Source organism: Centroberyx affinis, unplaced genomic scaffold, assembly GCF_046629955.1.
Source record: "Centroberyx affinis isolate AG114_WGS23_722 - 3 ecotype Tasmania unplaced genomic scaffold, CSIRO-AGI_Caff_v1 ptg000029l_1, whole genome shotgun sequence".
NCBI lineage: Eukaryota > Metazoa > Chordata > Actinopteri > Beryciformes > Berycidae > Centroberyx > Centroberyx affinis.
In genome coordinates this window covers 227716-299804 of record NW_027278743.1, presented here as the reverse complement: position 1 = coordinate 299804, position 72089 = coordinate 227716, and the positions used below count along the sequence as shown (strand labels likewise).

General features: G+C 42.8%; 2 protein-coding genes and 1 pseudogene across 2 annotated transcripts; 2 read left to right on the top strand and 1 right to left on the bottom strand.

Annotated features, from left to right (window-relative positions):
- The first annotated feature begins 19440 nt into the window (after positions 1-19440).
- Positions 19441-20939, top strand: LOC139641272 (uncharacterized; annotated as a pseudogene).
- A 6577-nt stretch (positions 20940-27516) lies between these two features.
- On the top strand, positions 27517-51665 carry LOC139641262 (uncharacterized). The gene is made up of 4 exons (XM_071515566.1): positions 27517-28231; positions 50179-50404; positions 50692-50788; positions 50890-51665. The coding sequence occupies exons 1-4, from the start codon at positions 27517-27519 to the stop codon at positions 51169-51171; spliced, it is 1320 nt and encodes a 439-aa protein (XP_071371667.1). The 3' UTR covers positions 51172-51665.
- A 625-nt stretch (positions 51666-52290) lies between these two features.
- Positions 52291-53827, bottom strand: LOC139641254 (uncharacterized). Its single transcript, XM_071515554.1, is given in 5 exon segments — positions 52291-52317; positions 52440-52551; positions 52553-52572; positions 53199-53341; positions 53572-53827. Coding segments are annotated over 5 exon segments (558 nt in total).
- Positions 53828-72089: the final 18262 nt, after the last annotated feature.

The following is a 72089-nucleotide window of genomic DNA, read 5'->3' as shown; positions in this document are numbered from 1 at the left end:
GATTAAAAAGTGTTCCTTTAATTTTTTTGAGCAGTGTATATTGTGGTATTCCATGTTATTTTAAGCGAGTGTCATGTCTGTTTTTGCACGTACTACTTTGATTTCAGCCCATGCAACCACACACACAAATATACACACATGCACACACATTACAATCTGATGCATGTTTATTTTTAAAAAACAAATCAACACTAAATCACAGGGCAGAAAATGAATCTTGCACTGCTCTCTATGGATTTAAACTTAAGCTTGTTGCACTTAGGTATGTTGCCTTTGACAGCTTATGGAAAAACTTGCTTTTGACATCGGTGGCTGGGGTGATTTTGGGGCCAATGTTGTTTCCCCTGGTTCTATCTCTCCCACTTCAGTTGTCCTGGTTGGATGTGGGGGTTTGAGGACAAGCCCTGTTGGAGTGTGTGAGCTTCAGATGAAAGTGCTTGACTGTCGCATCTCAGTCCCCACACTCGTTGTGGAGGGCCAAAGTGATGATCTCATTCTTGGCAGCAACGTCATCAAACATCTCATTCAGGTGCTGAAGCATTCCGGGGATTTCTGGGAGAAAATGTCCCTTTCAGATCAGGCATCTGTGGAGGAGGAAAGCCTGCTGCAGCTGTTGGCCTCTGTGGAGAAATGGAGAGGCAATGAGTGTTCTGACAAGGTGGGCACTGTTAAGCTAAAGCATGCTGTGACCTTGGAGCCCATGCAGGAACACTTGGTTTGGGGTCGCCTGCCCAGCCATAAATGTCTCTCTGCTGGCAGCACAGTTGTTGTGGAGCCAAGCGAGTCACAAACAGTGCCACGGACAGTTATGGTGGGACGAGTCGTGACACCGTTGTGGGGCGATGGATGGGTCCCAGTGAGAGTCATTAACCCTTCCACTAAACCAGTGACTCTGAGACGCAACTGTAAAATTGCTGACGTGTCCCCTTGTGTGGCACTGGAGGACTTTGACACTGACTACTTGTATGTAAATGACCAAACTGACGACGTGAAATGTACAGTGACCAGGACCGTTGATCAGACTGACACAGGCAGTGAGAAGAGCTTGACTGTGGACTCTGAGCGCTCTGCACACAGACCTAGCAGTTCGACACTCTTTGACTTGGGACTGCAGGACATTGACATTGACTCGAATCATCTGTCTCCATTCTGGAAGGCGAAGCTTGTTGATCTGTTGGTCAAGTACAAGTCCATCTTCTCCCGTCGCAGTTTGGACTGCGGAAAAGCAAAGACTTCGTCCACCGCATCTGGCTGAGCGACAGCAAACCCTTCATATCGCCGTCTGTCCCCGTCGCACTATGAGAAGCTGAGGGTGGCTTTGAATGAAATGGAGAAGCGTGACATCATAAGGAAGTCTACAAACGAGTACGCCTCACCACTTGTCCTGGTCTGGAAGAAGAACAGAGATCTGCGGCTCTGCACAGATTTTCGTTGGCTGAATGCGCGCACTATCAGAGACGCGCATCCCCTGCCTCACCAGGCTGACGCCTTGGCTGCTCTTGGGGGTAATGCCTTCTTCTCAACGATGGACTTGACCTCGGGGTACTACAATGTGGAGGTCCATGAGGAGGACAAGAGGTTCACCGCGTTCACCTCTCCTTTTGGACTATACGAGTACAACAGGCTCCCGCAGGGGCTGTGCAACAGCCCGGCCATGTTCATGAGGATGATGATGGCTATATTCAGTGATCAGAACTTCTTGAGCCTCCTGTGTTACCTGGATGACATCCTTGTATTCGCTCCCAATGAGCAGCTAGCGCTGCGGAGGCTAGAGATGGTGTTCGAGAGGTTACAGGCACACAACCTGAAGCTAGCTCCTAAAAAGTGCCATTTCATGAGACCTTCTGTGAAGTTTCTGGGGCACGTCGTGAGGAAGGATGGCATCTCTACCGATCCTGAGAAAGTCAAAGCCATTGTTGACTTGGGTGAGACAGATTTGATGGCTGAGGGAACCAACATTCCCTCTCCTTCCAAGATCAGATCCTTCCTTGGAATGGTTGGGTTCTATCAACAGTTCTTCGAGGGATACTCCCGTATCAGCAAACCTCTGTTTGCGCTGACATCTGGTGTGAAGAGGCCACGACGTGCGAAGGGTAAAATGAGCTCACCTGTGTCTAGGAAGCTCTCCTCCGCTGACTGGACTCCAGAATGCAGTGAAGCTTTCAGGAAACTGAAGCAGGCGTTGTTGGATAATGCCACCCTTGCCCATCCCAACTTCAGTAAGCCTTTCCTGCTGTCGGTTGATGCCTCCTCCAATGGCCTCGGGGCTGTGTTGTCTCAACTGGCTGAGGGTGACGACATTGCACGACCCATCGCATTTGCCAGCAAATTGCTCAACTATGCCCAGTCACGCTATCCAGCTCACAGGCTAGAGTTCCTCGCGCTTAGATGGGCTGTTTGTGATAAATTCAGTCATTGGCTGAGAGGTCACCCATTTACCGTCTGGACTGACAACAACCCCCTGACATACATTCTCAGTAAGCCGAAGCTTGATGCCTGTGAGCAGAGACGGGTGTCAAAGCTGGCCCCATACGACTTTCAAATCAGGTACATTCCCGGCCCTAAAAATGTGGTGGCGGACGCCCTCAGCCATGAGCCATTTGTGCGGCCAAGTGTGCTTCATCGCCTTACAAAAGTCCCTTATGGTGCACTCCTGGAGGAAGCCAATGCCTTGGACCTTGACTGTGTGCAAGATGCTTTCCGTCTGTCCTGTGATCCTTTGGGCCGGCTGCAGGCGCACCATCCCTTCACTGTAGCATCCAACACCGCGGTGGCAGTGCCCCGGGATCAGTCTATCTCGGCGCAGGCAGTGTCTGCTGTTCTGGAGCAGTCTTTGGACCAAGAGTGCCTGCCTCCCCATGCCTTCCTCTTGCCTCAGCTCATTCAGTCCATTCAACCACCTGAGCTGTCTGATTTCCGCCCTCTACCTAGAGACGAGCTGATGGCTAAGCAGCGTGCTGATCCCTGTTTGAGTCGGGTGCTTCACTGTGGGACGGCAGAGAAGGCCGTCACGACGAGAACGTCCACGTGAACCTGTTGATGCTCTACGGCTCCTCCGGCACTGGGACAAGCTCACCATCAACACGGGTGTGCTGTATCGCACTTCTAAGGATGCTGTGACAAAGAGAAAGTCTTACCAGTACGTTGTGCCCTCTGCTTTAAAGGAGAAAGTTCTCAAAGGCGTTCATGACGAGGCAGGTCACCAAGGGCAGAGACGGACACTCTACCTGACCCGACAGCGGTTCTATTGGCATGGGATGGAAGGGGATGTCAATGAGTATGTGCGGCGCTGTCGTCGTTGTGTGTTCAGTAAGTCTCCTGAACCTGAGGCCAGGGCGCCACTTGAGAGTGTTAAGACCTCTAGACCTCTTGAGTTGGTTTGCGTTGACTTTTGGTCAGCTGAGGACTCCTCCAACAAGTCCCTCGACATACTCGTAGTGACTGACTATTTTACTAAGATGGCTCAGGCTTATCCCTGTCCCAACCAGTCAGCTAAGGCTGTCGCACAGCAGCTCTGGAACAATTTCTTCTGTGTCTATGGCTTTCCTGAGCGGGTGCACTCAGATCAGGGGGCGAACTTTGAAAGCAGTCCGATTGCAGAGATGCTCTTAGTCGCTGGTGTTGAGAAATCTCATACAACTCCTTACCACCCCATGGGCAACGGCGCGGTTGAAAGGTTCAATCGCACCCTTGGAAATATGATCAGAGCCCTTCCACCTAGGGCCAAGCACAGATGGCCCCAACTGCTGAGATCTCTCACCTTCTCCTATAATGCCACAGTGCATGAGACCACAGGCTTCGCTCCTTTTCAACTGATGTTCGGCAGAACCCCTAGGTTGCCCGTGGACATGATGTTTGGGTCTGGATTATGATGCCTATGTACAGTGTCTCAGGCGTGACTTGGCTGACGCTATTAGGGTCGCCCAGATCTCAACCTCAAAGCAGCAGGAGAGGCAAACTGACCTGTACAACCGCAAGCTGAAAGGTGCACCTGTGGATGTTGGGGACAGAGTCCTTTTGGCTAACAAAGGAGAACGAGGTAGGAGGAAGCTGGCTGATTGCTGGGAGAGCCACCTCTATACTGTTGTGGAGAAACATGAGAACACTCATACCTTCAGACTCAGGAACTGTGCAACAGACCAAGAGAAAGTGGTCCACAGGAACCTGATCATGCCAGTGAATTTCCTACCTATCCCAACTGAACCTGAGAGCTGTCGTTCTTCTGTCAGTGATCTGACTGATGGTGATGTGGATGAGTCTGTGCGGGATGTGGATATTGAGGGTTCTGTTATGCTGCCTGACAGTGGACCTGAGGACAGGACTGTTTCATGGATCTCCCAGCTCCCGGTCTCCGCTGGGGATCGGTCGACTACTGCGGTTGAAGTTCCTGCCATTGGTGACTCGGTGGGGGCTGTTGACAAACCAGATCAGTCCAGTTCCTGTGACCCGACTGTGGACATTGACTGTTCTACGGACATAGCTGACTCCTGACCTATTGTCTCTAGACCCCCAGTTGACATGCTGCGTTCTGATGCAGGCTCTGTATTCGCATCAGGGGTATAGCGTAACCTTTTCACTGACAGGACACTGGGTGTGAGAACGAGATGCGGGAGGGTTATTAGACCTGTTGTTAGGCTTATTCAACACATGCGCCAGAAAGTTGTTGCAGGTCGCTGATGTCTATGTTGTGGATTTGCCTTTGTGCATACGTATATGTGTGTCATGGTTCGGCCATGACCTGCCTTTGAGTTCCTTTGTGTTTCTCTGTGTTCCCTGCCTCCCTTGTGTCTCCGCCTCCTGGTTTGTCTGTCAGTGTGTAGTGTGGGTGTGGCTCCCTCTCTCCCCCAGCTCCTGCTCCCACACACCTGTACCTCATTACTAATCACCCATCCCCACAGTATATCTACCCCGGTTGTTCATCCACTCCTTGTCAGTTCGTCTGTTCTGTTTGCTTCCTGTTTAGTCTACCTGTTCTGTTTCGCTCCTGTCCTGTCTTGTTACCGGCTCTGTTCCTGTTCCCGTGTTCCCTGCCTGGTCACCTGTTTCGGACTTCTTGCTTTGTTGCCAGTCAGGTTGGGTTTTTGTATTCCTTTGTTTGCCTTTTTGCCAGCCTGCTGTGTTTTTGGTTTTGTAGTTTTGCCTTAGTTCTTCATTAAAGTCTCTACTTTAGTTAATCCCTCTGCCTGCCTGTCTGCATTTGGGTCTTCACCTCTGCCCCCACGTGACAATGTGTTTGAACTCTGTGTTGTTGTTTTTTTCTTTTCTTCTCAGGATGTGGTCACCTGTATGTGTCTTATGGTGATGTGTATGTTCAGGTGGTGCATGATTGTACTGGTTAATGTGATAGTTGAGTGGCTTAACATGTAGGTGGACATGTTTTCCTATGGGTGTCGGAAGGCTTTGCAACCCTTTCCCATTCTAATTCTTCAGGAATAGTCTTTATGACTGGAATACTTGGTATCAGTGATTTGAGCAGTACTGTACACTTTGAAAAAGAAAATTCTCCATGGTTATCTCACAGCTGTCTCATTTTTGTATGTATTTATTTTGGTTTCACTTGTATGGGCAAGTGGAGATCAGTGGGGGGAGTGTAACGGAGTTAGTGATTCCACTTGCCATTACTAGCTGTCTTGTTATTATTGAATGTGCACTGAATTTAATTTATCATTGGTCACCTGCCTGTTTTAATATTATGTTATTTACTGTTTTATTTTGTTACTCTTATTATAATTTGTAAGTTATCACGGAAACTTATTTTCTTGTGTGTACTTGAACGCCCCTCTAACGGCCCCCTGCAGACTTGACGGGTGCACCCGTTCAGCCACCAGTCTGCTGTGTCCGGTCTCTGTGGTAGGTTGATTTGTACTAAGCTCCGTTAATATAATTTATAACTTTGTTTTTATGGGTAAAAGTGTGTTTTAATTGCCTTATATGTTGAGATAAGCTCCCGATAACCACAACAAATGTTTTGTGATGATGTTGGGTGGTTGCAATGTGCGTGGAGCAAGTTATTGTGCAGGTTATCAGTGGTCTTGCTAGCTCAATGTTAGCTCGTAGCTAATCCTCGTGGTGCTGGCTAACCGGCAGCGAGTTTAATTAATTCTGTTTTGTTTCAGTTAGGGCTGGGCGATATATCAATATTATATCGATATCGTGATATCAGACTAGATATCGTCTTAGATTTTGGATATCGTGATATGGCATAAGTGTCTTTTCCTGGTTTGAAAGGCTGCATTACAGTAAAGTGATGTCATTTTCTGAACTTACCAGACTGTTCTAGCTGTTCTATTATTTGCCTTTACCCACTTAGTCATTATATCCACATTACTGATGATTATTTATCAAAAATCTCATTGTGTAAATATTTTGTGAAAGCACCAATAGCCATACCTACAATATTGTCGCGATATCGAGGTATTTGGTAAAAAATATTGTGATATTTGATTTTGTCCATATCGCCCAGCCCGACTTACAACTGAACATGTACAGAAGCAACCGTCATTGCACATTTGTCAGTTTGACAAGCTACCTTACCACGCCTGTTTAGCTATCCAACATCACTGATTAGTGATTACGTGATCAAAACACGTTGACCTTATGAGCTATACAGGTTCAGCCAGGAAACTAGCTTGCTGCGGTCCATTGGTCTGCTTCAGAAATGTGTTCACTATACACCATCAATCACACCCACTATCCACAAATTTAAACTGCACCAGTAGTCTGGTATTCTGTTGCTCAGTCTGCATACTATGAAAATGTTGCTGCTTTTGTGCCTTGCCTGGTTCATCAGTGTCATGCCCTATGCCAGACTGATTGTTTTTTGGAGGAGACTTGTGATGAGTTGGAAATCTTGAGTGTACGCCCTGCTTAATACTGTCGGATGAGGACACTGACAGCCTCACAAGTGTGTCGTAGTTCATGTATACCCTTTAAACACCCTTCCATTGCTGTGCATAACATTGTCATGGCATTTCTTAATAAACAAGCTCAGCTGACTGCTGTTGATGATACATTTATTTGACATGCACAGGAGAACAGGCATCACCCTAGCAGTGAAACAATTCTTGTCACCGGACACGGGATACCAGTCTTGTGTATATATACCTTCTGCAAAGAGCTAACAGAGAATAATAATTTAGAGAGAATAGAGAATAAATTTATATATGACTAGCATGCAGTGACACCTACAGGCCTGGCGGGGCACAGCTTAACCTCCCCATTCCCCCCTTTTTGATAATATAGAGTGCGATACCATCTTCCATGGAGCTACAAACCTTCATTACAATATGCGGAAGTGTAGTTTATAACTATAGAGTTAGGGAGAATTAGGTAAAAGTAGGATAAAGGTGAGGTAGGTTAATAAAATTAGTGGAACCCATGTAAGGAGCTAAGGGATTCAGAGGTTCCTCATTCTCTTCAATAATAGGCAATACATTTTATACTGTTGGAAAGCCTGTTTATTTCCCTTTTAAATGGTGCCCCATTTGTAAGGAACATGCATTTGTGGGATGAGCAGCACAGCTGAGTATGTGGGTTGCGCTCATGAAAAATTTGCCAAATCTTCTCTGCCAGTGCCAAACAGCTTATTCTGCTGTTGCTATTGACTCTTGTTTTGAGCTTCCGGTACCCCCAGGTGCTGACAATCAGGTACCTGATTGGCACCTGCACTGGAACCTGAACATGTGGAGGAACGTTATGTTCAGTGATGAGTCCAGATTCTGCCTACGGAAGTTGGATCGTAGGGTCAAAGTGTGGAGAAGACGGGGAGAACGCTATGCTGATTGCTGCACCGATAGAGTAACACCTTTTGGTGGAGGCAGTGTGATGGTGTGGGGCGGCATCTCCATCACTGGAAAAAGGAGGCTTGTCATCATTGGAGGCAATCTCAATGCAGAGAGATATCGAGATGAGATTCTGCAACCAGTGGCGATCCCATATCTCCACAGTCTGGGACCGAACTCCATCCTCCAAGATGACAACGCTCGCCCCCACAGAGCGGGGTTTATCAGAGACTACTTCCAGAATTTGGGAGTAGAGAGAATGGAATGGCCTGCCAACAGTCCTGACCTCAACCCAACTGAACACTTATGGGATCAGCTTGGGCATGCTGTTTGTGCTAGAGTGACCGACACAACCACGTTGGCTGACTTGCGACAAACCCTGGTTGAGGAGTGGAATGCCATCCCACAGCAGTGTGTGACCAGGCTGGTGACCAGCATGAGGAGGAGGTGCCAGGCTGTTGTGGCTGTGTATGGTTCTTCCACACGCTACTGAGGCTCCTGACTGTTTGTTAAATGAATAAATTGTAAAATTGCCAATATGTCTTGTTTCTTCCTTGTTACTGATAGACTTCAATCATCCAGTCCACCAAACAACACCAAACAAGAGTCAATGGCAACAGCAGAATAAGCTGTTTGGCATTGGCAGAGAAGATTTGGCAAATTTTACATGAGCGCAACCCACATACTCAGCTGTGCTGCTCATCCCACAAATGCATGTTCCTTACAAATGAGGCACCATTTAAAAGGGAAATAAACAGGCTTTCCAACGGTATAAAATGTATTGCCCAGAAGCATTGTTACAACAGAGAAATCTACCAAACACAAAGTTCCGAACTTTTTGTGCGATGTTTATTTATCATGAGGGTTGCAGAGGTTTTAGTGCAAGAAGAGATTACTGTTTTCAAACAGTAAATCATCACTAAAAACATTATCAGTACAATAATAGCATAAAGAATATATTGTATAAGTAAATATAAAGTAACATATCAAAAGCACCAATATTATCGGAAAACCAAGCAAAATCGAGTGGACATCTGTGGAATATATGTAAAACATTCTAATTCTAATTTTCAGTGACATTGGAAAGTTGTGAGATGTTTTCCAAATCTGTAAACATGTCTGCTAAGAGTGAGTGTTTAAGGTGAATTACGTCTAGTCAAATATTCTGTGAGTGCAGTTGTTGAAGTACTAAAATCTAATATCTAATTAGTATTTCACTATTTTTACATTCAGGAGCTTGTCTTATCTCTGTGTGTGTTCTAGTGTTCTAAACATTCTCTGTCCTCTCTCATCCAAACCTGCTCGTAACACCCCCCCCTAGTCCATGGCTCACCGGTGTCATCAGAGAGCAGAGGGCTCAGAGCAGCCGAGAGAAAATGGCGCAAATCCAGAGATCCCACTGACCTCAGTGACTATCTGTCTCTCCTATCTGCATTCTCCTCCCATTTAAAAAGTGCCAAGACCACTTATTATGAGAAAATCAGCAGCGCCAAAGACGCTCTGAAATTATTTTCAGCTTTTAATTCACTCCTCAACCCTCCACCACCACCACCCTCAACTTTGTTCACTGCTGACCTCTTCGCCTCCTTCTTTACTGATAAGGTTTCTGCCATCAGTAATCAGTAGTTCTCTGAGCCTGACCAGCTCAGTCCGCCAGCTAACAGGACCTCACTCCTCTCATTTCCCATCTCACCGGGGAGCAAGTCTCCAAACCTCTGCTTGACTCGCGTCCCACTACCTGTCCGTTGGACCCCATACCCTCCAACCTCCTGCAGACCATTTCGCTCACACTTATCCCTGCAGTCACACACATCATCAACTCCTCACTTACAACAGGTGTGCTCCCCACTGCTTTTAAGCAAGCCTGGGTTACCCCGCTGCTAAAGAAACCTACACTCAACCCATCTCAGCTTGAAAATTACAGGCCGGTTTCACTCCTCAACTTGAGGAGGGGGCCACTGCAACATCAACCTCAGAGGTGTTGTGGGCCAAATCCTGGCTCAAGGACAACTTGTTGGCGTCATTGGTAATAGTGGGGATTATGGCAGTTGTGTCTAGTACAGTGGTTTTCAAACTTTTTGTGCCCAAGGCACACCAAAGGGCAAGCCAAAATCTCAAGGCACACCTGTATTCATATCCATGCAAAATAGCCTCTATAACATGTGCTATCACTCTTACCACTCTGTAAACGTTTATTTTTATTTACTAATGCCAAATAAAATTTGACAAACAACTATATTACTATTAATTCAAGAATTCATTTGAAACTTTGTAAAATTACATCAAAGTAGCAACACACCCAATTAAACAGTCAGGACAGACAGGTCACAAAATTATGGTAAAAAAAATGAGGTAATGGAACTGGAGAGGGAGGGAGGGAGAGAGAGAGAGAGAGATCTGGCCTGAGAGGGCAGCATCCCTGGTCGAGCAAGATATAATCACTCTTTACAGACCAAGAAGAAAAAGAGATGCACTGAGACTGAAAACGAATTTGCATATAAACAGTAAATACATATCAACAGAGTATGCATTGAGTTGAAAAAAAAACTTTAGTCTAAAATTGTAAAGAAAAAAAGAGATGCATTGAGGATGAAAACTAATTGGCATGAAATTGATGCAAAAAGTGAATACAGCCATAGTATCAAGCAGTTGACATTGAGTTGAAAAGAAAACGTTTAGTCCGAAATGTAACTGAATGTAAATGTAACTTAAATTTGAATCAGCATTAAAACATTTGCTATTGTAAATATTTTTTGCCTACTTACAAGCTAGTGAGACACATGTGCTTGTCGGTGCTCGCAGATTTTTTTAATCCTTGGTGGTACTGAAGAGAGGGCCACTCGCAAGTCCTGTTCAACAGAGAGGCGTGACCTCCTGTTGCTCTTCATGTAAACCAGAGTAGAGAATGCCAGCTCACACAGGTAGGTAGTGGGGAAAAGAAGAAGTTGCTCAATAGCGCGGTGGGAGATGGTTGGGTACTCTGATGCAGAAGCCAGCCAAAACTGATCCAGTGGGAGCTCACCAAATTTGAGTTTCATTGTGCGGTCCATACGGAGCTCTGCGCATTCCTCTCTCTCTCTCAAAATGAGCTTTTCTGTTGAGGATTCCTGATTGAATGGGTCTCGAATCCAGTCATAGTCCTCGATGTCAGCCACACGTGGAAAATAGCGCTCAAACCTCTCTTTTAATGTCTGAAGGTGTTCGGCAAATACAGCGCGCTCCCTGGCTGCCTGTGGCGCGGCTGATGCCAGTGGGAACATGTCCATGGAGCCCTGTTCCATAGCCTCCTGCCACAGGATAAGCTTACCCATGAACCCCCGAATCTTGTCTGTGGACGATAGAATGTTTTCATTCCTGCCCTGAAGCTTGGCGTTTAACTCGTTGAGATGCCCAAATATGTCTGCAAGGTAAGCCAGCTTGGCGCACCACCTCTCATCCGCGAGCGTGTTCACTTGAAAATTCCAAAAGCTCTTCTCGAAGCTCATAAAGACGGGACAGGACTTTCCCCCGTGACAGCCAACGTACCTCTGTGTGGAGGATAAGGCTTTGGTGGTCAGCTCCCATCTCAGCGCACAGTTGGGAGAAGAGGCGAGACTTTAGGGGCCTTGATTTGATGTAATTCACCACCTGCACAGCCTGATCCAGCACCTCAGCCAACTCCGGGGGCATGGTTTTGGCAACTAATGCCTCTCGATGCAAAATGCAGTGGTTCGTCACAATATTTGGGTTTTGTGCTTTCACCTTGGCAATAAATCCTCTCACTCTCCCCGTCATGCATGCCGCACCATCTGTGCAAAGACTGACGCACATATCCCAGGTCAGACCTTTCTCTTTTAAATAGTTATCAGTTACCCTGAATATTTCTTCTCCTGTTGTATGGCTTTCCATTTCTTTGCAGAAGAGAAAAGTCTCTTTGATAGTCACCATCAACATATCTGATGTTTGCCAGAAGTTGGGCAGCCCCACTTATGTCAGTGGATTCATCTATTTGTAGAGAAAATTTGCCGCTCACCTGCAGTTTCTCCGTCAAATGTTGCTCAATGTCATCTGACATGTCGTCGATTCTTCTTTTGATTGTATTGTCAGACGAAGGCACTTTTGATAGCGCATTTGCGGCATCTTGACCTAACATGACACCTGCTATTTTTTTGCAAGCGGGGAGGATGAGTGTCTCCGCTATTGTGTGAGGTTTCTTCTGCTTTGCAATAAGCTCCGCTAGCATATAACTTGCCTCCATTGCCTTATCAGATACTTTCACACAGTCCAACAAACGGTCTTGCTGCCTCTGGTTCAGATCCCGTGCTCTTTTGAAGTAGGCCAAGTTTCTCTCAACGTGGAAAGGATGTTTGGTTTCCAAGTGCCTCTTCAGCTTGCTTGGCACCATGTTAGCATTAGCCAACTTCTCCCGACAGATGACGCACTCGGGCTGAGGGCTGTTGACATCCCCGGTCCAGCTGAAGCCATAAGACAGGTAGCTTTCGTGATACTGTCTACTGACAGTTTTTTTTCTCTTTTCTTTAGGTGGTGCTGGGTCGTCTGCACTGGTGGTTGGTTGTGGTTTGCTCCGCACAAGGAAGCGATCCATTTTCCCCCTCACGTATTTCTCTTTTTTAATGTTGTTATTGTTATGAGTTCACAGAGATCAGACCCAAAAGCAGACAACAATCGCAACTGTCCAAAGTTCAACAAGTTTTAATGGTGACACAGTGAATAATGTGCAGAGGGGAGGGGGCTGTGCTTCCTGGGATCCCACGAGGTGCCGTGCAAGTGACGGTGGCGGTGAAGGTGAGGAGTTCCCAGTCAGGACGCTGGTGGAGGTCGGACCGGCAACCCGAAACACTGGACCGAGGAACACACGAGCCCAGAGGCAAGCTGGCAGAAGAGCAGGCCGACAGGATCACCAGACGGGAGAGCAGGTAAGTGCAGCAGGCAGGCGAGCAGGCTAACACAGGTGAGGGGATCTGGGCACAGGAAGGAACAGCGTAAGAACAAGAACACAAGCACAGAATCAAAAACTAGAAACTAACTGGCCGAAGACGTTACTACCACTGTGGTTGACGGAACGATCTGGCGATGATCAGAAGAGAGACCGGGGCTTTTATGGAGGGAGTCTGATGAGGGAATGGAAGACACCTGGGCTGCCTGCAGGAAGGAACAACCACGCCCACATGCACACACAGAACACAGACCAGGGAGAGAAACAAGAGGATCAAACAGACAGGGGAAGACTGACAACACACAGGGAAAGGAGGGGCTGCCAAGACGAACCATGACAGTACCCCCCCCTCAACGACCTCCTCCAGGAGGTCTACCAGGCTTGTCGGGGTGAGAGGAGTAAAAGTCTCTGAGGAGCGAGGCATCCAGGATAAGACCCCGCGCAATCCAGCTCCTCTCCTCTGGACCGTATCCCTCCCAGTCCACGAGGTACTGGAACCCCCGTCCTCTCCTGCGCACATCCAGAATCTCACTGACCGTGAAGGCAGGGTGCCCGTCGATGAGCCGGGGGGGTGGCGGGGCGACGGAAGGCGGGCACAAGGTGCTGGTGGAGACCGGTTTCAACTGAGACACGTGGAAGGTAGGATGGATCCTGAGCGACCGGGGCAGTTTGAGGCGTACAGCGGCTGGGTTGACCACTGACTCGACCTTAAAGGGACCAATGAAGCGCGGAGAGAGTTTCTTAGAGGACACATTGAGTGGGATATCTCTGGCATTCAACCAAACCCTCTGACCGGGCTTGTATGTGGGAGCAGGGGTCCGGCGTCGATCCGCCAACCTCTGGTTCTGTTCCCGGGTGCGCAGGAGAGCTGCTCTGGTCTCCCTCCAGACGCGGCGGATCCTGCGCAGGTTGGACTGGACCGATGGCACGGTGAGGTCGGCCTCCTGAGAAGGGAACAGAGGAGGTAAGTAGCCCAGAGAAGCCTCAAAAGGTGTCATACCGGTAGCCGCTGACGTGAGGGAGTTGTGTGCATATTCTACCCAAGTGAGATGGGAGCTCCACGACGCCGGGTTACGGGCGCAGATACACCGCAAGGAGGCCTCCAGGTCCTGGTTAGCCCTCTCGGTCTGGCCATTAGATTGCGGATGGTGTCCGGAAGACAGGCTGACAGTGGCTCCCAGTGCCCGGCAAAACTCCTTCCACACTTGGGAAGTGAACTGGGGACCCCTGTCTGAGACGATGTCCAGCGGGATACCATGGATGCGGAACACCTGATCCACCACGATACTGGCCGTCTCAGCCGCTGAAGGCAACTTGAACAAGGCCACGAAGTGCACAGCCTTGGAAAAACGATCAACAATCGTTAGTATGGTGTCATTACCTTCGGACAGAGGCAGACCAGTCACGAAGTCCAAGGCGATGTGGGACCATGGACGACCGGGCACTGGGAGCGGGTGGAGCAGACCAGCAGGGGGGCGATGAGTGGCCTTGCCTCTGGCACACACGGTACAGGCCTTGACATACTCACGGGTGTCAGCCTCCATGGAGGACCACCAGAAGTGGCGTTGGAGGAGGCGTAGGGTGCGGAAGGTTCCCGGGTGGCAGGCGAAACGGGAGGTGTGACCCCACTTCAGAACCTGAGAACGGACAGAGGCATGGACAAAAAGCCGCCCTGGCGGACCACCACCAGGATCTGGATTATCACGAAGAGCGGCCCTCACCACCGACTCTATCTCCCATGACAGGGAGCCCACCAGGCAGGAAGGAGGGAGAATAGTGTCAGGAGAGAGTACTTTGTTAGTGTCCTGCAGAAACTGCCTAGAGAGGGCGTCTGGCTTGGTGTTCTTACTGCCGGGCCTATAGGTCAAAGTAAACCGGAAACGACCGAAAAACAGTGCCCAACGAGCTTGTCGAGAGTTAAGGCGTTTAGCAGACTGAAGGTAGGCTAGGTTCTTATGATCTGTCCACACAATAAACGGAACTTCAGTGCCTTCCAGCCAGTGACGCCATTCCTCCAGGGCCAGTTTCACCGCCAAGAGTTCCCGGTTGCCGACATCGTAATTCCTTTCTGCGGGGGTCAGTTTCTTAGAGAAGAAAGCACAAGGGTGAAGTTTATCGTCTCCTGCGGCCTTCTGGGAAAGCACCGCACCTACACCGACCTCAGAGGCATCCACCTCAACGATGAACTGGCGAGTGGGGTCCGGCTGCACCAGGACGGGAGTGGTAGTGAAGCGTCTCTTGAGTTCCTTGAAGGCTTCCTCCGCTGCAGGAGACCAGACAAAGGGGATAGATGAAGAGGTTAGCATAGTGAGAGGCGCTACTACCTGACTGTAGTTGCGGATGAACCGGCGGTAGAAATTGGAGAACCCAAGGAACCTTTGTAGCTGCTTCCTGGTATTGGGCCTGGGCCACAGTGACTGCCTGGATCTTGGCTGGATCCGTCCGTACCTGCCCACTCTCCAGGAACTGAGGCAACATGAAACTCACATTTCTCACCTTTAACAAACAGTTTGTTCTCCCACAACCTCTGGAGAACCTGACGCACATGCACAATGTGCTCCTCAGGGCTGTGGGAGAAGATGAGAATATCATCGAGGTACACAAACACAAAACGGTTCAGAAAGTCTCTCAGCACATCATTAACCAAGGCTTGGAAAACGGCGGGAGCATTGGTCAAACCGAAGGGCATGACCAGATATTCAAAATGCCCCAGAGGCGTGTTGAAGGCGGTCTTCCATTCGTCGCCCTCCCACAGGGAAAGGAGGGGCTGCCAAGACGAACCATGACAGTTATCCTCCTTCACACTCCCACCACAAGCGCGCGAACAGAAAAACTGGGGTTCTGACGTAAAGTTTTTAAAATATTTTTTTTTAGGGTAGCCTATAGAATTGACATCTGTATTGGGAAATGAGTGCATACAAAGTACTGATATAGTAAATTAAAAATGCACTCATAACTTTTTGTATAGTTCTATATTTGCAATAATAATGTATGGTTGTCACAAAATCCCACGGCACACCTGGACATGCCTCACGGCACACCAGTGTGCCGCGGCACACCGTTTGGGAACCACTGGTCTAGTACATCTGGGGATGGTGGAATACACATAATGGATATGTTTGTTTTGTTTTTGTTTTTTTTCTTGACTTGTGAGTGCACTTCTTTTAAATAAATTATCTTTTCAAGAAATTTGCCACTGTTATTCAGTTGTATGTATTCATTAGTCATGTATGCCAAGGTATTTTATCTCACCTTGAGAGTTAGGCAGTTTTGGGACCACATCAGGGAGAAGTCTACCTTTGCTGTTAAACTGTTCACTTGAGAAGTGGTCCTTTATCAGAGGGGATGGTGGGTTAGTGTAGTGATGCTACTTGTTATTGACTTTTCAGATAAATGCTTCTTTGGGTTCAAGTGCTCTAACTTACCTCGCACATCCTTGACTCTTTTGTAGGCTGCCAGAAATGGAATACATTTGACCCTTCCCTCTTTATTACTTTCACCCATTTCCTACTTCTGTTTGGGTCTTTTGGAAAGCGGAAAAAGTGCTTTTTGTTAGGCCCAGACTCTCTGCTCCGGCACTGTGGTGCTGCACAGCCAACCATTTGGCTAAGACAAAAACAAAAGTGTTAACAATGTTGCCACTGAGGATTATACTAGTCATGTCTGTCCTTTTCAGATTTACCAGAAGAAATCATAATGTTAATTGTGTTTCCATTCATAATACTATTCATGTCCTTTTTTTGATCTACCAGAAGATATAATGGTGTTATAAAACCGAAACAAAGATGTGCAAATTATTTGATATTGCATACACTGTAGCGTACACCGAGCAGCCTTTTAGTCTGTACAAGACTTTAGTCTCTGTGGAGTGCAATCATGGGGTGGAGCTGGGGGTCACCTACCATAACTGAAAATCCTGCCGCATATTTATCCAGCATATTGCTGGAAACATCAGAGACCAACTTAAAGCTCTTAATAAATGTGAGCCTTTCTACTGCTCCTTACTGTTCGATGGAAGCACAGACAAAGGAACATCAGATAAAGAAGTGATAAGCATCAAGCTTGTTGAAAATGGCCCCAGAATCAGACTACTTGGGTAAGAAGAATGTAGACTAGTAGTCTCTGTTGAATATGTTCTTTTTTCCACATGTAACTTTATGGTTATTTTTGCTTTATTGGGATAGTGACAGTAGAACAGGGCAGGAAAGTTGGGAGAGAGGATGTCATGATGCAACATAGGTTGGGGTGGTTGTAATTAAGCTTCCAGTTAATCAATGTTTGAAAAACTAATTTTTAATTTCTTTCTTTGTGCTCCATATTTTTTAAAGTATTGCAGAGCCAAAGACATGTGATGCTGATGGGATTTTTGAGGCCATAATGTGCAGAAAATTACCTGGATCTGAGTGGCTGCTTGACTGCAACAGCAGCCAATGGAGCAGCCGTCAACTTTGGAAAGACGAATGGTGTCCTCACCAAACTACGAGAATCTGTGCTGAAAGTGAATTGTATTGCCCACAGACTGGAACTGTGCCTTAAAGGGCACATACTTTGAACAGGTACTTTATTGTTGTTTCTGCAAATAACACAATTTAAAGGTAATGTTTTTGAATATTTTTTTAGGCATATTATGCTTTATTTTGATAGAGATAGGAAGGTATGGGAGTGAGAGGGGAGAACATGCAGCAAATGACCGCGGGCCGGATTCGAACCTGGGACGCTGCGGGAAGGACTGAGCCTCATGCGGTATGCGCCCCTTCTGTTTGTTTTTTGTTTTTTTTGTTTTGTTTATTTTGTGTTTTTTTGTTTTTTTGTTTTTTTGCAACACATTTCATGTTTTACTCCGCTGGCAGAATGAATACTTGAATGACTCAACATAGAAGTAGTATCAACCCGTTATCATTCCCAACTCGTCCTACGTTGACTCTTTCTCAAATCCCTTGGCATCGCTATAACAACGCTAAAGGTACCCTTCTGCGTCTGTATAGGACGCACCGGGTGTTCCATAGCTCCATGGTAAAGCCTCTCGTGGCAGTATTGGACGCCTGCATCTTTTTAAATATTGAGCAGTTTGCTTTTTCACAACCGCAACCTTCCACCTGGAAAAACTACAGTTTGCACTGTTTGGTACTTCCTATGAGCACTTCACAATAAAAGCCCTGCTCCATGGGTTTTGTTGTTTTGTTGTTGTTTCTCCCATAGTTGACATTGTAAACATGGAATTGACATTGTTACTGGGGTATGTGAGGGTGGAAAAAACAAATCTTTTGTCAGATTTCAGCCATCTTAATGGGAAGCAGGAGAATTTCAGAAAATATTGTATTTCAACCCAGCTCAGTGCTGCCTGCCATCAGTAACCCCACTCCCATGAAAGTACAGCTCAATAGCTTTCTAGAGAAGTTGACTCCATGTCTCTATCCCCTTGTGTTGCTGCATAATAAGCCTTCAAAAGTAACCTGGGGTCAGAGTTCAAAGGGCAATATTGCACCACTCATGTTCTTCATATTGACATATGTTACTGTCCAGGTCAAGGCCTTTCCAAAAATGTCTTTAATGTTGTCCTACGACAAAGTTAAATTTTCACCTCTGTCCAGCTGCAGCCTCTTTCAGGCATAATTTCTGAGATCCTTTGAGACTCCAGTGTTTTGATTTTTTGCTTATTTAGTTGAAAAGATCCTTGAAGGTATTGATGTTTTTCCTAATCACAGTCATACTTTTGGATTTGGGCTAGTGTAGACCTTATTACCTACCAAATACATCTGTATTGTTGTCATACCTTCTGCATGGTCATGATTATAGTATGTTGTAGCCTCAATACCCCTCTGTTTACAGATGGAGTTTCCTACATATATCTCTGAAGATGACCCTGTTATGAGCTTGTAGGTGGCAGTCTCCACAGCTGATTTATGAAGTTATTATTATTAAAGCTAAAGTTTGGGAACAAGACCACACCTCAAGCACACATTCAATTTCCTGCTCCACCCTATTTATACGCGCCTAACCATGACCTTTTCTCTCTCTCGTATGTCTCAGTTCTCTCGTTTTGCGTACGTTCTCAGACAGACCGAGCTTTGATATAAACTTTACTTAATCGTCCATTACTCTCCATCCGGCAGTTCCAACGAGATTCCCCCCTCACCTCTGCGTTCTGACAGAGGTAGAAGTCGCCGTTGTCGTTCGAGGGGAGACATCCCCTCTTCCACTCATCATTTCTCCAACCGTTCAAGATCAAGGCGATCTATTCCCAGGCGACGCCAACAAACAACTCCGGATTCACCCCAAACACACACCGTGCGCCACTCCAGCCCTCAGTCGTGAGGGCCAGGTCGTATCTCCCCCTGTGCCTGCTCCCTTTGTTTCCGATCTGTCTCCTCTCTTTTCTTCTTTTCTGTCATCCCTGTGTCCGCAGGCACAGGGAAAACACCCTTGCACATGCATCCCTTCAACCCAGCATCCCTTCATCTTCCCTTCCTTCAGCCAGTGCCAGTACAGCTTCCTTGGCTCCTTTGGCCCCCTCTTCCTCCTCCATCCCAGTATGCTCTACTACCCAGAGTGCCCCGACAGTGGCAAGCCATAGCGGTCCCACCAACCCAACACCCCTACTTCCTACTAACCTATCCTTTTTCCCCTCCCTCCCCAACCCCTACCCCCCCTTCCCCATCACCCAAATGTTTTTTACCCATGCGATAATCCATCCGATAATCCTTCTCTACCCACAGCGCGTGGATGAGGAAGTTTGTCAACTTCCTCATCCACGGCTTCACACATGGCTTCCACCCAGGTATCCAGGTCATCCCAGATTCCTCATATACATGTCACAATCTTCAGTCAGCCCTCACGGAGCCTGACACTGTCGATAAACTCCCTAGACAAAGAGGTAAAGGAGGGTTTCATGATTGGCCCATTTAGCAGCCCTCCTTTTCCAATACACAGAATCAGTCCAATCGGCATTGCCACCAGGAAATACTCTGGCAAGAAGAGGCTCATCATCGATCTTTCATCCCCCCATGGTTCCTCCATTCCCAGCATCAACAGTCTCATCCCCAGTCCAGATTTTTCCATGCAGTACGCAACCGTTAATCACGCCATTTCACTCATCCGTCTTGCAGGCCAAAGCGCTTGATTGGCCAAAGCAGACATCACCAGTGCCTTCAAAGTCCTCCCTATACACCCAGACTTCTGGCGTTTTTTCGGCGTCCTCTGGAAGGGTGCTTATTATTTCTCCGTCCGTCTTACCTTCAGGTGCAAGAGCAGCCCCAAAATATTTGACTCCCTCTCCGAAGCACTCTGCTGGATCCTCACCAACAACCATAAACTCCCATATGTGGTCCACCTGCTAGACGACTTCCTCATCGTTACACCACCATCCTCACCCCCATCATACGGTCTCATGACTCTGACATCTGCTTTCTCCGAACTCGGCGTCCCTCTCTCCTCAGAGAAAACAGAAGGACCCAGCACTTCACTGGAATTCCTCGGCATCACACTGGACTCCGTCTCTTTCCAAGCCTCGTTGCCCGTTGAGAAAATACACCGCATTTCCCTGTTTCTTTCGAACTACCTCCTTGCTCACACATGCACCAAACGCCAGCTACTCGCTCTGCTCGGCCATCTCAATTATGCCATACGAATAATCCCTCAAGGTCGATCTTTCCTCTCTCATCTCCTGTCCATAGCCGCTGCCGTACCTTCTCTGCATGCCCACATTTTCCTAGACAACGCATGCCTCCTGGAATGGCATAACCTTCTTTTACCAAGACCACATCACCCAGCCCGAGGACATCCAGCTGTACACCGACACAGCTCCCTCTATCAGATTCGGCGGCTATTACGGAGGGAGGTGGTTCTCATCCGAATGGCTGCCTGAATTTTCTTCCCTCTCTCCTTCTTCCGCTCTTCACAAACTGTACCCCATTGTGGTAGCAGCACTCTTTTGGGGGCATGAGTGGTCCAAGAAGGCCATTCTAATGCATACGGACAACACCGCAGTCGTCGACATAATTAATAAAGGGCGGTCTCACTCACTGGACATCATGCAGTTCATGTGCAAGCTTACTCTGGTCTCAGCTCAGCACCAATTCATCATCCGCGCCAATCACATTCCCGCTTACAAGAACACCATCGCTGACTCCCTGTCTCGCTTCTCATTCCAGAAATTCAAACTCTTGGTGCCAGACTCCCATCCCACTCCAGTTCCACCATTTTCAGCCACCATCTTCAACTAACCCCGCAGCTCCAACACCTGGCCTCAGCATCCCAAAAAGCCATCCTCAATAGCCTTGCTCCCCGAAAACTGTCATCATATCTTACAGGATGGAACTGCTTCAAGGCCTTTCACACATGCCACAATCTGCGGTTTCCTTCCTTAGATGTTTTAACCTTAACTAATTTCATCACCTACGCCCATTCAACCCTCCATGTCAGAACTTCAACCATCCACGTCTACATCAGTAGCATCAACTTCATCAAATTACTCACCGGTGCCCCATGCCCTTCTGTCTCTCATTCCCACATCAGCATGCTAATTAAAGGTCTTCAAAAGGCCGAGCCGCAACTCCCATCGAAACGGTTACCCCTCACTTCAGACCTCCTCACACGTTGCATCCAAACCCTTTGCACAGGATACTTATCCCCCTTCATCGACGCCACCTTCGAATCCATGTTCCTCCTGGCCTTCTTTGGGTTTCTGCGATGTTCGGAATTCACCTCCACCACCTCCATCTATGATCCGTCTCGCCACGGAGGTCTTTCTGACCTCTCTGTCCACACTCCCGACTCCCTCGCCTTCAACCTCAAATTTAGCAAGACCGACCAACTTGGCGTGTCACATCCCATCATCCTGTTTTGCCTAGATTCATACTTAAGCCCATTCAAACCTTTATACAACTACATAAATTCCAGACTAGCTCGCCACACTTCACCCTGAGACCCTCTTTTCATCACTGAGTCCGGAGGGATCGCAACACGCTTCTGGTTCCACCAACATGTCCTGTCAAAATCAGGAATATCCCCTGAACTATACTCCGGCCACTCATTTCATATCGGAGCTGCTTCCACTGCTTCTAGGCAAGGAATTCCTGACCATACGAGCAAAATTCTCAGCTGTTGGTCATCTCAAGCGTACCACAGCTACATTTGCAGCAATCTCAGTGACGTTCAAAAAGCCCATGCTCATCTCTGCGCATGAAGCTCTCTTTGGGGAATATGATGGAGCCAAGAAGACTCCCCATCAGCGAGACAGTGCCCCCACCCTGAGTCTCAATTCCCTGGTTCCTCGAGCTAACCATCGACCCCAACTCATTCACCCCTCGATTCATCCCTTCATCTCGACCCCTGATTCATCCCTCCACCCTCGACCCTTGTTTCATCCCTCCATTCTCGACCCCTCTTTCCCTCAATAAAACATCTAAATACATCTCATAGTGGCATGGTCTTTGTTAGTGAAATGAAGTTATTATTATTATAACTAAAGTTCGGGAACAAGACCACGCCTCAAGCACACATTCAATTTCCTGCTCCATCCTATTTATATGCGCCTATCCATGACCTTTTCTCTCTCTCGTATGTCTCAGTTCTCTCATCCCCCCCCCCCCAACCCCTTGCTCTTCTCTCTCAGTACAGGAACCACAGGGGGATATGATGGAGCCAAGACGACTCCCCATCATCAAGACAGTGCCCCCACCCTGAGTCTCAATTCCCTGGTTCCTCGAGTTAACCATCGACCCCAACTCATTCGACCCCTTCGATTCATCCCTTCATCTTGACCCCTGATTCATCCCTCCACCCTCGACCCTTGTTTCATCCCCCTTCATAAACCATCTATATACATCTATATACAGATCAGTGCATTTCTTAAAATAATATTCCAACTTGGGTTGTTGCTAAAAAGTGTATTGTGTAACTGATTACTAATATTGCCATGTCGTTTGTATTCAGTGCATTGCAAAGTAATCTGACCCAGCCCTGCTTAACTGTTACACTCCTCATTATAGCAAGTTGTTACCTATGTGGTTAATATACAGTATATTTGCTTCTTAGCAACAACCAAAGTTGGGATATTATTTTAAGAAGCTCACTTGATTTTATCCACGCTGGAGTATCAAAGGGTCTCAGAAACTACGCCTGAAAGAGGTTGGGGTGGGACAGAGGTGAAAATTTAACTTTGTTGTAGGACAAAATTGAAAGACATTTTTGGAAAGGCCTTGACCTGGAGAGTAATATATGTCAATATGAAGAACATGGATGGTTCCTGTACTGCAATATTGCCCTTTGACAAAGAGTCAACATAGGACGAGTTGGGAATGAGAACGGGTTGGTAGTATCAATGCTTCTGGGCTCAGACAGCTTGCAGATAGTGATTTCAAAGTGAAACTAGAAAGCCCGAATGAACAGCTCGAAGTGGGAGTGGGTTTGAAAGTGCGATGTCTTTGTTTAAGGTACATGGCGATAATTCAATCATTTCATGAGCTTTGATGGAAACTCGCAGTGGGAGGAACCAGTACGTACCACTACAGACTCTGTATGTTTCAAGCTCAAGAATGATTCGGTCAAAATGATTTGTTTGTTCTCTTTTGACCAGCACTACTAGACCATGGTTTCACAAGAGATGGCTCACTTGCCTGCAGTGTTCTTGTTGCTGATTTGCTACTCAGGCGCATTTGGCGATGTGTCTGTATTATTTTATATAATAAAGTAATGGCTACGACTCCATTTTCCCCTGTTGTATTTTAGAAATAAATACACAGACGCTGATTTGGTTTTGAAGGATGCCATTTTTTTTCCAATGTAAGCAAAATTAAGATATTAGATTGCTGTGGATACAGGCATCAGCTGTAATGCTGATGCAGTCTGTTGGCTTTTAATTAGGCTAACAGGATTTGCCTTCTGTAGGCTAAATTGCCTGTACTACTGTAGCCTATTTGGTTTCTAGTGCCAATTTGTTCGATTTCACACAGGCGGAGCCCTCTAACAGGGCTCTATTGGCTTAGCCACTCATCTAGTCGCCTCAGCGCACTGAAAATTTGCATGCACATGCTCAGCCAATCAGGATGAGCCTATACACACTCTATGGGGCCTCGCACTATAAATGCCGAGCGGCCCCTCATTCAGCATCCACTTTTTCTTCAGCGCCTGACGAACAAGTTTGCCTAGGATGGCATCATCTGAGACCAGCATCGCTAAATATTGCCCGGGCTGCCCCGACCTGATTGCGACGACGGATCCGCATGAGGCGTGTTTCGAGTGCCTCGGCCCGGAACACGCCGCGGACGGTGTCTCCGATTCGCCAGACTGCAGCAGCTGCAGGGCTCTCTCCATGGAGAGATGCCAGCAGCGTTGGGCTCATTTCAAACGCTATCAGCATCAGGGTTCCCCTGAAATCGAGCTCTGCTGTGATGACAGCGAGGCGGATGTCAGCGGATACAGCCCTTCAGAAGAAGGACAAGGAGGACCTGCTAGGTGCTACGCTGTCGCCTGATGGGCTTTTCGGCGCATCCGTCACCGTGGCTACGCAGCGTTTCCAACGCTTAGAGGAGGAAAAGGCTCAGCTACGCCGTCATCTGCCGTTGGCGTCTTCTTCTGCCAAGCAGAAGACTTCTTCGCAGGACTCGAGAGAATGGCATACGGCAGCGTCTAGGAGGCGTGGACGGCATAATGTGGCTTCCTCTTCTGCTAAGTCCTGGGGGGGAACCTGCCTGGGGCAGTCAGTCAGTGGTGTGTGGTCTTCAGGGACAAACCAGCACATCAACCTACTAGAGTTAACTGCAGTCATGCTGGTCCTACAGCACTTCCTGCCTCTGTTACAGGGGAAGTATGTGCTAGTGATGACCGACAACCATTCGACAGTGGCCTAGAGGTGGCCGGAATGCAATCCGCACCGTTGTTGAAGGTTGCCGAGAACCTGTGGTGCTGCGCCACAGAGCACCTCCGTTCCCTCAAGGCGCTGCATATTCCAGAGTTAGGAAATCCCAGGGTCTTAGCTCCTGCTGTCAAGCCCTAGACTGAAATACATTATTAGGTGCTTGGGAGGAGTAGCTCTCTAAAAAAGCCTGGTTCTTTGTTTGTGTGTATTGCTTCTTGCGATGTGCACTGCTTTGGGGAATTATGGTATTCACTGGTTTCACTGGTTGGTCTCGCATAGCCCTGCATAAAGGAAATAGGCTACAGTGTGCGCTCATACACCAGAAAGTAACAGTAGTCAAACAAGCATCAACCAACTGGAGGTTGACTGGTGCACTGTACATCCACATACCAGGTATGTGGATGTACAGTGCACCAGTCAAGTAGTTTGGTGATTTTCAATGCATGAATATTTTGTTAAGCAATTCTGTTAATTCCAACACTGTGCTACCACAACACGTTGGTGTTAACGGGTGGAGTTTTTAAAGTCAACATAATTTCACACACTGCAATCATGCATACCCAGTCCACCCCATCCCTCCACCTGAGCACCTAGAAAACACACAATTGTGTTTTGGCTGCTCTTGTTGTAAATGCATTTAACCAAAGCATTCATTAAATAAGGTAAAAACACTATATATTTAATCAATATCCAGATTCCCAGCTCAGAAATATGACAGGAGGCTCTCTCCAATAGATACCATTACTGGTATTAAACAGAATGGACACAGAAAGGTCAGGTCAATGCCACACTTACCATTGACACCAGGGTGACCCTTTTCAATTTTCTGAGAAAATTAAGCGCCTGCTCCTCAAGCAGTCTTTGGATTGTCCTGCTAGCCTATCAGCAACTGGGGGGTGGGGGTGGTGTGTGTTGTGTGTGTGTGTTGGGGGGGGGGGGGGGGGGGCTAACAGATTAGAAGCCAAAAGGGAATTATGCCTGGCCATGGGAGCAAGAGGGGGGTGGAGAGTTGTAAATACAATACCTTTTGATTGAGGTGTTTTTCTGGCTAACAGCAGATCTGTTTTACAGTTCTTATGTCCCAGTATTAGGTATGTAACTGGGTAACAGGTAAACTCACTTTCCATACCAGGAGTGTCAAGTGTAAATTTGCAAGTTAGTTATGTGTCAATTAGCAACCATGTTAATTACATACTGCTCACAAACTATATTGCTTGGTAAAGGAAAAACATTTAATATTATTTTTTTAACAATTAGCGGTTAAAAATAAAAGCTTTTTTGAACAGTGGCATTCTGTATTAATAGAATAGTGTGTTACCACCGTTTTATAAAAACAATAATTCAATGCCATGATTTCCAGAGATTTCAAAGCAGCTAAGACAGTTCTACTTGTAGTAGCAGCAGAAGTAGTAGTAGCAGCAGTGGCAGCACTAGTAGTGGTACTAATGGCTGCAGAAGTAGTAGGAATAGTATTAATGATTAATCCCCTGGCTGGCTTTGTTTTGCAGTGATTTTAGCAAATTGAACAGCTAAGAAGCTTGACTCCACTTTGTATTATACCTGACAACACCTCTTAGCTAGTATAAAATCACTGTAAAGTGTAGTATTTCATGGCCTATATATAATTCTCAATGTATATGCTTCTGGACAGCCTTAACAGTAAATGTGATTACTGCAAAGAGAGACTTCACTTGCACTAGCCATAGCCTTAGACTGCTACTGAAACAAAATCACATAAAAGCAAGAGGAGCAATAAAAATCATGTAACTGGTATACCCTGTAAGTGTAATGGGCTTATTCATCATTGTCTCTAATGTCGCCTTCATATTCTTACTATCAGCCTGAATGAAGGGAGATATTCGAGAAGAGTATAAAACAATGACTGCATCCTCTTGGGACGGATCATATGTCTGCTTTCTTGGCTCCTTCCCCTTGACAAAAACACACCCTTTTGTATGAGCATAATCAATGATGTGAGGGAGAGGGAGAGAGAGAGAGAGAGAGAGGGCGGGGGAGGCCAGAGCAGTCTGCTTGCCTGTGATTCGCTGACATTCCCTCTAATTGGATCAAATAGGAACTTGCTTAGCTGGATGCTTTATGCTCAGATTGAGAGCAGCCTATGAAGAGAGCGCGGACACACCAGACAGGAAGAGGAGTGGACGACTTGGTGAGTAAAAGAGGGTAGGAAAGATTGAGAGAGGGGGAGAGAGATTCACAAGGGTAGAGGAGGGGTGAGAGAGGAAAAAGGGGAGTGTCCCGTCTTCTCCGTCCTTCCGTGTTGATGCAAGTGTCCTCCCCACCCTCTCTCTCTCTCTCTCGCTCTCTCTCTACGCTTCTGTGGCTGTGCTGAGAGGAAGGGCACCTGCCGCTCCCTGATGATTCAGCCTTTTGGCTGCTTTGAGCTCCACAGACAAGACAGCATGTCCCTCCTGCCACTGCAGTGCCTGGCTATCCTGCCCTCAGCACTATTACTACTGCAGCCGCAGCCTGCTCAACACATTTATACTGCCTCCTCTCTCCAAGTACTCAGGTGAGTGAGCTGCTACTATCCTGCGACTGCTCGGTAGTGGACCATGCAAGACATTTAAGTGAAGAAATCTAATTTTTTGGCAACCTTTTTGTGTTTGTGCTTGCAGCTAATTTGATGGTCCTATTTATAAACTTGGGTGTGCACTTAGTGTGAGAAAGACATGACAGCAAACCTGAGTAAGGAACTCCTTTCCCTCCTGTACAAAAGGCTGCCTACATACCTACCAGACTGTTAACAAGGTTAGCCTCACACTGAAGAGCTTTTTTATCTCCCACTGCAATCCCAGCCCCCACGCCATGGCCTGATAATGGGAAACACTCTTTATGAGACTTGTGGCAGCCAGCCACTGTGTGATGCTTTGAGTTAATTCTTCTGGTGACCAGAGATCCTTCATCTGCAGGAGTCGGGAAGGATGACTGAGGGAATCGAGGACTCCTCTGTTGTCCCTCCTGGATCAGCCTCCCCCACCGGCTCCACTGCTGATACTGGACAAGCCCCTGAGGAGAAAGAGGAGGAAACGGTGGCAGGTGGTGAGGGCGGGGAAGAGGGCGTGGAGGGAGATGCAGAGGGAGGTGGTGGCGGCGGCAATGGGGAGCGATCAGGGGCTCTGGGAATTCTGGGCTTGGCAAGGACCTGCTGTGTGTGCATAGAGATGGAACAAATGAACCGTTGCCTGCACTCTGAGAAAATCTGCATCCTACCCATCCTGGCCTGTCTCCTCAGCCTAGCCCTCTGCACTGCTGGCCTAAAATGGGTCTTTGTGGACAAGATCTTTGAGTACGAACCGCCCACACATTTAGACGCAAAACGCATCGGACAGGGCCCTTTTATCATATCAGCTGACCCCACACTTGGACTTCCTGTGTCATTTCCTCACTCATCCTCATCTGCTGCTTCCTTGATCACCGCCATCACCACCACAGCACGTCCTGAAGTCTTATTGAAAGAGAAACCTACAGGAGGACCGTACATACCTCAGTCCCCTAGAGGCACTCAGTTCACCCCTTCTGTTGCACTAGCATACCACGCTGACCAACCCACACAGTCCGGGGTCCCCACCATCCCAAGACAGACCCCCTACCCTCAAACTACTTTGGAATTGAATGACATAATCATCCCCACAATCTGTAAGTACACAAAACCTGTTCATTGAGTACATTGAGATTTTTTTTTTCTTTTTTAGACAGATCTTTTTTTTTTTTTTTTTTACATATCCTTTGTTTCAAGACTTGCCACTGAAATATGTGAAATGATGACTGGCTTGTGGTGATAAGAGAATGGAAGTGGAGAATGAGATGGATGTTGATAACTGATATGGCAAAAAAACCCTGTGCAAAATAAATGAAAGATTAAATTGATGTATACTTTGGGGAGAGTGACGTAGGATGTGCAATTGGGCAGAGGTTACCAGCTGGAGTCCTGAGGATTTGTGCTAAACCACATGGGCTGTAACATGTTGACTTTCATCATTACCAATACACACCAAACGTTTTAACCAAATACAAACCCTTTTTCTTGTTTTTCAGTTAATTTTTTGAACACTCTTTGTTCGATGAACTCTGTTGCTGCACCTTGCCTGAAAGCAGACATGTTATGACTTGCAAAGTTGAGGAAACTGTGGTTCTTCACACACCTATACCAGGAGACGTGCGTAGGAGAGGACTGGGAAGCCAGCAGAGCATAAGAAGAGATTCCCGCACACTGTCTATACTTGCAGATAAAACATTTGCCTGACGAAGGTCTCAGTACGGAAACGTTGCTTATTTTCTAATAAGTGTTTTATTTGCAAGTATAGACAGTGTGCGGGAATCTCTTCTTATGCTCTGATGACTTGCAAAGTGTAACACAAGTGGCCATGACTAAGCCTCCAAAATCTATATTGCTACAAACATAGGTTTGCAGGAAACAGCAACTCTTTTTCAAAATCACCAGAGAATGTAACCACTATAAAAAATAAACAATTAGGTACTTTTTAGTAAATGTATAATTACTACCATCCACTCTTACCTACTACTATTCATGAACACTTAAATTATACCATATTTAAAAAAAATAAATAAATGTAGGCACACTAAATGTATATTGTTATCGCGTTAACTTATTATATTGTTCCACCAGAATGTTTTATGGGAACATGGGAAATACGAAAGATCCCAAAGCTGTCTGCACATTTCCAGTCATATGAAAAAATGAAAATCAATAAATGATGCATGACTTCCTAAAACTAAATGGTGCGGTGCAGGGAGACTTCCTCTTCTCTGCCTGAGCTCCATTTCAAGGTCAGAGCCTGCTGGAGGCTAATTGATTCCCCCTCCATCCCTGAGCCACAGGGAAAAGACAATCCCAGTAATGTTGTCTGTCTACTAGCGGCTCTCCACCATGACTTTTAGATTGCATTCACACCAAGCAAGTTTAGAGCAGTTTACTTTAACTCTGGAGCTCTTTACTTCGGTTCATTTTTACAGATGAGAATGATACCATTCGAACTTGGGTGGCATCAAATAACTGAACTGACATGCCTGAACCTGTGGTCCGGTCCCTTAGGAGTGAGAACATAATCCAAACCATTTTATGGGTATAAGGAGACAATGTTGACATCCAATAGCCAGCAGTTCCTCGTGCATGAAAAGTCTAACAACAAAATGAACCAAGGGCGAACCACAGCTTGGACTGATGCTTATATTCAGCTATTTCTTCACCACAGAAGGTAAATTACGGAAAAGAGCATCCATCAAGTCCATCATGCATAGCTAATGTTACAGGGACTGGAATTTTGATTTGTTTTGACTACCCCACCACCAAAATCTCTAACCTGGCAGGATGAAAGGTTACCAAAACTAATTTGTAATTGGGAAGTGTGAACCTAAATAAAACAAACACAAAAATGACACAAAATAAACCTTTCCACCATGGTTTGGACCAAAGAAAACCACAGGAGTGGCTGCACCTTTGTCTCTCACATGTAACAGTCATTTATAGTATCACGTCCTGTGATTGTGCCTAGCTGCTTTTGTTCAGCTAGCTCTTTATTTGTTTTAACAAATCTATCACTTGGCACCACTTTCTGGTGCACTCTTCAGTATTGGATTGCTGAACTTTGTCAATTTCTTGGTCGGAATTCATGGTTACATTTTGTTGTAATCGTTAGAAGATGGGTCATAGAAAAGCTGCTTCTGGTGAACTTACTCTGCTAACATCTCTTTAAATTTGTCCATCATAGATGAATTTCATATACTGCCAGAAAGGATGTGAGGTAATGTTTTCACTGGAAATCCTGCCTCATTGCTCAGATAAGCAAATGAACGCAACTGCATCTGTGGCCCCTCGCATGTAGTGGCATTTTTCTAGTTGTGTACCACGCGTCTGTGGGCCCTCTTTCCAACCACCGCAGACATCCTGTGCTGCACTGTGACCACCATTACCATTCAAATATGCATTAATAATTAGAGTTGCATGTTGCAAATGCTGGAAGTTTACCAGACTGGATTTGCAAGGTTGGTGAGAAGGTTTTTTAGTCCTCATGAAATGTTAAGCCTCTCCTTATCCCTCTTGAACTGGCGACATTCGGCTTGACTGATATAGTAGTGAGTCAAAATAAATGGAGAACTGAAGATGTAGCTGAAAATAGGACAACTAGTGAAGATTTTCCTATTATTAATGTATGACCAACTCTTGACTGTTAAAAATAGGTTAGTAGGTTTTTGATGTCAGGAGTGTTATGTTGTTGCCTTTTTATATTTTTAAATTGGCTGATCATAGTTAGCAAAGAGATAAGAGTTATTGATCATTGTTACATTTAGACATTATTACATTATTATAGTTTTCACTGTGTTGCACAATTGAGATATGAATCCGAATGATAAATTGTTTTTTTTGTCATTTTCATAAATGCTCACATTTGTATCATGTGGGGCTGCTGTGAGGCCAGAGGTTGGATTCTTTAGAAGTGGATAAGTGTTGGAGAATTTTTTTTTTTTTGTGCTAAATCTACATTTTGGTGCGATATTCAGTGCAGAATTCTGCCCAGGAGCGGCAGTGCTGCGGAACAGAGAGGCGAGTTCGCATGCGGCTGTCGCCTCCCACGTAAAAAGCCGTTTAGGCTGCGTAGCAGCTACCTGCTCTTGCTTGGCTTCCTGAGAGGCATAAGGTGTCGTTGCGATGCCGAAGAGACTGCTTGTATTGTTTTGCAGCCTGTAACTAGTATCACTTTGTACCTGCTGCCTAACGAACGGTAAATGACCATAAATGAAAACAGAACCGAAAACGTAGTAAGTTTTTATTGTTCTAGAACAGAAACGTTAATTTGAAATCTCTATTGTCGGTTAATACCGTTTTTTTGTTCCACCTAATATTTCACAAGGAACAAATTAGTCTCAAACAGCAAATTTGACAAAAATCCCAAGTGTGGATTGATCTCCATCACCCACTGGTGCTTCATCCAATCAGTGCGCCTCGCCCCCTTGCTGCTTGCTGGAACCTTCTGTGCAGTTACCACGGGCAACTATGCTGCTAATTATGACCATACAAGCAGCACTTTGTACTTAACATCAGGTCAGGACAACACCAAGACTGTTGACTGTTAAAATTGATTTAAAAAAAGATTTCAAATCTGATTTAAAAAAGATTTCAAATCTTTAGTAAACATGTAATGTAACTCCCACTTAGGGTTAAAAACACAGTTTTCTTGTGCAAGTTTTCTTTTGGTGCGCATCTTTCGCTGGGTAACAACTACTGTCGGTCGATGTTCTGTGAGGCTTCTGCTGTCTGGTCAACAAGAAACCTGTGAGGCCAGTTCCCGTTCGATAGTAGGTGGGACAGCTAGCCACGAGTTACCCTTGCCTACATGATTCTTAAAGCCATATTCCACTTAGTTTTAATATGGGGGTTATTCGGCACTTGACTGCCTTGAAATCCATATATAAACTACTCACCAAGATCGGATGCAGAGGGGATGAGTTTGTAGCGTTCATTTTTACTTCCCATTCATTTGATTGAGGCCACGAAAATAGACTGAAAATGTACATTTAACACTTTTGTGAACATATTCAACAACATATCCCGCTACTGTGATTTTCAGCTGACTGTTGGTCCAACATTTTAGAACATAATTCAGCCAAAAAGCACTTTTATTGATAGAAGAGAACATAGTGGAAGGATACCATTTAGGAGAGATAGTTCCTGTTTGGGAGTTCAAGTTTGTTTATTTATATAGCCCTTGATCACAAGCATGTCTCAGAGGACTACATAGAATGAGCCTAACTGGATCTAACTGATCAACAATCAGTTATAGAACAAAATTATACAGGACAAACATAGCAAAAAGCACAAGACACACAAGAACAGATTTTAGCAAGACAACAACTAGCATCTCAGGTTTCTTGGCATTTAGTCACAAGAAGTTACGTGACATACAATTTTTTGACAGTGAATAGGCATAATTCTAGGTTTTCAAGTTATGAATGGTTGTTAGATCTAATGGTTATGTAAATTTGAGTGTTGTCTGTGTAAAAGTGAAATTTAATGGCATGGCTGTGGAAAATTCCTCCAAGAGGTAGTGATAGGTAGAGATAATGTTGTTGTGTGAGACACAATGGGCCTCATACAAGAACATTTTCGTCGTCTTAAATTTCTCCACATCATGCCACATCAGATTCACCAAATGCTTGTATCTTCATAAAACGTTGTAAATGACCTGCGTAAACATGATGAATGGCACCTGTTCTAAATGAACGTGCTTGACATGAAATTGGATTAAAAAAGCAAGGCAATCAATGACTGCAACAGGAGGGGGCCAAGAGGAATTCTCTGTTACACAGACAGATGAAAAAATACCTGCTATAATTGGCGATATGGCACGTTCATGTGTTAGGCGGATGATGACGCTCTGGACAGCGACTTGCATGAAGAACCTCAACCTGCTGCAGCATGTGATGATATAGGCTTTTGCATGACTCTAATGGTAAGACCTAAAATCATTTCTCTTTTTATAATTTAGATTCACTTGCACTTAACACATTAACGTTATCAACTGGAGTAAAATAGCCTAGAAATCAGATCTCACACATCAGATCTCACACACTGCAATGTATTTTCCCTGTACAATCTAAACTTGCCTTTGTCTCAACTGAGTGTTTGTCAAATAACCTGGTAATTATTAGTGTTTTTATATTTTCTCTTTGTATTGAGCACATTTATACTAACCCACAGGGATATTTTGGAGATTTGATACGGCAGTGGTAAAATAAATTACGCACCACCTTCCTTGCTATTTTCTCCTGTGACTATAACCACTGTCAAACAGGATAATCTCAACATGATTATACATTATAAAGTGTAATTTTTATTAAAAATCTCTTCAAATTAATTAGAGATACACTCCATTAGTCAACAATAAAAAAAATTTGCTTTGGAGAACGGCAGGTTAATTGTACGTGACTCGTACAACAGGTCTGGACCACTGATAAATGTTGTTCGTACCTAAGAGAAAATTCTATATATGAGAAAACTGGTTAATGCGGCAAGTTCTCTTAAATCGCTCATACGAGTGATTTAAGAATTAATCTGTTCATACGGTTTTATCTATTGGCTAAGTAGGCACTTCTACTGGATAAGTTGGCACTAGTGCCAAAAGCACAGCGCTTTCGTGGGCCAAAAATAGACAAAAAAAAGACACTATCGCAAACGCTGTTGCAACTTCTTGGCGTCGTTTTTTGCAGCTGGAATATGTAAACAAAGTACTAAAGTTATCTGCAGCAGCAGTATTAGTTCCTATATTATTCCTAATGACAGCATTGTACTATTAAGTTGTTTGCTATTGTGAGAACTCGGGTTAACAGACGTTTGGGGGATCGCTGTCGTTGTGAACATAGCCTATCAAATTTACTATTCTGATTCTACGAGCTGCAGCTAATGGAAAATGCTACCGCTAACAAACTAGACTAAACACAAATTAAGTAGCATAATCGGAATATGGAGTTGTATGTGGCGATTACGGCCAATCAAGGTGGAAGAAGGCAGGGCTCATGAACCCGACACAGAATGTCAGAACCAGACGGCAAATGCGGACTAAACAACGTGATTACAACCCACACACTGGACAGGAGGAACGCCATGGTCTGCTCATTGTAAGTTGCTATGATGGTTTCTTTCCCTTCTGTAGCCCTGGCTATGTACCGACAAGTACAGCCAATTTGCTAGGTTAGGTTACATACTGTACAGGTAGCTGACTACATAAACTATGTCATTACACATAACTGCAGATATAACCCACACTGGTCCTAAAGAAAATAGTTAAAAGCTTCGGTAACACAGTTTGACACCCTTATTGGTATTTCATGTGTACAAAAAAGAAAGCCAGCTCTATGTCGGTCTTAAACCCCTTCAGCTCCTGGATCTCTCTGACAAGTGGCTCCCAGGGTTTGGTGACCGGGGGCTCCTGCTGCCGTGTTCTGGGGGAACGGGTACTTCAAATCAATCTATCCGTGGGGCTACCGGGAGCTTCGGTCCATGCGCTCCACTGACTTTCCTTCTTGGCTCTTTTAGCCTCTTGTGTTACAGGCTTCTTGTTTTGTTTTGTTGTAGAGGGTCCAGCAGTTAGAGTCCTGTCTTCCATGTTACCACTATCTACCATATTGATTAGCTTCACGCTGTTCAATCTAAGCAACTAGCCTGCATTCAACTGCATCTGTTTTCTTCCTGGTTTGTTTGAGGCGCCTCCTGTCTGCCATAAGTCAGTACTGCCAGTTCATGTCAGAAGGCGTTCCCTCCTAAAACAGAGAGACAATTAAGAATACATAGAAAAATACATGTTCCATTCACATTCAGATGATGCACAATCTGATTACAGTACGTGACATCTTGTATCCCACCAGTGCTCATGTCATTAAAATGTATAACCTAATTACCTTCCGTGCTGTTTCTTTCATTTCTGACATCACCCTAACATGATGTCTTGGACTTTTTCGCTGCTGTTGTAGCTGACCTTGAACCTGGGGTCCATGAAGGATGCAGTGTCCAGAAGTTCTTGTGTTGCTGGGTCATCATACTTTGTATTCATGTAATCCAGGATTTTCACTTTAATGGTCTTGGTTAAATCGGTGTCATCTTCCTTTTCTGCAAGAACTGGTGTCTTCAAGAGATGAAGGACTGGGTTAGGGTTACACATATGAAACACTCACATAGCTTTCCCCGGAAAGAGCATCACTAAATTCTTGCAAAGGGTGTAATGCCAGGTTTACAGACTCAAGTACATCCAGGTCCTGCCAGGAGGGAACCAGATGCTGTGTTTTCCGGTCTGCCGAGAGGACATCAGATATTGCCCGCCGCTGTTCCAAGACCCTCTCCATCATCTTGAGCCTCGAGCCCAACCTGGTTGGGCATTCTGTAATGAGTGAGTGCTCTGGGAGGTTGTGAAAACACTTAAAAAAAAAAATTAAAACCTACCAGTAATCATTGTAGCCTAACTGCAAAATATAACAATTTTGTAATAATTACAAAGTAATAATTCAGAGACTGCATAATTAACTACAATTATTACAAAGTAATAATTCAGGGACTACATACTAGTTAACCACAGTAATTACAAAGTAATGATTCAGGGACTATGAGACAGATTACCATTATGTGACGTTTAGTAGTAGTTCAACTTTTAGGTATGAGCTCAAAATCAATAGGTTACATACAAAACAATAGACACAGAGGTTCTCAATGTATGAGGCGTGCCTCCCCAGAAACTCTGGCGCCCCCCAGGGGAGGCACGGAGGTAATGCAAAAACATTAGCTGGATGTCAAGCTCAAGTGTTTACCAAACTGTGTGCCGTCAGTTTAGTTTAGTTTATTAGTTTATTTGACAGGGACAGTGCACATTTAAAATGTGTCAGAATTAGCCAAAAAGGCTAGTTTCAGAGCTGACCATGCAGTGGGGGAAAAAACCTACGATTATAATTCTCATTTTTACATGTGCGCATTGCGTTTGCTATTTTTTATTCAAATAAATAATATTCAGACAGTTGCCTAAATGCCATCACATGCTTTTCCCCCTCTTGGGCAAGGTCGGACTCGGGTAAAATAAAGCCCGTGAGAACTCAATCTTTGGCTATACAATGCAATTGACAACAATAACATTAGGTAATAAAACGGACATGCTTGAATCATCTCAATTAATAATAAGGTCTGTTCGGGTTACAAAATAAGACTGAGATAAGATTACAATAATGCCACGTAAAGCAAATGTATTCATTTACACTTACCGATGGCAAGATGCGGCCTGTGGCCAAAACACTGAAGTCTGACCCAGTGGTTGAGTTCGGTGGCCTTCACGTTTGATGCGTTGTCGGTGGTGATGCAAACTAGCTGCTCTTCCCGCAAATGCCAGCTGGCCAAAGCCTCACGCATTCCACACGCGATGTTTTCTCCGGTGTGTTCTCCGGGGAAGTAGGCTGTCTGTAGACATCACGTTTTCAGTTCAAAGTCTTGATCCAGGAAGTGTACAGTGAGGCTGATGTAGGGCTCTGTCGTTCGACTGGACCAAAGATCTGTGGTACAGGCATAGTGTTCAACTTGACCCAGTTCCGATTCCACTGTCTTCCTGCATGTGTCGTACATTTTTGGAATGGCGACTTGAGAAAAATAATTCTGTGATGGAATCTGGTACCTTCGGTCCAATTTGTTTATCACACTCACAAAACCATCTTTGGTCACTGTGTTTATAGGCATCCTTAGCCATGTCCTTAGCCAAATAACGAGTTATGGCCTCTGTTATTTCTCTGTGGCGTTTGGATATTTTGTCATAAGGAGTCACACTCGCAAAACTCTGAGAAATGGACTGTTGTTGCAATGATGGCAAGGTTTTAGATTTGCTGCTACTCAACGTTTGTGGTTTTGTCATTTGGCTAGTTTTGAATTGTTCGTGTAATGCTTTATGGTTGTATTGCAGGTGGTGATGGAGGTTGGTTGTGTTTTCTCTGGAAGTTGCCACAACTGTTCAGCATGTTTTACACAGTACCTGTGTTTGTAACATATCGTCTTTCCTGAATCCAAAATAATTCCAAATAGCAGAAGTGCTGTTCTTTTTCACCACAAGGTCTTCGTAAACCACCTTGCTCTTCTCTCCTTCCTCAGCCATCGTGCTAACTAACCTTGCAGTCGCCACCAAATTGACACCAATTAATCTGAGGGTAGCTGACGGCCAGCTGGGGCTTCATCTGATTGGCCAAATGGTGTGAATGCATGGCCCATGTATCCAGGGCTCCATCTGATAGGTCAAATGTTCGAATGCTGAGTGTGAATGCATGGCGTGTGTAAATAAAATTATTTTTCTTATTCATCGCGTTTCAGGCAGTCTTTTGCGATGTGTTTATCCCGCATGTTCATATCGCGATGACGATGAAAATACGATTTATCGGTCAGCACTAGTCTAAATTAAACAAATTGTAAATTAAAATAAAATGTCTTATCTTGCATACTTATCAGTGTGCTTGCTGTACACTCTTATTATCTTGCATACTTATTAGTGTGCTTGCTGCAAACAAAGCACACTCATTATGTTACATATTTAGGGGACCCTATTGTTTTTGTTCAGATTATTAGGGGTCCAAGCACGTAGTGCTGGGAACCCTATTGTTTTTGTCCGGATTATTATTGTGCTTGCCGTAGGCAAAGCACAATCTTATTATCTCACATACTTATTATTATTGTGCTTGCCATAGGCAAAGCACAATCTTATTATCTCACATACTTCTTCCGATTATTATTATTCCGTCTTCCGGACAAAAGTTCTGCGCGCTACTCCTCCTACAGCTTTTACACTACATGGACATGTGAGACATCAAAACGTGCGGCTTATTGAGGGGAAGTGTGCTATTACTTTTCTAAGAGATTCGTCGTGGGGTTTTTGAGATATTCGCGATTAAGTGCGATTTTTTGGCCCCATTGACTTGAATGGGATTTTGCATAAAAGTAGCTGTAGCTCAGAAACCGTAAGAGCTATAGTTCCCAAACTCGGTAGATAGGTGCACAGTGTCCCCTTCCACTCTGGTCTAAAAGATTACACCAATTGACCTAAAGGTGGCGCTATAACAGCCCTCTTTACGTTTTGGTCCATAACTGTTGAACCGTAGCCTGTAGAATCAAAATTCTTTTTTCCCTGGATTCACTGGGTCCATACGCATCTACTCATATAGGTCACGCCCATTTCCGCCTAGAAAGATTTTCCTGCAATTTAGAATTTTGTCCAAAACAGTTTTTTCGCTACTTTTCCTACAAATATTGTCCAATCTTCACCAAATTTGCCACACAGCATGTCTGGACTGTCCTGCACAAAAGTTATCGAGCCGTTTTTTGATATTCCGTACCGTTTTGATGTTATCGGCTTCCAAAGTTTGATGACATGTTGTGGGCGGGGCCTATGATATAAAAATTGGTATAACTCATGAACGCATTATGCTATCCCATCCAAATTTGGTACAGTTGTGCACATATCATGTCTCAGCCGACCTGTAAAATTTCGTGTCATTTCGCCAATAGGGGGCGCTACAGCGACCTATTAAGTTATAAACGATCGTAACTCTGTGACCATGCTGGAAATGCAATTCTTTTTTCCCTTGGATTGTCTTGGTTCCCTAGTAACCTAGCAACCACCTAGCAACACCCTAGCAACCACCTAGCAACACCCTAGCAACCACCTAGCAATCACCTAGGAACGCCGTAACGACCGCTAGCAGCACCCTATCAACCACCTAGCAACACCCTAGCAACCACCTAGCAACTACCGAGCAATCCCCTAGGAATGCCGTAGCGACCACTAGCGAAACCATACCCGCGATTTAGGAGCACTCTAGCAAAGGCCAGTTCGAAGTGACTGTTGCTCGGACGGCAAGCACAATTAAATTTTCTTTAGAAAATTTAGCCTTTTTGCCGTAGGCAAAGCACAATACTATTATCTCACATACTTATTATTATTATTCCGGTTTCCGGACAAAACTTTTGCGCGCTACTCCTCCTACAGTTTTTACAGTACCTAGACATATGAGACATCAAAACGTGCGGCTTATTGAGGAATCGTGTGCTATTACTTTTCTAAGAGATTCGTCGCGGGGTTTTTGAGATATTCGCGATTAAGTGCGATTTTTTTTGCCCCATTGACTTGAATGGGATTTTGCATAAAAGCAGCTGTAGCTCAGAAACCATAAGAGCTAAAGTTGCCAAACTTGGTGGATAGGTTCAAAGTGTCCCCTTCTACTCTGGTATAAAAAATTACACCGATTGACCTGATGGTGGCGCTATAACAGCCCTCTTTACGTTTTGGTCCATAACTTTTGAACCGTAGTGTGTAGAATCAAAATTAAATTCCCTGGATTCCTTGGGTCATTACGCATCTATCCATATAGGCCACGCCCATTTCCGCCTGGAAAGTTTTTCTGCCATTTTGAATTTTGTCCAAAACAGGTTTGTCGCTACTGTTCGTGCAAATTTCGTCCAATCTTGTCCAAATTTGCTACACAGCATCTCTGGACCGTCCTGCACGAACGTACCGATTAGTTATTTGATATTCCGTACCGTTTTGATGTTATGGGCTTCCAAAGTTTGATGACATGTTGTGGGCGGGGCCTATGATTTAAAAATTGGTATAACTCATGAACGCATTATGCTATCCCATCCAAATTTGGTACAGTTGTGCACGTATCATGTCTCAGCCCACCTGTAAAATCTCGTGTCATTTCACAAATAGGGGGCGCTACAGCGACTTATTAAGATTTAAATGATCGTAACTCAGTGACCGTAAATCCTGGAAACAATTCTTTTTTCCCTTGGATTGTCTTTGTTCCATAGTAACCTAGCAACCACCTAGCGACACCCTAGCAACCACCTAGCAACACCCTAGCAACCACCTAGCAACACCCTAGCAACCACCTAGCAATCGCCTAGGAACGCCGTAGCGACCGCTGCGCACCAGACAGTGCAGGAATACACAGATGATTGACAGTCTTTACGGTGGTTGTATTCCATTGGATGTCCTTTTCCTGTCACAACGCTCACAAATCTTGCTGCTGTTTGCACGTTGCTGTACTTCACCCAGCAGATATCTCTCTCTGTCTATCTATCTATCTATCTATCTATCTATCTATCTATTTAGTTGGGCTTGCTTCAGCAACTGCCACTATTCCCACAATTTTCACAGCACACTTATTTTACATCAAACTGTTCATACACTTCTCCTCTCTCACACAATGTCAATATCTAAGTGGTAGCAGTTGTAGTTTTGAAACACACACACACACACAACACAAGTGTAATTACCATTAAATGACTGATTCTACTTCCATTACAACTACTGCTGCTCCACCTGGTGGCCTATTCATGGCACTGTTGATTCTCCCTGTACTGTAGTATCGTGTTTATGGCACCAGGGGGCTCCCTAAAGGCACTTTCAGCACAGCTCCTCCTGGTGGCCTATTCATGACCCTGTTGATTCTCCCTGTACTGTAGTATCATGTTTGTGGCACCAGGGGGCTCCCCAAAGGCACTTTCAGCACAGCTCCTCCTGGTGGCCTATTCATGACACTGTTGATTCTCCCTGTACAGTGGGAGCCCTATTGAAATAGTACTGTTAACATTGAAGACTTGTATTCAGTCATTTCTGATAGTCACTGCCACCTAATGGTGGCAGTGACTATCTAAAGTGATCCAGTCATTTGCTGTAGTCAAATATGACCATCTACAGTGTATTTCACTTTGTAACATACACACACATCTCTACTACTACTACTAGTAGTACTAGGCCTGCTACTACTGCTGCTACTACTGTTACTGCTACTACCTCTAATACTGCTAGAAGTAGTACTAGCAGTATTAGAAATAGTAGTATTAGAAGTAGTAGTAGTAGTCTACTACTACTACTATTTCTAATACTACTATTACTACTACTGCTAGTAGTGGTATTGTCTAGTTGTAGCGTTCCTACTACTGTTCAGTTAGACATTTTAACTACTTCAAACAGTGAAATGTCTAGTACTGTAGTAGCCTACTACTACTACTACTACTACTACTACTACTACTACTACTGCAGTTACTACAGTGTCAGCAGACTCTCTACTACACTCTAGCTGGTTTACACTTGCACTGGCTTTCAGTCCTTTACTGTTTCTACTGCTACTACTACAACTATAGCTATGAGCTACTACTGCAAACAGCAGATCAAAATACTCAAAATGTACAGACATTTAAACACTTTGTCATCAATTCAACTGTCTTCAACCTGTCTTGCTGAAGCACGCCCACAAATTTTCTTCAGAAAATGGAACCTTTTCTAGTCTATTTCAATTCAAAGGGGCTTTATTGGCATGGGGGACACATTCTCTCTCTCTCTCTCTCTCTCTCTCTCTCTCTCTCTCTCTCTCTCTCTCTCTCTCTCAGTGGGTCACAGTCTGTCTTCTCCTGGAGCCAGGTCTGCCTGTGGTAGTCTCTCTCAATGTCAGTGCTTCGACACAGCCAGAAGATGGGGACAAAGACCATGAGTTCTCCACATGGGCTCGCTGTTGTTTGTGGTGCATTCGGTGTCCTTGGAAAGCTGAGAATCTCTAGTTTTGTTCAATAGCAGACATATTGTTGTGGAGTGTTGAGAAAATGCCAATCCCAATGCCTTTGAACACAACTGGCTCTTGTATTTAGTGAGTCTAGTCTTTGTCAAATCGGACAGGGGCCAGGACAGGGACATTGCAAGGGCGGCAAGCACAATTAAATTTTCTTTAGAAAATTTAGCCTTTTCTAGTTATTATTATTGTGCTTGCCGTAGGCAAAGCACAATACTATTATCTCACATACTTATTATTGTGCTTGCCATAGGCAAAGCACAATACTATTGTTTCACATACTTATTTATTGTGCTTGCCATAGGCAAAGCACAATACTATTGTTTGGCGCGCTACTCCTCCTACAGTTTTTACAGTACGTAGACATGTGAGACATCAAAACGTGCGGCTTATTGAGGAATGGTGTGCTATTACTTTTCTAAGAGATTCGTCGTGGGGTTTTTGAGATATTCGCGATTAAGTGCGATTTTTTTGCCCCATTGACTTGAATGGGATTTTGCATAAAAGCAGCTGTAGCTCAGAAACCGTAAGAGCTAAAGTTCCCAAACTCGGTAGATAGGTGCACAGTGTCCCCTTCTACTCTGGTCTAAAAAAATACACCAAGTGACCTAAAGGTGGCGCTATAACAGCCCTCTTTACGTTTTGGTCCATAACTGTTGAACTGTAGCCTGTAGAATCAAAATTCTTTTTTCCCTGGATTCACTGGGTCCATACGCATCTAACCATATAGGTCACGCCCATTTCCGCCTAGAAAGATTTTCCTGCAATTTAGAATTTTGTCCAAAACAGTTTTTTCGCTACTTTTCCTACAAATATTGTCCAATCTTCACCAAATTTGCCACACAGCATGTCTGGACTGTCCTTTACAAAAGTTATTGAGCTGTTTTTTGATATTCCATACCGTTTTGATGTTATGGGCTTCCAAAGTTTGATGACATGTTGTGGGCAGGGCCTATGATTTAAAAATTGGTATAATTCATGAACGCATTATGCTATCCCATCCACATTTGGTACAGTTGTGCACGTGTCATGTCTCAGCCGACCTGTAAAAATTTGTGTCATTTCGCCAATAGGGGGCGCTACAGCGACCTATTAAGTTTTAAATGATGGTAACTCTGTGACCGTAAATGCTGGAAACACAATTCTTTTTTCCCTTGGATTATCTTTGTTCCCTAGTAACCTAGCAACCACTAGTGACACCCTAGCAACCACCTAGCAACACCCTAGCAACCACCTAGCAACACCCCAGCGATCACCTAGAAACAGCGTAGAGACCACTGGCGATACCATACCCGCGATTTAGCGGCACTCTAATAAAGGCCGGTTCAAAGTGACTGTTGCGTGGACGGCAAGCACAATTAAATTTTCTTTAGGAAATTTAGCCTTTTCTAGTTATTATTATTTTTCCCAAAACTTCTGCGCGCTACTCCTCCTACAGTTTTTACAGTACATAGACATATGAGACATCAAAATGTGCGGCTCATTTAGGGGAAGTGTGCTATTACTTTTCTAAGAGATTCATAATAAGGTTTTTGAGATATTAATGATTACATTTCATTTTAGATGCAATACACACACATTGAAAATGATGAGAACCAGAGAGACTCAATCATAGGATCACAGAGTTAAGTTTCGTTTTCTGCCATCTTGTTTGCTTTGAGATCGGGAGCCCGTTTCTCCAAGCAGGCTGACCTGCATGTAAGCTGAAGCTAACTGAAGCTATCTGAAGCTAAAGTAGAATCTATACAATTATATCATATCACCAGTTATTTCGATGCATATGTGCGAGCTCAGTCCACCTGACGGCCCTCTGTTCTGTGGCGGACAGACAAGCATGGAGGAAGCATGGACACAGACGAAGGCAGGGCAGCGCCGGAGAGAGAAGCCGGCGAATGTGGGCACCAGAGCTAACAGGGCTAGCATCCGGAGCTAACTGAAGCTAACCCGGGGTATCAGTGCAGGGCAGCGCCAGAGAGAGAAGCCGGCAAACGGGGACTTGGATCCGGAGACGGGGATAGTTGGAGGAGACGGGGCGAGCTGGAACAGATATAGTATGGATGTATGGTACCAGAGCTAACAGGGCTAGCATCCGGAGCTAACTGAAGCTAACCCGGTGTACAGTGCAGCCCGTGGTCGCGGTGGCAGGGCAGCGCCGGAGAGAGAAGCCGGCGAACGGGGGCACCAGAGCTAACAGGGCTAGCGGAGTTTTTATCAGCTGGACTGATGCATTTGGGAGAGAAGGACCGCGGTAAGTCAAAACAAACACACACAATCTGTACATTTAACGTTACTGCCGTTATTGCCCCTGGTGTGTGGTCCTATTTTTTTCCATTTAAATTTTTATGTAGGCTACAAGAGCTTGCTAGGCTATACAAATTAAATGTTTGAGCTCATTCATGTCAGTGCTTCGACACAGCCAACAGATGGCGACAAAGACCATGAGTTGCCCACATAGGCGCTCTGTCAGACTCGGCTGGTGTGTGTGGTGCATTCAGTGTCCTTGGAAAGCTGGGAATCTCTAGCTTTGTTCGATAGCAGACATATTGTTGTGGAGTGTTGAGAAAAGTATCCCAATGCCTTTGAACACAACTGGCTCTCATATTTAGTGAGTCTAGTCTTTGTCAAATTGGACAGGGGCCGGGACAGGGACATTGCAAGGGCGGCAAGCACAATTACATTTTCTTTAGAAAATTTAGCCTTTTCTAGTTCTGCTTCTTCTTCTTCTGCCCTAAAAGTATCTGGATCTCAGAAACCATAAGAGCTACAGCGACCAAACTTGGCAGATACGTTGAAAGTCTCAGCCGCTACTCAGGCAACAAAACCCAAGTCAATTGGCCTCATGGTGGCGCTATAACAAGCAACTTTACGTTTTGGCCTATAACTTCTGAACCATACGGGCCACAATCAAAATCCACTTTCCCTGGATTCCTTGGTTCATTCTGCATCCATCCATATAGGCCCCACCCATTTCCGCCTAACTAGATTTTCCACCATTTTGAATTTTGTCCAAATTGAATTTTGTTTTTTCGCTACTCCTCCTACAAATTTTGTCCAATCTTAACCAAATTTGCCACACAGCATGTCTGGACTGTCCTGCACAAAAGTTATCGAGCAGTTTTTTGATAGTCCACACCGTTTTCATATAATTGACTTCCAAATTTGGTCAACTGTCGTGGGTGGGGCCTATTTCACAAAAATTGCCGGAACTCAGGAACGCATTGTCCTATGGTAACCAAACTTGGTACACGTGTGCAGGTATGTACTCTGAGCCAATATACAAAAATTGGTGTCATTTTGCCTATAGGGGGCACTATAGCAACATTTCAAATTTTAAAAGGCCATAACTCGGTGACTGTAGATCATAGGAACAAAATTCTTTGATTGCTGGATTCCTTGGGCCAAGTCGCATTTATCCATATAGGCCACTCCCATTTCAGCCCACAAGGTTTTCCGCCATGTTGAATTTTGTCCAAAACAGTTTTTTCGCTTCTTCTCCTACATATTTTGTCCAATCTTCACCAATTTTCACTCACAGCATGTCTGGGCTGTCCTGCACAAAAGTTATCAAGCAGTTTTTTGATAGTCCATACCGTTGCTACAACTGGCTTTCAAAATTTGTAGGCAAAGCCTAATATACAAAAATTGCCATAAGTCAGGAAGTTGTTGGCCTACCTTAAACAAGTTTGGTACATATGTGCATAGGGTTGCAAAGGGGTGGAAAATTTCCGGTAAATTTCCGTAAAGTTTCTGGTAAATTTCCATGGGAAGTTAAGCTGGGGAATTTTGGAAATATTCCAAATTGGAAACTTTCCATGGGAATTATGGGAATTTATGGGAATTTATGGGAATTAACTGGGAATTGAGGGTAATTTAATGGAAAGGTATCATATCCAAGCATAAATATTTGTTTTGTTATAAGCAGACATCTATCCAAAATAATACAATTAAAACAGATTTATTTGTAAGTAGAACTTTATTAAGTGTTAAATATTTTATTGAACAATCAATTCTTTCATTGAAGAACAAAAACATGAATGTTGAGTTGCATGTAGGGGGCGTGGTCTCAATAGCCCTGCAGTAAGCAGTGTGCTATGTGTGCATGTGATTGAGGAATAGCATAGATATTCAACTGTACTTGCATGATATCTGGTTGTTTTAGTCAGGATTATGCTAAAATATATTTTCCCCAACTATATTTAAGTTCCCTATTAAGAGCATACCTTCAATTTAGTAAATTCCTGGTTTATTCCCGTTTATTCCCATAAATTCCCGTTAATTCCCATAAATTCCCGTTAATTCCCATGGAAAGTTTCCAACTTTGAAAATTCCCGGAATTTTGCAACCCTATATGTGCACAGGTCAACTCTGAGGTAGCATGCAACATTTGGTGGTATTGTAACCACAGTTGACCATAGTTAATGCATACGTCTGCAATGACAAAGATCGTGGGTTCACATCCTGTGGGTAATGCTGTCTCCTCACACCACTAAGCTTGTGATAACCAAGCATAATGTCTTAAGTTTATAATTTCTGGACAAATGACCATATGAAAAGATTAACTTGACAGAAGTCACGGGCCAACACAAACGCCGGTGTTAGACTGCATGTCCGAACTTTGAACGTCTTTTTACCTTCTGTAATGTTTTGTCTATCTGTCTGTCTTATCAAATTGTGCTTGGAACCCTCAATCGCCGCTTGCAGCTATATTTATTATTATTATTATTATTTAGTGTGCTTGCTGCAAGCAAAGCACACTCTTATTATCTTGCATACTTATTAGTGTGCTTACTGTAAGCGAAGCACTATTATTATCTTGCATACTTATTATTATTATTATTATTCTTCTTATGGAAATATTTTTGCTCACTTTCTTCGTCTACAGTTTTACTGTGTGTTAGTGTTACATAGACATATACATACACACAACTGCGATCTGTCACAAGATTTCTGAGATATTCACGATAAACTGATACTGATTTATCAGACCTGGCAACACTGACTGGCAACCCACCAGGTTCTGCTACTGTCCTCCATTCGCAGTATCATGCATTGTAATAAACTGAAGCGTGAAAAGTGAAATCTATACATTTATATCATATCGCCGTTTTACCGATACATGCAGCACTGACACTGCTGATGTCTCGTCTGCTCCGGGGGATTCGGGGAGAGACAGTTAGAAGACTGGACTGTAACTTTGGACCGCTTCGAATACTTCCACGAGATCAATTATGGATGTATGAACTTTTATTCTTCATGAGCAGAGTGGAGTTAGGCGGCATGGACCTTCATCAATAACGATTCTGGCAATTCTCTGGATTTTCAACACAGAGGGAAAAGCCGTGTAAACACACACACACACAAAATCTATACATCTATATTATATTGCCGTTTATTCAGATGCATGTGCACAGTGGATGCACAGTGTACAGCTTGCTTCAGTGTGTTATAGCTATGGTAGAAAAATGAGGTGTTGTTTGCAGACTACAGCGTTGGATTTCTCTTAACTGATAAATAAAACATACAATTCTGTCTCCTGTATTAACATTAATTACTGAATATGCAACTGTTTCCTGGAGCTAAAACAAGCATTAACTGGCAGTAATGCTGAGATAATGTTAACATTAGCCTAGCAGTTAATGTACCTACCCAAACAGTTGTTTTGACAAGATTCAAGCCAATAAATTCTAACTCACTTCGCATGCAACTTCTAATTAAAACAAACAATAATCTATCAATTTGATTTGTAGAAAATCTCCAACCTTTTACGTTTAGTTGCAAGTCGCTGACGTTTTCAATTCCCTGTGCACTGATACACTTCCCACCAACTAACTACCCTATGCATGATTATGAAGCATTTCACTGTTTCCTGACCAGCGTTAGGATTATGTCAGTTGCAGTTACTAAAACGTTATTTTGCCTATCTACTTGTGTGTATGTTTCTGTGTGTTAAATGTGGCAGTTTTATGTATTTTCAGAATGCCGCTACAAAAGATTCTGGGCACCACCCCCACGCCCTACAAAGGCTCGCACCCATAATGTTGTTGCGGTGAAAGAGGTGGTCAAAGTAACAGAGTGGCGTTTTGGAGAAGGGGGCATAAGCCCCAGGTGTGTATTTTTTCAATGTACCTTTCCCTCTCTGCTGAAATAATTCAATTCAATTCAAAAACTTTATGTATCCCCAAGGGGGAATTAACCTCAGACATCAAAGGGCCTCAGGACATCAAACCTCAGATAACATTTGTTCAGCTCTTGGGCCAATACTATATTTGAATTAAAACCCTCCAATGACACTTGTTCCCTACATTTGTCCTGTAAGCCTACAATAGTTTTCATGCCATCCCACACAGAGCCTAAGTTGTTATTGCCGAGATTGCATTACATTTTGTCTTTCTACATCTTTTTGGCTCTCCTGATTTCATATTTCACCTCCTTTTGTATATTATATACCTCAGAAAGGTTGCCCTGCCCTGGCTGTTTTTTCTTATTTAACAACACTTTCAGTCGCTTAGTTACCCATGGTTTCCTATTAGGGTAAACCTTAATTAATAATTCATGACTCACATTCATGAATAACTACTGAAAAAGAAATACAGCAGGAGCCACATCAGGGTTTGCAGGAGATCCTACAGTGCATTAGGGATTTCTCAGTTGTATCTTGCTTTTGCATGTTGGCTCAAAACTCAAATGCATGTTTTAAAGGGTAATCTACAACTGGCTATTAATGTTGACATTAAAGTAACAGTTCACCCAAAAATGAAAATTCAGTCATTATCTACTCACCCCCATGCCAGTAGAAAATCAGGTAAAGTTTGCTAGTCCATACAACAGTCTCGGAGATCCCCAGAAGAAGTAACTTACATTGCAGCTTTCTCCAAAACAAATGAAGTTGCTGGAGACCTGTCTTCAGACTTCAAAAAATAATAACCATTAAATGCCTCCATGCAGCTCTTACTACAGTATACTCCAAGTCTCTTGAAGCCAAAAGATCCCAAAGTGACTTGAAAAGACCGACATTTACACCATTATTTAGCTGAAATCGCTACTCTAGCTGTTATTTCAAAATACGTCATGTGCGTGCACCCGGCCTCGATAAGTAAGACTAGCTCCAATTAGCAGAAACAAGACTTCCGGTTTGGACGTTTAGCCTTCAAAATAAGAGTGAGAGATTTGAAAATAGGTAGAAATACTGTTTTAAACCACTTTGTATTACTTTGTATTTAATCATCAAAGTGAGCACCCATATTAATGTTTGATGTCCACTTTAGTCTTAATTTCTCCTCTGCATTTTGCATAACAGGGAATTTAATGTAGAGCGAAGGGCAATGATTTCCTTTAATTTAGTTGCTGTAGGATTTTTAATATACTCTTTTTCTGCTATGTTAAGTCTCGTTTCCAATACATTTTGCTGTTCTGCAGTTTTGCCCCACTTACTAGCAATGTAAGAATTTATTAATCCCCTAGCATAAGCCTTAGAGGTTTCCCAGAGCAGAGATGGGTTACTGGCCGATGGAGAGTTAATAGATAGTTAATAGGGAGAAATGACTTGAATTCTGAGGTAAAGTAGTCAAATTATGATCTTTTAAGATGAAGGGATTCAATCTCCAATATTTGGATTGTTTTAAAGTATTTTTAAGTTTAATATCCAAATATACTGTAGCATGGTCAGATATAATAATATTTCCAATTGTGCAAGAAACAACAGATTGTAAAAAAAAATGTTTGGGGTGAAAAAGTAATAGTAATAATCTAATTCCTCACAAAGACTAGTAATTTGTTTTGTCTGTAGTAATTGGTTTTTCATAAAACAATTAAATCACCACCTACAATGGTGTTTTCCACTGACTATGAGAAATTTGAGGGGCTGACCTGGGGGACAATAGACATTTAAAATGCCAAATTCCTCCCCTTGTAAAGAAGCTTTGATTAGCACAAATCATCATGTTTGTCTTTGAAACAATCTAACATTTTAAATGGTAAATTCTCCTAAACTAAAATAGCCACTTCCCTACTCTGGGTAGTGACAAATATAAGATAATGAGCCATAAAATTACTCATGACAATGTTGTGAGTCCTGCTGTTGGCCAGCCAAAAAGAAAAGCAAAAACAAATACGGACTAGTCCGATTAACCAAGGCCAAACTATGTGTAAAATATGAGCAAAACTGCCAGCAAGTCAGACCTACACACACACACACACACACACACACACACACACAACAACAGCAGACCATCATTTCCGCTCAAACACAGACCCACACAATGCTGTACCAGAACCAAAGACACTATCATCTAGTTCTGTGCCTGACTAACATTGAAGGAGAGTCCTGAGACCCGAGGAAGTCACCGTGCGCACACCTGTACCGCTGGAGATGCGGGTGGCAGTTGCCCTCTACAAACTTGGTAGCTGTGGGGAATACTGTGTCATCGCAAATCAATTTGGTGTGCGCAAATGCACTGGCAAAAAGTTTGTTTACCTTTTTTGCAAAGGCATGGTGTCACACGTTGTGCAAGATCTCATCAAAGTACCCAACCTGGAGGAGGCTTGCGCAATTGCCCGCCGTTTTGAAATGGCAAACAACATCCCGCAGATAATCGGATGTATTGATGGTACCCACATCCCTGTACTTCCACCATCAGACGGATACAGGGACTTCGTCAACCGCAAAGGCTGGCCCTCATACGTACTGCAGGCAGTTGTGGAAGACAGATATTGGTAAGTAGGCTAGAATACATTCAGTGAACTTTAGTTTTACCTTAGGAATCTTTCGTGGATAGCCTTTTTGTAGATAAAACATAGAATAAAGTTTAAAAAATGTAAGTGCTTTGCGTTTGGATATCTGACTGTTTCTCTCAGGCCTATGACTACTATGACTATGAAACAGTAGCCTAATTTGTAATGTACATTGGCCAATCAGTTTATCCAGTAATATGAAACGCTGTATCAGCAGTTTATATGTGCTGATGATGGTACTGTTTTTCTCTTTCATTCAAATGTTAAAGCTTTTGGAGCGTCAATTGCCAAGTTCCCGGAAGCACGCATGATGCCAATGTACTGCGGCAATCAGAGCTGTTCAAGAAGGCCCATCTACTCCTCACGGTAACAATAGCCTATTATTTTTGCCATGGTCATTTCTGTTGTGATTACATCTCCTTGCTCACAATGGCATCAATATTAATTCTATGTTGTATAACATTTAGGGAGTGAGGGTGATTCAGGGGAAACCTGTGCGTTTCTTTCTCCTTGGGGATCCAGCTTATCCACTCATGGACTGGCTGATGGGCTACACACAGTCTCCAGCCCTAACACCTGAACAGGAGTTCTTCAACATTCACCTCAGCTCAGCCAGAACAGCAGTGGAGATGGCTTTTGGGAGACTGAAGTCCAGGTGGAGGGTGCTCCTGAAACACAGTGACTTCCACTTCACCTTCTCACCTTGCATGGTTACCACCTGTTGTGCACTGCACATTTTTTGTGAGTGAGAGAAGGACCACCTTCGCTGGTTGGAGGAGGCAGCAGCTTTCGGCCTTCCCCAAGCCCGTTGGAGCACCACAGAACCACAGGCCCAATGCGGATGCTCATGTCATGAGAGATGCACTAACGGCATACGTGGCAGCAAACTTTCCTCTCCGAAGAAATACACATTAGGCATACACCAGTGGTGGACCGTAACTAAGTATTTGTTCTTACAGTCAGTACAATTTTGAGGTACTATTTTAGCTGAGTATTTTCATTTTAGGTAACTTTGTACTTATACTTCACTACATTTATCTGAACCCACTAGTTACTTTGAAGAAAAGGATTTTGCATACAAGACATAGCATAAGTAGATGAGGACAGTGTACTTTCAAATTTTAAGCCTGCAAACTTCAAGAGTTTACTTTACAGTTTCTTCGGGTTTCTTCATTGAGCACTTATCCTTATCTGTAGGGCACAAGTACTTTGTGTTTTATCATTCATCCAGCCTGCTGTTCATAGAAACACATGCAATGCTTTTCTTATGTTTTAATTCAAAAATACTGGACACTGGTTTCAAGTGCAAAAAGAAAAGGCACAAATGTTTCCTCTGAGGTTATCTGTTAAATAAAACATTTGTTTCTTAAAAAAATAAGTCACTTGTGTACAGTATATTTCAAGCTTCAAAAGGCACCTCTTCAAATAGTAAGGTTCACTTCTGTTAAATGAAATATTTCTTCACAAAAAACCCAACAGGTTTCAGTTATTTAGAGCATATTTCCAGCTTCTCTTGTGCAGAGTATATTTCAAACTTTAAAGGACAAAACAAAAGACACGTCTTCCTATTGTAAGTTTCACTTCTGTTAAGTTATATTTCTCTCAAAACAAAAAAACAACCTATTTTCAGTTATTTCCAGCTTCAAAATACAGAGTTAACATAATACAATACAAAATAGCGTACTCCAAAGTACAGGCAAATATGAGGTAAACTTCTGTAAACATACTGTAGGTGTAGACACCTAAGCCTATATAGGCATTCAATAAGTTAACTTTTTACATAATTAGGTTTTCAGAAAACCTAATGGTAGGCTACTCACAGGCGAGCAAATGATCGAGCATAGTCAATTTCCTCCCCTGACATATGATCAGTAGTGGGTGTGTTTGAGACAGGACTGGACACAATAGGACCATGCATGGGATAGTTGGATGGCTGTGTGTGATACCCTTGAAAGTGGGGAGGTGCAAACATCGGCTGGGGCTGGGTGCTTCGGAATCCCTCAACAAGGAGTGATACCATGCGCTCATTGGAACGGGCATTGCTCTCAATTAAAGCAGTAAGGAGCCTCTCATCCCTTTCCTGTGTTTGTTGGATCTGGGCTTGGACCCACTCATTTTGCTGCCTCTGTTTGCATCAGGAACTGCTGGTGCTGAGAAGACACAGTGCTTCTGGCACAATTCTGCTTCATGTTCCTCTTCCTCTGAGACCGACCTATACAGTAAATTCCAATAAATAAAGTAGAGAAACTTCAGTTGACATGACAGGCTTTGGTAGCTGTGATGCAGCTAAAAGTCTTGGACTAATTCAAAATACCATACCTTTTATGTGTCCCCATTTGTTACACTACATATGATTGAACTACTAGGACAAACAATTACCATATACAGTAGCTATGCAAATATGACAACTGAAAAACGTGATGGGTCAAAGGAATACATGATTAGCAAGACTTTTATGACATCCTAGATTAAAATCTATAAATCTATATATAGCCCTCCCTCTCTCGAGGAGTTGATGCCAGGGTCATTCAGCCATCTTCTTTTCCTGTCCTATTTTTCTGATAGTCAAAAGTACCCCAGCTCCCCCCCCTCTCTCTCCCTGTTTCTCTCTTGATGCGCTCTTCTCTTCCCTTTCTCCTTCTTTAAATGTAATGCTCTAAATTCTCCTGACCCATCTATCTTCTCTTTGTAACCGTTTCTGACTTTCCTGGTTTTTGCAGGTTATAACATTCAATTGAGATAGTATTTGCATCATAAAACGAGTCACCTGTTGTACTGGCTGGGTCGATATCTTCTGGTGCCATGGCTGAAGAGCTATCTTCAGCCATGTAGCAGTGGTCTCTGCTGATGCGGCCTCTTCATCGTCGTCCACGTCCTCCTGGCGATCTGGAGTACACGCGTCTCCGTCAGCAGTGCTCTCTAGATGACATAAACACACATAATTTGCGATGTCCAGAGTGTTTGCTCTATACTGCTAGCTAACTAATAACTTGCAAAAGAACTAACACAACCAGCTCGTTAAACTAACTTACCAGCGTCCGTTGCATTCGAGGGTCCCGCTGCAATCCTCATCACCTAACGTTACAACTCCGAGACCGTCAAATCCAACGTCCACTCCACTCTCGATATGTTGGATAAAGGTCGATGACCGAGTATGTCGTTCATGATATCGAAGTATGGGAAAGTAGAAGGATTGCAGCCACTAGTGTTGTTCTGCTTCTTTGCGGCATAGTAGCTGCTTTTTACCATCTTCCACCGGTTGCAAACTTGTTCAGACAAACGCACGTAACCCTCCTCCTTCATTCGGTCAGCAACCTTTTTGAAAACATCCCCATTGCAATGTTTGTGCCCATCCAAAAACTTCATGATATCCATTTCCCTCTTCTTTTTACTGGTGGCAGTCATCTTTTCTTTGGTAAACAAGTCAAGTGCAAACAAGTTCGCAACACTCGCTGGAACGCTGGAAGCTAGAGCATGCGTCGTCAAGCAGTTTGATTGCCGTACGTGTCTCAAAATGCTGTGAAAACTCCGATAGCAGGAACATCATAGTCCGATTAAGGTGTATACATGTCTACAATGCACTTCAATAATGCAACTAAGATCGGAATACTCCACATGTCTTAATTTGATTATTGCTTACTCCAACTATGACCTTATTCGGGTTAACGTAATCAGAAAATGCTGTTTACATGGCAATGTCTTATTCAGAGTATTGTCTTAATCGGGTTAATATCGGATTATTGCAGTCCATGTAAATGTAGTCATTGACAAATTTCAAACAACAAAAAGTAAACTATAGAATTAAAAGCACAACAAGGATAAGGGAGATGTGATGAGTGATTTAGTGAGTGTCATTTGGCATGGGACTGGAGCTATGTGCCAAGTTTTGTGCGTTGTCATGCATGGGAAGGCAATTTAGAAAGAATGAATAATATCTTTTAAAATATGTCTATATATCACTCAACAAAATGCCTGATTCAGCATGTTTACTCAGCATCACCCAGGACTAGAACTATTGACACCATGAACTTGTTGAGCTATGATCGAAGTGGTTTAACTGGAGATAGGTTCTCACTATGACTAAGGCCAGGGTGCATGATAACGACTCTCCATCCACATAATGGCAGATTTCAAACTAGTGTCAAAAACTCAGTTTTCAAGATAAAATTATGAGAATTTGCATACTTTATCTAGACAACATAGAAATGTCTGTAATTCATTTTTACAAAAAATTTAATACTCCATGAGCGAAAAACGCTCTATTTTCCATTGACTACCATGATTTCCATAAGGGCAGAATTCAAATAATTTTGAAAAATTCAGTTTTTGAGATACAATCCTGAGATTTTGAAGTAGAAGAAGGAGAAGGAGAAGTTTTATCTATGAAGACAGGGAAATATTTTTTTATTTTTTACATTAAGATTGGACGTAGAGTAAGCAGCAATTTACAGTGGCTGTGTAGTACCAGGTTGTTGCTAGGGTTTTTCTATGTGGTTGCTAGGGTGTACTAGGTGGTTGCTAGGGTGTTTCTAGGTGGTTGGTAGGGTATTTCTGGTGGTTTCTAGAGTGTTTCTAGGTGGTTATTAGGGTGTTTCTAGGTAGTTGCTAAGGTGTACTAGGAGGTTTAAGTAGTAGTAGCAGTACTAATGGTACTAGTAGAAATGGAGAAAGTCGTGGTAGGTAGTAGTAATAGTATTGCTAGTAGTAGTAACAGTACTAGTAGTAGTAGTAATACTAATGGTAGTTAGAAGGTAGAAAGAAAAGTGGAAAAAGAGTAAAAGATAAAAACAAGCAGTGTTGGGCAAGTTACTGAAAATTAGTAATTAGTTACAGTTACTAGTTACTTCTCTCAAAAAGTAATTGAATTACTTTACCAATTACTGCATAATAAAAGTAATTAGTTACTAGGGAAAGTAATTTTTGCGTTACTTTTAAATGTCTGCTTCAATTCTCTTATTACACATAGCTATATTATTTTAGTGGTGCTGTGGCACAGTGTGGGACAAGATAACTGTCAAAATTTATCTATCATTGTACCCATGGGTGGAAATTACGGGGGGGACGGGGGTTCCGGACCCCCCCTTCTTGAGAAAAACAGAGAGTTGTCCCCCTCAATATATCTTTGTAAACATAACTATATAATTTTAAATAATATAATAATATGCATTGAAAGCACTTGTGCTAATTATAGACGCAAAACAATGCGTTTTTAAGTTTCGAAAGATTGCATCCCCCCCTCATATGCCTCACAGTGGTTTGGTCCACTGCCTACCATCACCGAACCCCCACACACATTAGCCCTGAGTGTCTGTGGAGCAATCTCTGGAAGTGTGTCAGTGGTGGCTGACCTCCAGTAAGTAGCTACTTTGCAAAGGTTAACTTAAAACAAAGGATGTGTCAGACATTTTTCTTTATTTCTACCACTCAATAGAATAAAACACGTTTACAATTGTAACCAGACTACATTTTGTTCGCTCCATTACCTCGCGGTTGAATCTTGTGCGTCAGCGTATTGGTACGGGGCAGCCGCGTCTCCTAATGGCATGTATGTCTATGGAGGCAGGAGGTCTATCCACAATTAAAATCATCATAACTCGCTGAATTTTCGACCGATTTTCAAGCGGTTTGTTTTGTTACAAATGCTAGATGTGTATTTATGATACAGGATACTTGGTTAAATTAAAATGCGGGTTTTCATACCAAAATACTTTATCTTTTGTAGATGGTAACAGTAATATTTTTATAATATAATATTTAAGATTAACTTACCCTATGTAATTAGATTCTAAGTATATACATTTAACAAAACAGTACTTTTGGCGGCACCTTTGATGTCCCCTTCAGGAATTGCTCTTGAGAATTTTTTCTGTTTATTGTCCCCCCCCAACAATGAAATGAAATATCCGCTCTTGATTGTACCCATTATCACTATGATGAAAAGTAAGTAGTGGAACAATAAAACACAATAGATATGTTTTGATAGGCGTATTTATTGTAGCCTCGGCAGGCCTCAAATCAAGCATTAGTACACTGTGTGGGCTAAGTTACCACACCGGTAGCAGTGTTGCCAAATCTTTTCCAAGGAAAGTAGCTATTGGCTGCTCAGAAAGTCGCTAGAAGTCGCCAGATGATGTCATACGATAATTTGCATATCAAAATATAATGCTGCACTTGTTGCACGCCACGGAGTAGCCCATTTTAATATAAGTGCTGACTCTGCCCACCCAGGCTAGCTTCGGCGTACGCCGGTAGCAATTACAAGCGGACCCTATCCTACAGTCCCTGCTGTGGGAAGCGCTGTGATCATCAGACCTCTCTGGATTAGACAAGCAAGTACAGAAAACCAGCATCAGCCATACCAATTTATTGCCAAATGCTTTGGGATTCAACACATTAACATTGCTTCCCATGGTCAGAAAAAGTCGCCAGATTTGTCGCTAGTCGCTTTTAAGAAATAAAGTCGCCAGGGAGGTTGGTAGTCTTTTGATTCACTTGCACCACCGTAAAGTCGGATGATCATAAACCGGATAATCCAGTAACGAGCCCATTTAAATTTCAGTAATTGTAATTGCGTTACTAATTTGAAAAAGTAATTAGTTACATTACTAGTTACTGCCAAAAGTAGTGTAATTACAGTAACTTTGTAACACGTTATTCCCAACACTGAAAACAAGTAAAAGAAAGAGTAAGAAACCAAGGACTTGAATTCACAACCTTTGACACCAAGGGCAAGTCAAGAAATTGTCGAGCTGAGTGACTTGACAGCAGGTGGCTTCACAATATGACTAAGACAATCACCAGGGTGCATGATAACATCTGTCCATTAATATAAAGGCATATTTCAAACTAGTGTCAAAAATTCAGTTTTCAAGATAAAATTCTGATCATTTGGATCCCTTATGTTGCCAATATAGAGATGTCTGTGATTCATTTTTACACAGATTAAATGCTCCATGAGTGAAAAACTGATGTTTAAAATGTTCTATTTTCCATTGACCACAATGGTTTCCATTAAGTTTCATTACAAATTTTAGACTGCTGCTGTAGCACCACCATCTGGACTATTTGCCCCATACTCAAATGAGTGTCATTTGGCATGGGACTGGAGCTATGTGCCACATTTTGTGCATTTTCATGCATGGGAACGCCGTTTTAGCCAGCCCCTAATTTATTTTGAGGTGTGTATACAGTGCCTTGCAAAAGTATTAACCCCCCTTGACTTTTTGCACATTTTATTGTGCAAGTGCATGAAGTTATTTCAAAATACATGTATTCAGGATTTTTTGTCTATGCCAAGCAATCTGTTCCATTAAAGTGAAAACAAATGCGTAGAAATGTATGTTAAAGCATATACTTAAAGTAACAGAATTCTTTTTAGCATAAGTTTGCTTTGTTTGGGCACACTAGCAAAACGTTACTCAACATTTCTTATCATCTATTATTTAGATGTCATATTTATATAGTTCTGATCAATGTTTTCCATTTAAATGTTTTTTTTTTCTTTTTAAATTTGTCTTTCTTGCTAACACAGCTGAGACCAGGTCCCTTAATGGGACTTGAGGGTGTAGGGTGGACTGTCCATCAGAATACTTTAACACAGCTTGGGATATACAGTATGGTTCATTTATGGATGACATAAGCATCCAGTTTTTGAAGTTTCAGAGTACATATAAATCATCACCCTCCCATCAGTTTGGGAAAAGATAGAATTTGAAATGCTTTTCCTGTCCAATTTCTCCATTGACTTCCATAGTAAAAATGGACTGGAAAACCCCACTGAAACTGTATTTTCAATTATAGTGACTCAAAAGTGATGATTATCTTCTCTTAAACTTCAAGAACTGGACTCTAAAATGGAATCTAAACTGGACTCTCAAAAATGACCATAGAGTTGACGCAACATCTCAATGACAAGATAATGAGCATGTATTGAATTGTGTTACATTGTAGGGTGTTATCGTTGTTTTGTCCATCCCCTGTATATATATATGCCACACTGATGCTTAACTCCATTTTGAGCTTAACCTACACAGTCCATTTTCCCCCACTTTTTTAACATTTAGATGGAACCTATTAGGAGGCATGAGGGAGAAAGGGGCCAGGCAGTTCCTGTCAGGAACCTGAAGATTAATGAGGTAGAGAATAATTTAAATGCCATCTTTCGTTCTTGTATAATGCTCACATTCATTTCAAACTATTTATATTTTATATATCAAAACTTTACAGAAAATACAAATTTTTAGCCTTAATATGAATTGAAAATTGAAATTTCATATTCTTCACATGATTGTGGTGTGCATTTAGATCATTCTGTACAATTTCTAAACCAATGCTTAATGAAGCCTATTTTACCATTAAAGGATGGAGCAGAAATACAGGTTGCCCTCTGGCAAGAGGCCTGTCAGAATGATCCATATGAGGGGGAAACAATCCCCTTCATGGGTATTCTTAACTCGAGTAACTTTACCCAAGTTGAGGTAACTAATATATACAGTACATATGATGTATTTTATTTATGATAGTCTACTTGTCTGTTTTGTGTTGTAGCCTACTAAACTTCTAATGGACTACTTCATTGAGAGATTTGAAAAACAATAAAACTTTTAAAAAGGTTATGTATGTATGGACAAAACACTTATAATAACATGTTTGTTCTCAATAGATTGTCATCAGTGAGAGGAGGGAGGTCAATATCTGGGGCACAAGGGAGCTGGACTCCGGGGACCTTGAGCTCCTCCTGTATGATGACACAACCATCACCATCACCAGGGATGTTTTGGACCAGTCTGTCCCGTCAGGCCTGGCAAATGTCCCCTGCCAGGTGACCCTCTCATATGAGGGACAGGTCACCAACATTTTTCTGCCAGAGATTTGAACATTTTTTTGCCAGACGAAGGTCTCAGTACTGAAACGTTGCGAATAAATGTTTTAATTGCAAGTACAGACAGTGTGACAATCTCTTTTTATGTTCTGCAGACTTCCCGGTCCTGCCCTACGCACCTGTCTCTTGGTATAGGTGTGCGAAGAACCACAGTTTCCTCAACTTGGACCAGTCTGTCCCGTCAGGCCTGCCAGGTGACCCTCTCATACAACGAGGGACAGGTCACCAACATTTTTCTGCCAGAGGTTTAAAAAAAAAAAAAAAAGTGATTAAAATGAGATTATAAAAATACATTGTATAAGTTGTTGTGTATAAGTTGTTGTCAATTCTGTTTTTTTTCTGTTTAAATGAATTATTAAACTTGTTAAATAAATATAAACTGTGTCTTGATGTCTCTCGAAATATGATAGCTTACATGAGTTAGCCTATCAAAGTGCTTATAGCTAACTAGATTTACTGTAATGCTCACTTCCACATCACATCATTAGTTGTATAATGTAATACAGCGGTAAATTAAAAGCTGGATAAACTATAACCTTCACAAATTGTTGCTATCCGTTTCCTATCATTTTGATAATGAAAGCTACTGTCCTTCTGTTCGTGGCCTCCAGAGGGCACTTCTCTGTTCTGACCACAGAATTTGAATGGATAGAAAGGTCTTTCCACTGTTTTCTATGGTATTTTGGCTGGTACACCAAAAAATGGCGTCTGTGGTTGGTTTCTATGGTGACAACGGAAGTTTGGCTGGTGAGTGGGTTAGCTTTGTAATGTTATAAGACGAACGTTTAATTAATAAAATGAGACGACTTACCAACAGTAATATAGCACGATTAAACCCAATTGGTCCAAAAATCCTTGAGAAGCCTCCCCGCTGACAGCAAAGCCATGGAGATACCGCAACGCCAGATTTCCTCTGTGTGGTCCTTGCTGCATCTTGCCGTAAGCCGGTTTATATGGAAGCTAAGTCAACGGTACCAAGGAAGTTTTATGTAGGAATGGTACACATAAAAATGGCCGCTACTCTGACCATCCAGGAGCGTTGATTAGAATGGGAAAGACCGTCCCCTTCCAAATTCTGTGGTTCTGACTGTCACTGAGGTTAATTTGGGCCTTTTTGACTAATTGCGACCACCGTACAGTCACATGCAATTAGTATAGTATGGACACTCTCCCAATGTCTTTAGAAAAGACCTCTCAATTAGCAATGCAAGTTAGTCATCTGAAATTGTACTCCAAATGTTTTAAAAGTATTGATTTTATTAGGCCGACACCCACATCTTTTTTTTCCAATTTGAGGTTGTAGTGCTGAAACTGTTTTAACTATAATAAAATCGGTATGACTTCAACATACGGTGCTGAAAGAACAGGGTAGCTGTCGATTATTGCAAGACGAATATGAGTACCGTCAATAGAATTTGTGGAAGTTACCTGGTGTTTAGTGCCCATTAGTCAGACAGTAGTTACATTTACATCTCCCAGGAGGTATAATCCAGTTTGTTCTATTATTATCAGTACCGACACTATAATTATCAGTTGCTACCCAGTACTTACAGGATATGGGGATAATTTCCCAGTGAAGAACCTCAGAGGTAATCAGTGTTATAGCTACGCCTAATAGGTATCATGTAGTTATCAGCACCTACCCAGTCCTTACAGGAGATTGAGTTTTATGAGGAGAATCCAAGTGGCTCTTTGTCAAAACATCAAATCATTTTCAGTTATTTCACTGTGGCTACCATGGAAGTTCACCAGGTGAGCACTGTATACTAAAGCAAACTTTTCCCACTAGTAGTAACGTCATGCCTAACCGATAACTTACTGTGCCCTGTGGGAAAAGCCCCCGCATAGGGTCCATGTTGTGGTGGTGGATTAATGCAAGCACTTTAACAGAGATTGTAAAGTAATTTCGACCTTCCGACCTTTGAGTGCATCTGCCCTCAAAGTCATAATATTACCTGAGCTTCAACTGTGGGAGACCTGCTGCCTGCCCCTGAGCTACTGCTCAACCCTTCATCTTGAATCTGATACTAGCTTTGCTATGTTACCAGCAGAGCAGACTGCGCAGCTGGCTCTGCTTTGATTGGCGGCAGTGGGTATTTGGGTTGGTTGTGATGGGCAGATGTGGATCAATTTCTGGGGCCATTTCTTTATTTCAGTCCAACAGGCAACAGTTGTTTACTGTTTGGTTACTGAGTCTGGTTTACATTTCCTAACAGTTATTTCTAACTCAATTGTGTTCCATTTGAATATAAAATCTTGTTCGAAAAGTTGCAAAAACTAGTTATTGCAGCTGTTTTGTGAAAACATTTATTCCCGTCGGAGGATGCCCCCGAACCCCCCTACATTGTATGGGTCCAAGCCATATCACCACAGTAACCCAAAAAAAACCCCCCAAAAAACTTTCACTTTTCACACTTTATTGCATTCACCTGATCCTGCTGCTCTACTCCTGCGTTTTCTACCACTTATAGGTCATTATTATTCTCTCATTGGCAAATGCGCCTTAATTGCAACAAAGAATAGGCATTTTAAAATCAAGAAACATAAACAGGCTAATAATTGAAATATATATGTAAAAAGATGCAGTAAACATATGCAGTAGGGCTCTGGTGAATGGGGCACCCCTGCCTTGGGGGGTTTGCAGGCAGGGTCATATCTTATGCCATTGGTTGTCCAAAAGTTTGAGGTGAGCCTGCCATAGTCACCTATTGCAGATACCTTGAGGGGAGTGGGGAAAGTGTCATTGATGTCTTCAGTCATCTAATATAAACTTTGACCAATAGCCAAAGGTAGCTAGAGAGTAGGGCTGCGGTCGAATAGTCAAAAAAATACGTCCTAACTCCTATTCCTAACCACTTTTCCTTGACCTCGTTGGAAAACGTCATGAGGTCAAGGAAAGATGGGACGGAGAATTCATAAGGACTTAGGAAAAAAACGCGGTGCTAAGAGAATCCGACTGCACTTACACTAGGCTACGTAATTATGCGACGGCGGATGTTAATGACGTGGGTCTGCCGTGGGGAAACTACAATGTTCCGATGATGGACTACTAAAAGCGCATCCTAGATACTTCGCCCCGTGCGTTCTTACCGTGATGTTTCATGCAGGCTATATAAACGTGGATGACCCGGTGAAAAGTATTGCTTCAAGGTTGGAATTGAAATAAAAAAGGAATATAGGCTACTAGTCATAAAAGTGAAACGAAATGGTTGTCACATTTAGAATGGTTGCTCACGCTCACCCTCCTGTCCACTCATATTTATCGACATGAATCCCAATTAGTATGATTGTATGAAAATAATTGTTAAATTCATGCAAGACAGGCATAACATGTTAGGCCTACAAATCTACTAACATCTACAACATGTTGAATTAAAAACATCATCTGGCTAAAAACGTCTCATATCCCTTTTTCTTGAAAGACAGACTTCTGTGTTATGGTCGATATGCTGATTATGATCTGATTATAAGCCTATGCATATAATAGCTTAAGAACCACCACACAACTCAGTTAACACCTTGAAATGTTGACTTTATTGTGCTTTGAATTTATTATGGCTGATACAGGCCTTTATTACAGTAAGGCAAGGGTTTCAGCATCTGTGCAAAAATCAATGAATGATATTCTTAAAGGCTGCAATACAACAACACTCAGAATGAAGAAATAACGAATGCAAACTGAGCAGAGGTTACGCTACAGCGTTAACTTCACTTTGATCATTTTACAACAGCAACGTAGCGTTTATAGTTCGCCTATGGGTTTAACATATTGTTGAAAGTTCAAAACATATTAGCAAGTTATGGCATAAGATGGAAAATGCTTAATAAGCAACGGTAACTTGCCTGATGATCTGCGTCCCTTGTCGGTCATGATCGTTTGTTTTCATGAACGGCCGAATGGTGCGTCGCAAGGAATTGTGGGGCGGCACTATCTCCTTTCCTTTCGTAAAGGATGGTCCAGTGTATCCTATGCTAAAGGAGCTAAGTAAGGAAGCATTGAAGCACCTTTCCTTAGCGTTTAGAGAATTCGAACAGTTCTAATCATGGCTGCCACTTAGATACTTCCGGGTCATTTCAATCAGTTAGGAACCTTCCTAAGCAAAAAGACTATTCAACCGCAGCCTAGAATTCTCTTCTATAACAAATATACTAAAAAAAAAAGTAAAGATATGTGTTGTCCAGTCCAGATACGCTGTTGTCCAGTGTTCTGTTCTCACTTGTACTACATATTCTCATCTCCAGGAAATCAAGTAACAAGGGTTCAGAGATTCATAAGGTGCAGTAATGGCCCCTTGTTGTGGCATCTCTTCAGGCCAGAGTCTCTCTCCTCTTTCCAACATTACCAAGCACAGCACAATCTGAGCAACACAACTCGGGCTAGCCCCAGGGAAACAGTCAAACTTCATGTTTTACAGTCACACTGACAAAAATCTATGTTTTTGTCCTGTTATGTCACCAAAGAGTTATGTTAATTTCCTGTAAAATGCCAAATTTGTTATTTGTAACATGGCTAAAAGTTCTTTTTAGCTTTTCTATTATATTTAGACCAAAAGATTTAACTTTTTTGTTTTTACTTTGTAAATATCTAAGTCAGTGGTAGGCAAATAGCGGCCCGTGGGCCAAATTCGGCCCTGCAGAAAAAATATTTGGCCCCCTGATGAAAGTTTTGACTATAATAGTTTACATCAAATCTTTTACATATTTTTTTCACAAATCTACTGTAGATAACATAAACACAAGGCTCCTGTAAATCCCAATTATTGCAATATAACCTTGTTACAGCTATACATTTATCCCCCACACCATAAAACTAAGGCTGCTATTTGAACAGTGCATGGTGCTGAAATTAAACCTACCAGATATTAAAGTTTAATGTGTGAATTCTAACAACTGTTTTAATTCCACAGCTTTAGCCTATATAACCATAACAGATTTGTTCTTCACAAACACAAATGGTTGGCAGTCAAACAGACATGGTGTGTTGATGCCATTTATTCCCCCTCAGATACAGTCTTTAACACTGTTATAAATCTATTTAATCTATTTAATTCGTAAATGAATTAAAATAAATAAATAAAAAAAACATGTAGGCCTGCGTAACGGCCCCCCAATGAAAAATCATGAAAAAACTGGCCCATGGTTGAACCTAATTGCTGACCCCTGATCTAAGTGATAGGATTTGAAAAAAAAAACCCAAAACGATTCATTGAAACGATGAGGACAGCTAGTAAGAGCAGAGCTGCTGACCACAGCTAGGCCTACTGTTCAGAAGTGAAACAACGATCGTATCTCATAAGGACAAGCTTCTCTAACCTGTTGTCAGACAGTCTGTTCCTTCTGGAGGGGAGCAGCAAACTTCCTAAACTGAACAGCCGCTCCACAGGCACTAGATAGGGTCGGGGTATTGTACTTAAAATGTTTTTGATGTTTGAGAACTGGTTGGGTGTCTCAATCCTAAATCCTCCTGACTTCAAATAATCCATCACTTCTTTTTCTGCTAAGTAGCTGTCCACCACCGTGTCCTGCTCTGAAATCCAGCTTCTGTTTAGCTTCTGTTGTTTAGTCAGAGTACATTCATCGTCCTTGTTGGGTTGTTTTCCCCTGAGTTTCTCATCGCTGTGTTGCGTATCAGATGCTTTGATGAATTGGATGTTGTGTTTTTCGCTGTGGAAAGCGGTTTGCTGCCACACAGAGTTTACAACGGACGATAATGTTCTTTGCATCCTTGACTGAGATCCTTGACATCCTAGACTTCAAAGTAATGGGAAAACGTCTAGCTGCTGAAAGTCTGTGTCTCTCCCTCACCCTTCATCTTTTGTTTTGTTTTTTTAGGTAGTAGCCGACGTAAACCGGCTTGTGCATGTCCTTAAGATACACGTGAGGGAAAAAAACAAACAGGGATTTGGGGAGGAAAAAAAAAGCTTCAAAAATTTCAAAGGAGAAAACAGAAAAGGTTGAGGGGGGTTCAGGCTTAAGTAACACAGTAATGGAGTGTGACTGGGATTAGTAACTGTAATGTAATTACTGAATTTGAAATGGTAATCCCTTACACTACTCGTTACCGAAAAAAGTAATCACATTACTGTACTGCCCAACAGTGTGTTTAAATATCTAAGTGATACCACTTACAGCTTTTGAGATATTAAGCCTTGTATTGAGGCATGGTCTGCATACTGTTAGTATTAGTGCAACAACTACTAGTAATACTGCTGCTAAATACACACACACACGTTAACACACATACTAACACATACACACACACGTCCACACACCACATGCATATATAGAGACGTACATTAACACATACACACACATGTTCACACACATACTAACACATACACACACATGTCCAGACACCACACGTATAGAGTAGAGTTGCACCGATCAATCGGCTGGTGACCGGTTTCAGCTGATCGGCCATGACCGGTGAATTTAAGACAACTGTTAATATACAAAATAATAGTCCATACATCCATACTGATCTCTGTTCCAGCGCGTCCCATCTCCTCCGCCGCTGTCCTCTCCACCACGCCCGCATTGATCGTCCCGATCCAAGCCCGTTCGAAAAACCCATTCGCCGGACACCCGGTGACGCATCGGCACCGTGCCCACGGGAAACTCTTGGAAGAGTCAGCCGATGCACTGAAACCACCATACTCTCTGTGTCTCTCTCTCCGCCGACAGAACAGACGGCTGTCAGATGGACAGAGCTCGCACATATGCATGGAAATAAACGGCGATATGATATAATTGTATAGATTTTATTTTTCAAGCCTCAGTTTATCACATGCATGATATTGGTCAGCCTGCTTACTGTGTGGGAGAAACTAGCTACCTCCCGATCTCAGCGGAACAAAAAAATCATTTTTTTTCACCACAAGATGGCACTATGACTCTTTAAATCTCCATTACATTGGGCTAGGCTCCATGGATAACCTTTCGATGTAAATAAATGACATTAGGTGTGTTGTTATATAGATCTGTTGCACCTGTTTTCTTTTGGGAAAGTAAAACATGTTAGATAAAGTGGGATATACCGCAATTCATTTTCCGTTGGATTTTATTTGTACAAAAAAAGCTCTGTCCAGTAACCTGGAGCACTTTATTATTTTGAGATTTGTTTGAGTGAGAGTCCTGTAACCTCGTGCAGTTTTGGAGAAAATTTAAGTTATTAATAGTCAATGTTTATTATGAACATACAATTGAATTTTAATTTTCCATTAAAGAAAAGTTACAAATATTTTTGTATGCGGTCAATTATAGTTCTTAGAAGCAAAGAAAATCGGAATCGGCCAAAAACGGAATCGGCAGGTCAGACTTTTAAAAAATCGGAATCGGCCAAGAAAATTCCAATCGGTGCATCTCTAGTATAGAGACGTACACCACACACACATACTGCAACTGCTACTATTTTGAGCTACTAGTTCAACTACACCAAAACTACTATTACTGTAGTACTACTGCTGCTTCTACTACTAATATGTTTCTGCCAAATGGGAAATTGTAATTGTAATTGTAATACTGTAGTGCAGCTACTATAACTATTGCTACTACTATTATGACTACTGTTACTACTAGTACTACTACAGTGTCGGCAGTCTCTCTACTCCACTCTAGCTGTTTACTGTTACTGTTACTGTTACTTTTACTATTTGTACTACTACTACTAAACTACTTAAATTCCTTTACTTTCAACTGCTTTACACACTTCAACTTCTATTAGTATTACTACTGTTAGTATTACTGCTACAACTACTAGTAATACTGCTTCTAAACAGACAAACGTTCACACCAGAGCTGTTTTCAAGTCTTTTGGTGCATGTCCAAGTCAAGTCTCAAGTCATTCGAGGCAAGTCCATGTCAAGTCACAAGTCTTTCAGGGCAGGTCACAAGTCAAGTCTTACTGTAAGTCTTTATAATTGCAAGTCAAGATGTCTTCAGGTCTGTGACTGCTGACCATGCCATTACAATGACATGGGAAATTTTTTTAAGTTTTCCTTTCAAAGCTTTTTTTCTTTGCTTTTCTTTTTCTTTGCAGCGTACCTGGCTAGAACATGAAATTAGACAGTGGATAACACCATGATAGCAATGATCCCATGTGCAGAGGAGTGAGCGGATTATTTTTCCAGCTGGGTTCTAATGCTACCGTCTCTTGCAGTTTGAGGGCTTTTACAACTAAATTTTTGCTGGTTATTTGATGCCCACTCACTGGGTTCAGAGGTATGGGCTGAGGGTGGGATATGATTGGCATGCTTGGTGACCGATGATATGTGGTTTGAATGTCCCGTATCACAAACAAACTGAATGAATGATGACGTGGCGTATGAATTGCGTTGGCCGTATAAGATTTAGCAGACATTGATCTGACTGTATTTCCTAGTGCAAATTAATGTAATAACTCAACTTACATTGGCAAAAAGACAATTGTTAAACTGAAGATCCAGATTCAATCGAGGCTGTCAGACCTCTTCCTCCATTCACAGCGATCTCCTGGGTGTGTGTTACTTGTGATACGCGCACCTCGTGTATCCAAGCTGGTTCTAAGGATTGCACAATTGGGAAGGACAATCATAAAGGGAGGAGAGAGTGTGACGGCCGCAGAAAAAGGAGACTTACAGGGAATTCTTCACACAAATATTGCTATTATATCCTATCAGACATTGTTGGACAAAATGTGGACAGCGTCCACAGCATTTATTTTTTTTTACTTTGTAGTAATTTAGAGTAGTCTCCAGACCCGGTACCGGGATCTGGCATGGAAGAGTGGGTTTTCTTTGTTCACAGAAGAGATGAACGTAGGCCTTCTTCACTCAGATTGTTTAACCAAACTAACTTAACGGAACGTATTGAGAAAGTTGACTTTCTGTCTTACTGATCATTGTAGCGTAACTGGGTGGAGGCCATGAATATAGGTTTTCTCATAATTGCAGGTACAATACACAGACAAAAAGGCATCATTAATAATCTTAAATATTTATAAAAATGAAAAAACATCTCTATATATATATATAATGAAAACCAAGAATTGGGATATAAAAAATGAATTTGTATGCTGGCGGCTGCAGTGCATGTGTAACATAAAGAACACATCAAAGTCATAGAAATAAATGTAAGCTACTCGTTTTATTTAACTCTATTCATATACTGTACATGTATTATTTGTATTTATTTTCTGAACTCAGCCACACAATTTCTCTAATTTATCTTAGTTGTTTGCTTCTTACATCCCGGTGAAGCTGGAAAGCCGGCTTTAAGGCTGATTAGACAACATTTAGGCCTATATGGAAACATTTACACCAAAGTGATTTATTTTTTTCATTACTTAAAAGTCACCAGCGTTAGGTTGGCTCATCATTAGGCAGCCTATAGGCTACCAGCTATCCCCATCCACGCCAGCCCAGCCAGTTATCAAGTTTACTCCAAAACAAAAGCTAAAGGTGCGTAAAGCAATAAAGCAATGCATTCAAAAGCCTATTTTTGAATAAGCAATTGCTCCGGGGTTTTACCAGTTTAAATCTGATCAAGTCTTTGCTTTCAAGTCTCAAGTCAAGTCGAGTCTTGAAGCAGTCAGGTTGCAAGTAAGTCGAGTCTCACAGCAGACGAGTCCAAGTCAAGTGACCATGATAAAATATTTAGTAGAGTGAAAAACACCAATTGCAAACATATTTAAAAACTAGGCTACGTAAAAAGCAGGCTGTAGTTTTCAGGGCATAATCAGGACTTTCATTGTTGATTTAATGAACTTCAGCAACTGGGTTAAGTGGGGAAAAAGTGAAATAAAATACAAAATGGGTGATTTGTGGCTGTGTGTGTGTGTGTGTGTTGGGGGCTGTTTAAAAGAAACTTTGAATAACTTGGCAACATGCTCAATAATAACAATACAGTGAGAACACTTGAGTCCCAGGCTTAGCCTACTCAATATTGTGTTTTACCTGGTACAATGTTGTCATATCACCATCTCCTCTGTTTCTGCGCTACTGTCTTTATTTTTTTAAATGTAACCTATCAGTATCCTAAGCAGCAAAACATGTTATTTTGTGTATTTTCAAGGTTTTGACAAAAGGCCTATTTGTGTGGAAATTAATGCAGTAAGCCTACAATCAACCATAAACAACTATGCATTTCAAAACTGGACAGCGCGACTAACTGTAGCCTACATTTACACATACCTGTCAAAAGTGGTTTCCAGAGCCCAATGTGCGCTCTCTCTGTCATTCAATTCCTCCCAAAGACCTTCCTCCTCTGTGTGTGATTGGTTATCAGCTGCACAACGCAGGGTGAAGCACAAAGTAATGGAACATGAGCAAACATGCACTTAAGGTAAGACGCTCTTAGCTTAAGTGCTGTTTTGGGCAACGCGTGGAAAAATCTAAGAACCTTCTTAAAATTGCACTTTATTTTCATTAAGATCAATCTTATGATTTGTTAAAAATCAAGGGGAGAGGGACCCACCGGAGCAAAGGGGCTCTGCCACCACCAGTACAAGGGAGTGGCTGGTGAACAGAACTCAGTGCACAGCAAAAACAATCTACACATGTTAGTGATCATAAATCAAACAAGTGAATCTATAGTGATTCAGTAGGTGATAATTACTACCTACCAAAAGTGAACAGCCGAACCTAAACCAAAGTGTGAATTAAACTAAACACCGATACTATCTCCCGCTCACACCAGTGGACCAACAGAGAATGATTCCCCTCCGGTAATGGGCCTGGAACCAACCAACAGCATTAAAAGGGATGTAGGATAATAGAAAATACCACAAGAAAAAGCGATGTTATTGCATCAACCCAATTACAATATTATATATCTTTATCCTCTCATTAGCTCACAGGTGACAGTGATTAGCTAGTGGGCAGGTCCTACTTGTCAATTATCTAGTGGGCAGGTCCTACCTGTCACACAGACATACACCACACACACACACGCACACACACACACACACACACACACCCTACTACAACAATTTTAAACTTCTAATTCAACTACTTCAAACACTGAAACTACTACTGCTATTACAGTTGTACTACTACTGCTGCTGCTACTACTACTACTGCTACTACTACTACTATTGTAGCTACATCTACTATCTCTAATACTAAAAGCCCAAATACTACTACTACTGCTAATTGTATTACTTCTACTACTAATATTACAACTGTTGCTTTTAGTACAGCCAATACTACTATGACCTTTTGAAAACATTATTACACATCCTTCCATGTGTTGATAACTACAGGACTTTTGACCATCAAATAAATTGCTTAAGATCCAAATACTCAAAATTTAAACACATTTAAACTCTTTGTAATGAATTCAGCTTTCTACCTTTTCAACTGAAGCAAGCACACAAATCTTCTTAAGAAAATGTAGCCTTTTCTAGTTATTATTCTTCTGTACGTTTTTTGGCACCTAACTACTCTCATACTACTCATACTTTAAGCTAGAAACTTCATTCAAACTTCAAAATGTTCAGCTCATTTAGGACATTAACAAATTTTCATTTTTTTTTTATACCTTTCATACTTTCATACTACTCACATTTCTTACAGTGTAAGTAAATGGGTGGAATGTTCAAACCCAGCCCTTTTTGAACTCTATCTACTCTTTTATACTTTAAGCTACAAACTTTATACAAACTTTAAACAGGTCACCTCTTTTAGTACTTTATCTCTTATTCAGCTTTTTGATATTTTTGCGCACTTTTTGAGTTATCACAGTTGAAGTTTTATGCTTTTTTCAACCTTTATAATGGGAGTCAATGGAGCCCAGGTAGAGTGTGTGATGTCATCACACACTCTAGCCACTCTACAGACTTTACAGGCTGTGCCTTTTACTAAATATACACATTTATTAAACATAATTCACACAGTTTTAACACTACATACATATATTACACATCAAAATGCTCAGCTACTGCTTCTGCTCTCACAGTGTAAATATATAAGCTATATGATGTATAGTTTTTGAGTTATGGACGTTTGTTTGACACTAGTGCTCTGCTTGCTTTTACACTAGGTCTGCTCCAATGCTGCTTTCCTTACACATGCAACTCTTCTGCTTCTCTATGTCTTTTACATATTTTCTTACTTTATTACTTATTACTGTTGTAAAATTTTCACTTTCTTACTTTACTCACAATACACCTTCTGCTCTTCCTGCTATTCATCAGAATCAGAATCAGAATTAGCTTTATTGGCCAAGTATGTACACATACAAGGAATTTGACTCCAGGTTTTTCGTTGCTCACAATGTACTTACACAGAATAAATATGCAGCTAAAAACAAGGACAACAAAATGGACAAACCTAAACATCTAAGTACGATGAACAAATATGCATATATATAAAAAAAAGTATAAGAAAGTATAAAAAAGTATAGTATATATATATGTATATATATACACATATGTAAACAACACTGGGACAGTAGTGCAATGGTGCAGAGTGCAAAGACGCTGGAATAAATGCTGGAATAAATATTACCGTATTTCCTCTAATAGTGGCCGGTAGTCAATTAAAAGCCGGGTCTCCGAATATGGCCGGGGCCGTGGTTGACACAAACAAATAAAGGCCGGCCCCAAATACAGGCCTGGGAAAAAACAAAGGAAACAAGCGTGAATTCGCAATAGCGGCGATCACGTACACTGTGTGGCTATAGACCGCTAAAGGGTGGGGAAATTTTTGTGAACCAACCAACTGACCGACCGACCGCTAGCTAGCAAGCTATAGGATGGATGGACAGTATGGATACCGGTAAACTCCTGGTGCCTGGTGGAAGTCTCTG

Excerpts from the sequence above, each read along its gene's own strand:
- LOC139641262 (XM_071515566.1), top strand. The coding sequence starts at position 27,517 with ATGACTGAGGGAATCGAGGACTCCTCTGTTGTCCCTCCTGGATCAGCC. Across the intron at positions 28,232-50,178 it reads CATAATCATCCCCACAATCT|GCATGGTGTCACACGTTGTG; the intron begins GTAAGTACACAA and ends TTTTTTGCAAAG. Across the intron at positions 50,405-50,691 it reads GTTGTGGAAGACAGATATTG|CTTTTGGAGCGTCAATTGCC; the intron begins GTAAGTAGGCTA and ends CAAATGTTAAAG.